Here is a 71835-nt window from a genome sequence, read left to right as displayed (position 1 = left end):
GCTGCCTCCTGTAATTTAACATGTCGGATCGGGGTTCATCGTACGTGCATGCCACAATCAGAAAAGTATGTTGAATGCTTTGGTTGGATTCATGCAGATGTCATTTTAAATGATCGCAATTTAAATCTCAGATCAAATACATGCTGTGCTTTAGTCTGGGCCATTTGCTGATTTCATACGTTGCTTTGCCATGTGTCACATTTTGTTGATGAGGCCGCCCATCAATAGCAATCCTCTTTACTGGTGAAATGCTGCCGGTCACTCTATCATTGCCATTTCATCAAATCATCTGAGAGGGGAGCGCGTGAGCTTGCGGCACATTACGCCCCTTTGAAATAAACAGTGTAAGCCCTTTAAGAGGAGGGACTGCAGTGCATGAGGAGAGGAGAGGAGAAAGAGGAGACGTGAAGGGGGATGAGGAAAGAGAGGACGGAGGAAGAGAGGAGAAAAAGGGGAGAGGAGCAGAGACACAAGCTAACCCACCCTGCGGTAGCCTGCCTCCATTCTTCATCGGGGACTTATGCTTCATTAGACTGTCTGAAAGACAGACCCGCTTTCCCTCATCACCTCAATAGACTAGTCCCCCTTCTCTTCCATAGCCTAGAGGGCTCTCCTACAAAAACCCACCTCCCTTACCCCCTGTTTGCCTCCTCATTTCTGCCTCCGTCTCCTAATCATCTCAACTCGCGCTGAAATCAAGCCTAGTAACGGCAGTTTTGTGAGCCCCTCTGGTCTGCCCCCCCCCCCCCCCCCCCCCCCCCCCCCCCCCCCCCCCCCCCCACCCCCCCCCCCCCCCCCCCCCCCCCCCCCCCCCCCCCCCCCCCCCCCCCCCCCCCCCCCCCCCCCCCCCCCCCCCCCCCCCCCCCCCCCCCCCCCCCCCCCCCCCCCCCCCCCCCCCCCCCCCCCCCCCCCCCCCCCCCCCCCCCCCCCCCCCCCCCCCCCCCCCCCCCCCCCCCCCCCCCCCCCCCCCCCCCCCCCCCCCCCCCCCCCCCCCCCCCCCCCCCCCCCCCCATCATCCTCCGATCCCCACCAGCTCCCCTTCTCTGCTCATTCACTCACCTTGGTCCAACACACCACCCACCCACTGCTTAAATCCCTATCAGCATGTCAAGTAAATGTCTGCCCAGCTGGGGTTGACACACACGCATACACACACACACACACACTCACCGACACGCACATGCTGAAATATAAATGCAGTGCACACACAATCTTTTGCTTGCTTCTGGGGTTTAGCCTTCCTCCCTGCTGACCCTTTTCACCCGTGTTTTGCTCTCTTCCCCTACTCGCCGCCTCTCTTTCCCCCTCTGCCTCTCCTCAGGCACTGATCTGACAGGATGGTTTGGCTAGCTGACTATATCTGCAAGAGGTTTATCACAGGGCTCCGTCGTGCTCCTTCAGTTGCCTACCTGTTTTTATTTTCAAAATTAAAGTGCTTTCTCCGAACAGCGCTCGGTACCTTAGGCCATGCTCGCCTTTACATCCCATCTATTTGATTAAAAGGTTACTGGAATCCTATCCTCTAAATTTGTTACAGTAAAATCTGGTCAGTTTATCTCCTAATAAAATCTGCAGCTGAAATATCTGTGCTGTGTGTTATGAAATAAGGTCTCATATCTGCAGTATTTTGAAGTCACTCTACTACCAAATATCCTTGTGGAGGTTTTTTTCCCAGAAGGAAGCCAAAAATTCGCCCCAGAACATTCTTCAACTCAAGTTTTCATTTTGTTATATTTTTTAAGATAAATTGTATTTAAGATGCCTCAGTTGTACTGTCGTTTTTAACAAAAACCATCTGGATTACATTGTGATTAAGATATTTCTTATATGTAGAGATCAGATTTGCCTGCTGGAGAAAGAGCTTTTCTGTTTGTCTCATGAGTGTTTGCATATCTGTCGGCAATCTTGTTTTATTTTAGCCTCTCAGTTAAGGCAAAGTGTTTCCCTTGTTATCTGAATTGTCACAAACTTATTCTTCTCTAAGTCTCAGTCTCATGGGTTGTAAAAATTATTTATGTAATTTGTGTTTATTTTGCTCCGTATTATTCCCTTGCATGTGTCTCTGGTTCATATACACTGCTGATGTCATTAACATAAAGGGGGACAGGGAACACTGAGCTCCTTGCAGACTATAAAAACCACACAGCTCCCCTGTTTCTTCTCAGAATGAAGTGACTGTTTCCCATTTTATTGCCCTCCCCGCTGCGCCAAATTTCAATCATTACTCTGATTTTTGGGAACAATGACGAGCACGGTGCATTCTCAGCAGTGCCTCTGTCAACGTGGCACAATCTTTATGTAAATGTATTCAGATGCAGTCTCAGCCCCGTAGACCATCCTCTCTGCCGGGTGGTGGTGGAGGCTGTTCAGTCACATTTTCTCCTGTAGCAGGCTGAAAACGTGCAACACGACTGGTGAAGCACACACGCCGAGGTGGACCCCTGCCAATGCGCCTGAGAAACCCCTATTAAACCCTATGTTTATATTGCGGCTGTGATTTACAAATGTGCGTTTTCTTGCCTTTAGGCATGTGCACCCCCAGTGTGGTTTTGTTTTTTCATCAGGCGCGCAGCAGACAGCAATAGAATTTGTGAGGACGGGGTCCTTGCTGCATGTGCGTGGTGAGATGGGAAGGGGAGGGGAGCAAGAGAGCGAGAAGAGGAGGTGTGTGTGTGTGTGCATTTTCATCTTAGTGGGTGCTCTTCTCTGGAGCCCAGTGCTCTGCTCATATTGAGATATCTCCTGAGCACATTGACACAATTATGCACACACACACACACGCATATACACACACACGACTGTGCTCCTCAGCTCTGGTTCATCTCTAATGTTCAGAACTTGACTCTCAGCAAGTTCATTGTTATTCATTTCACTGTCATCCTGGGTGCCCTGTGAGACTGACTAAGTCTCTAGCCCAGGTTTCCCAGGCAGGGCCGTGTTTGTCACACACATGCCCACACAAACCTATTGTTTCAGCAGCAGGATGTCTGTAGTCCTCTGGGTAAAGGTGTGTGCTGACTGTATCAGAGGACACCGTGAGACGGTGCAGTTTGTCAGTGACCTGGTTCTGCTGCATCCAACTACTGCAAAGTTCAGTTCTCAGGTGATTAGATGTGGTGAGAGCAGATGTGTGGAGCATCTTGCATGAGACTGTATTGTCCTTATTTTGGTGGGGCGTTGAGGGTGGATTTGAAATATTAAAATCTCATTTTAGCTTTAACAGCTATTTTCATCGGTGTTCGTCTCATATCACATAAAGCCAAGTAAAGAGTAATCTCTCAGTTGAACTTTGGGGGTGCTTGCTCTGATTACTTTAAAGTTTTCTTTTATCGAATGAAAACCAAAAACAACCTCTTCAGCTTTCTTTTTCCGCTCTTATTCTATTGCCCTTCACTATCTCCTTTCTTTCTTTCTTTTTTTTTTACTTTCTCCTTCTGGCGCAAGAAAACCGGGGGCTGCAGTTTGCTTAGCTGAGTCCATAAAGAGGCGTTTTAAAAAGCTGTGTTAACAGACCAACAAAGCTTTAAATGTGCCCCCCTCTGTGAGGGGGTGGTTCCCATAGGGATGTAGCGTGGCGCTCCATTGGTAGGCCTCTATCCGGCCTCTCATTCAGCCCAACGCTCAGTCACGGCCACTTATGGTAGGAGGGAAAATCACACAATTCAGCCCAGGCCTGATCCAATGACATGTTTTTTTAATGAGGTGGCTCTATGTCTTTGTTTGGGCACCAAATTCATGTCCAGACCTGAGCAAGTCCTGCTGAATAAGATGCAAGGCCAAGGCCAGGCACAACTCACCAGGAAGGCACAAAGAGCTGGGCTTCAGTTGAGCCAGTGAATAGCTCTTTACTTTGCACTGTTCCTCACAAGAATATTAGCAGTACCAAGCATGCGCATTCTGAGAATGTATTCAGAAGTTTTGTTTCTTCTTCTCTTTGTGCGGTGCCATCTGTACAAATCCTGTTTTAAAATGTGGGGTGAAAGGTGTAAATGTGCTGAAGGACAAGCTCAAAACTCTTGTTTATTTTTAACAGAATAAAAATGACGGTCGAGAGAAGCAGCCGTTAGTCATTTCTAGCTCCTCCAGTTATTTTTTCCAGGGTCATACCCAGAGAGATTTCTTTCTCTTTCATTTTCACCGGCGCAAGTGTCTTTTTCAGAAAACGCCACACCATATATCACACATATATGTGCACGTGTCATACGGTGTGTGTACATTTGCGAGCGTGCCAGGCGGTCGCTGCCTTGTATGTTCAGGGGTGAGGACTGTCATTAAACTGTCTACCTGCATCACCAGACTCGACCATCACCCTGCCCGGCTGTTCATTCTGCTTCTCGCCGGGCCCTGGAACAACACACACACACACACACACACACACACAGAGATTCACTTGGCCATCAGCCAGGATTCACATACACAAAGCATACAGCAGGTCTCCTCACACTTGACACACAACTGATACAAGATTTGGAAGGTTGACATTAATACTGATATTTTGATGTTAAAGCTACAGATAACTAATACTTTGTGCCAGTTTTTTCTTCTTTTTTTAAATTTCGTGCCAAAACATCATCCAGTGTTCCCACACAGAATTAGCTTCTTTGCATTGAAAAATGTCTTTGACACAGTAGTTCAGATCAGTCAGAAACAAATAAAGTGTGCAGTATTTCATAAGAAAAAAATGCAAAGAAACATAAATGTAATTATGTGTAACACATTTTCCTTTTCTTTCTGATGCCTTTACCCTTTCTGACCCTTCAGTTATTTATAGGGACCCCTTTGGGGGTCCAGCCCTGAGGTGTGGAGCTGGTTTAAGTCAAAGTCAAAGTCAAGTCAAAGTCAGCTTTATTGTCAATTCTGCAGTATGTACACGACAAACAGAGAATCGAAATTGCGTTACTCTCAAATCTCTCTGACAAGACATATATTAAAAAGAAATAAATAAAAACTGTACAATCTAAACAATGACACATTAAATCTTTATGTGACACTAGATGTTTATTTTGAAACCCAGAGTAATGAAAGTCCTCTAGGGTGGATTAGTAGTTATAAGGTAAAGTTGCTTCCAATTGTAATCTTTAAGGTTTTCTTTTTTATAACTACTAACAACAGTAAACTCAATTAAATCAAATAAAATGTGCAAAAATGAATAAAATACATTTTGCAAATGCAGTCTATTTGAAAGCCTCCTTTGTATGAGCAGTTTAACACCACAACACACTACTTTGGCCCGGTGAATGTGCCTGCTGGATGCTGAAGTGCTCTTCTAGCCTCTCATACAACCAACCCATCAGCCAGGCTACTTGTCTCTGATTTAGTCCGACTCTGTTCTTTGCTCACGTTCAAGGTTGTGGTAATGGGGAATTAGTATGCAGAGAGGCAGACAGACGGCCATGTGGATCTAATAGGTAGCCAGACTGGAGAAGAAGACTGGGGTGGGGGGGCATCTCTACCGGAGAGGGAGTTAAGCATGGCCTCTCCTCCTCCTGTCCCGCTCCCTTCCCTCTCCCCTTTATCGCCTCGTTCCCCATGCCCTGTCCCAAACCTTAATGGGACGTCAGACGGACAGCCTCGCCTGAATTGAGCAGGGAGAGCAGCCCCCACCCCCCTTGTTGTCTCTCAAAAAAAAAAAAAAAAAAAAAAAAACAGACTCCCCCATCCCCCTACCTTCCCCCGCTGCCCCTCTTGCTCTCACACTGCGAGCACCCATAGCTGCTCCCTTTGGTTCAAGGGGTATTGAGGGGGTCCCAGACACCCTCCGCTCTTCAGCCCCTCAGCCTAACTCTGCATAAATTAGGCACGTCTCCCTGGTGTCTCGTCAGCCGGTCGGGGCACCCCTGGCCCCGGGTCTGCCGTCTCCCAATCTGCTGTCACCTTCTGTCTCCTTCCACCTCCCCCATCTACTGTATTCTGTCAATCCTCGACATCCTCAAGCTAATAGAGCTCCTGATCTCCTTTCTTGTGTTTGTTTTTTCTTCCAAAATCACGATTACTTCCTCTCCTGCCTCTTTTTCATCAATCCTTCACTTCCTCTTCTTCTTTTTTTCTCCCCCCTAAATCCCCTGACACACTCGCTCCCACCTTACCTGCTTTATATTCTCCACGTTCTCTCTCTCTATCTCTACTTTTCTTATCCTTCCAGCGCTGTGTTACCCAGATCAACCAAGCACTCTCCTCTCCTCTCCTTTTCAGCCAGGATATTGTTTACATCTGTCGTGCTAATCACTGGCAGAGCCTCTCTAGACCTCACAGATGTTGCAATAATACAGGGGATTAGCAGGCTTAACACTCGGTCTTATTTGGGGAGTTTTCCCGATGGCCTGGCAGTGAAGCCCCGTCAGCTCCTCTGAATTTGACCTTTTTCCTGTTTCACTCTGTGCAGAGATCCTGCAGTCCCCCTTCTCTTTGATTTGTGATTTTTTTTTTTTTCAAGCGTCTGGCATGCTGATGTTGTTTTATCCAGATTGGTGCTCTGGGCTCTCACTTCCTGCAGCTACATCACTGCCTGGGTTAAATGCAATTAAAGAGCTAAACTGCTTGACATATGACAGGGAGTTTTTTAGCTACAAACAATGCTGTTTTTTAAGCTGCTCTTTCACTTGATGCAATGTGAAAAATTTAAATGCCCATAAAATTGCCCATGCATATTCATATCCCTCACATTTAAAGATATTTTAGCAATTATAGCTGCCTTACTGATTCTATTTATATTTCCTGGGTCTCCTTTATCCTCGCAGCATTAACACTACGATGTAGCCAGCTAGCTAGCTAGCTAGCAATGTGTTAGCTGCTTTCTCTGCTCACCACGGTGACGCTTGAATCTCCCCAGTCTCCTCTGCTCTCCTCTTTAACTCAGCACTGAAAGATAATTAGATGGCCTCCTCAGACTCAGCATCTCTGCTGCCTCTCTGTGCACCGTGCACTGCAGCCGAGTCCTGTTTTATGACCAAGCAGATCCAGCGTCTGAGACAGTCAGTGTGTGCGTGTGTATGTGTGTGTGCATGTGTTTGGGGGTCAATGTATTTCTGTCTGGATCCTAATCCCAAAGGTGATATTAGTCTGGTAGGGGGGCAACCCATCCCCCCCCTGCGCGTGTGTTTATGTGTGTGTTTGTGCTGCAGGCGTTGGTTTCAGCCAGGAAGCCCAGACAGGCTCTACCTCGACCTTTGACCCATGACTGTCTGCTAGCGCAGGGGTCATGCACACCATTGATACAGACAGCTGATAGACGCACCAGCAAACGCACAGCCTCCACCCCGGTAGTAAACATTAACAGTTTGGTGCGTCTGGAGGGAGGATGACACAGACAGCTAGCCGTATGCAGAAAGCGGATGTGCAAGTGATTTAAGCACAGATAGCGATTCCTCATTTTAGACGCACAGCTCCACCTGTCTGCTCAAGCTTTTAGATTCTGCAGGATATCCCTGGATGGCAATTTAATTGAAGAATTAGAGGAATATGTGTGGACTTACTGCAGAATTTAAGAGTCTTCTTTTCACTAATCACTCTTTTTTTTAATTTGCTTATGTCTTCACAGATGCAGCCTCTCAGGAATGCCACCATGGAGATGAAAAGCAGCAACTGAGCTTCCATCGCTGGAATTATTCTAAGAAAGCACACACGCCGTCTGTAGCTAGTCTGTCTGAACATGTTTAGCCACATATGGAAAACGCCACTTCTACACCTGCAGCAACAGTCAGTTAGAGTCTCGTCATTAGTCTGATTACAGTTGTCTAGACTGCAGTCTTTGTGGATGTGCACAGGTAAGTCGGAGCAGCTTCTAAAAGGTAAGTTTAGAGGTTGAATCAATTTAACAGCTGTCTGAAGTGTAAAATGGAGCTTCCGAGCAATATTTCCCGAAATTAGTTTCATTAGATATGAATTACTATATTTGAGACCAATTTGAGGTCGGAGATTGGATGAGACCCCAAGGGGTCCTTCTTTTCACTCTGTAATTTACATCCAAGTATTTGACTGGAAAATCGCTTGACAAGAGTTTGTCTCTGTTACAGTACTTTCCCCTTTTCTGTGGGATATTATGTACACATACATATTTATACAACCCTTTCATCGTGTAATGAACTAATTCATCGTAAAATGTTAAAATGAGATTGAGAATTAGTTGCCCTGACATATATTTTCAATAAAGTTGAACAATTTGTGAAATGAAAATCTGACTTTGTTGTGTTTTTACTCTTTTATTTAATTCTTGTTTGTATGTATGTGTCAGTAATGTTGGTTTTGTCGGCTGAGATTATAGCTCAACCTTACAGTTAAAGGAGACGTTTGGTGATATTCTACATTTCTCTTATCGTCATGAAAAGACCAAAACCAAGAATGACTTGACTGAGAATTTCCTGTTTATCCAACGCTTGATCTTATTCCTCTGCCATTATTAATACTATTAAAAACACATCGGTGAGACACGTCATTGCACTGGGTGACATGTTCCTTCATCACAAAAAGCCTGGGCACAGCACTTTATTTTAAGACAATCCCACATATGTTCTATTCTAGCTGTAAATAGGCTACTCACTAGAGATTCACATACTGTATGTATTCATTCGCAGCTAAAATGAGTCCCTAGCAAATACAGCATTTACTCCCGTTTGCGTGTCACCCAGCTGCTTCACTTACCTTTTTTAAAAATGAAAGCCTGTATTTGTGACCTGTTTTGTAGAAGATTTACATCTTCTGTAGGAACCAATGGGCTTTGGGCTGAGGGCCACAGAAAGGGCAAAGAAGTTGGAAAGTATCGAGAGACGGTCTAGCAAATTGTTGGTTTGGGATTTGTTGACAATAACGAAAAATACAAAGTATTTCCAGCCATTTATGCTTCATGTACAAGCGTCACCTAAGACGTGGGCTGAGAAGCTATAGGAGCCTGTTCACTTCGATTACTCTGATTATTCCAGCAGTGGCTGAAGGGTTGGAAGGGGAACAGTTAAACCTAGTGGCCTAAATCTGTGGTGTCAATTAGGTGCCTTTGTGTGTGAGCAGCAGGGGTGTTGAAGCGAGTTGCTGGAGCTGAAGGAAACTCTGAACAATGATACACAATCATAACCCCCCCACACACACACACACTCTGGTCCGATGTTTTCTGGGGATCACACCTCCTTTTGTTTTCCCCCAACAGCCAGTAGAGGCGATGCCCCAGTGCCCCCAGTGTGCTCCACTGCTCTGGCTGAAATGGGCTACCTCCCCCTTCCCCCTACTCACACCCAACAACACTGTCCCCTCGCTCGCTCTGGGTCCCCATCTTTCGGCCTCCCCCTGACTGGTCCTGACCTGAAATAAGGGCCAGGCAAGCCTCCGCGGCCGGGCCGGCATAAAAGATCAGTGTGTGTGTGTGTTTGCGTGTGTGCACCATGGCCCTGAAAGAAAGCAGGAGATTATCCCATTCTGTGTGTCCAGTCACCAGTGCAGTATTGACCACGGTGGGCCACCCAGGGAGCGTCCAGCCAGCCGTGAGATGGCCTGATATACATGCTTACTGGCCATGCTAGATTCCCCCACTCACACCGGGGAGAGGGCCGAACCCTACAGGCTGGACCCTTTCTAAAGACACTGGAGTCTGAACGCGGAGTGACCCACCCTCCATACACAGATGCTCCACACACACACACACACACACACGCATGTTCCAGTGCAGCCTCTGTACAGTGAAAGACATTGCCATCAGGTCGTTTTCTGTGTCCTGTGAGGCGAGGCGGAGGTCATTGGGAAGGTGGAAAACCTCTTTAATGGTGGGAATGATACCATAACACCTATAGATGGAGTTACGGATCATGTCACATGCAGTCTGTACACAGTGTACGACTCTGACAGCGAGGTGGTGAATGTGAAGGCGGGCGTGAAAAAAATGCAACTTTGTGTTGAAAGAGAGAATTAATTGTTTTGTCTTTCTTACTTAATTTCATTTTTTTCAGTTTTTTATGTTTAAAATATCCTTATAACATCCTTTTGATCACTAAATTAATTGTCCATTTTTCCCATGTTTTTGCCTTTCTGCTTCTACTGATTGAGCCTCTTAGAAACTCAGAAATACAATTAATTTTTGGGAATTTAACCTCTTAAGCTTTTACCACACGAACGTGCAGCTAAATGTTTATGAACGTTGCCTCTCAGAGTTTATTAAAACTCTTTCTGGCCTGTCCACTACAAGCTCTCTGGGTTGTACCAGCAGCTCATTGCTGACCCTAACAAACCCTCAGGGGTCAACTAATTGTCTTCTAATTGCTCAGCTGTTTGTTTGTGGGCAGAGAGTCTCTGACATCCTGGTGTGTTAACAACACAGAGGCCTTTAACAGCAGGACAGAGCTGCACAAAGCCCACTCGCTGTAAAAACAAATAAGAGGACTGATGGGGGTGTGTGTTTTTGTTTTGTTTTTTTACTGCATGCAAACTGTGGTTAACCCGTTACGGTGTCGCAATAAAGCTGTAGAAGTGATTCTTTGACTTGATTTGTTTTTCCTTTACGTGATCAATGTACTTGAATAGGCTGCAATAAAACAACAGGCTGTCAATTAAAATGATCGCATTCTTTATTTTTTACGTGAACAAAGTTAAAATTATAAATATATCATGTTTCTGCAGTGTGAAGAATAAAACGCTTCCTGAAATTTTGCTGTGATGAATGTGGGCCTTCAGGGTTTCTTTTTCTTTTTTTTGCATGAATGTTTTCACACACACACACTTCTCTGATTGGCTAAATTTGCTCATGAGGCAAGTTACATAAAGGGCCGAAAGATGCGAGGAGGAAAAGAGATTTAGTTAATTATACAGGAAGAGGAGAAGAAAGAAATCATCCGAGCACATTGAATGATTTAATAAACACAACATAAAATCCCGTTATTGGCTCTGATGAGTAAAAAGCTATTGTGCTCAAACTGCACTCACATTAGCTTTAATAAGTAGTCCTAAATTTTTATGGTGGTTTTATGTTTCATCAATTTTTTTTCTTTATAAATTTCAGAAATTATACGTTTTTTTGCCACAGCTGTTGGATATTATTGCATCTTTTTAGACATTCAGCATTAAAAATAACATATTGTAATGGTTTCCAAAATACAGTAGAGTTTAATTTTCCAAATTGGGCCTATTGTTGAATAGCATTATAATTGTCCATCACAACGCAGAAAGAGCACATTAATGTAGAGTGTATTCAAAGCCCTCAGTGGGTGTTTTATACTGAGAGCATTTACACAAACACTGCAAGAACATAATATAATACGCAGCTATGATTAACAAGGGTCCATTACACCCACCGTAATATGAAGCATCAGTTCACATAAAACAGTCCGGAGTTAATTGTATCTATTTGTTTTACCCTTGCATTATGGTGATGCTGACTCACTATGAATTCATTAACACGATGAGCTTAAATGCCCAACGGACAAGCATTACGAGGGAGCAGAATGAGCACGTACGGCAAAACATGTGGTTTGCAAAACAATAGAGCAGAGTGGAAATGAGGTGGTGTTGATGAATGACTAAATCTTTTTTGCTTTGTGTATCAACATCCAACTGCACATGAGTTCAGAGAGTTCAGCTTTGGCCCGCTGATGTGCCATCCCAGCATGCACGCATGCAAAAATTAAATAGTTATGTAAGAGCTCTAATTTCAGAGCCCAGTGACGGTTCTCACATTCGTGTGCAATGAAAAGCTGATTTTGGAAGCGTGTTGATGTCGTGTCAGGAGCGTAAGGAAGCAAACCATGAAAAAAAAAGCTGCCTTGAAAGACTGTGGATGAAACCTGCAGACTTACAAACTGTGGGCTTGTTTGAATTTGGAGGAATTAAACATTTAATTTATGAAAATAAAACCAGTGTTCAATGCTCAAGAGCTCTGTGCTTCTGTGTGTGTGTGTGTGGGTGTGTGTGTGTGTGTGAGCGTGTGTGCAGTGATGGTCTCCCCGGCTCCCCTGAACTTGGTAGCCCCCCAGACACCTCATAAAATCTGTAGGCTCAGCCCACAGTGCACACAGAGGAGCAAGTTGAGGGTGAGGCGGTCTGCCAAAAGGGGGTTACGGTGGAGTCAGGACATAGATGGGTGGGGTCGATGGAAGGAGGAGGAGGGAGCGGGGGCGGGCTGCTTTAAAAAGTCCGAGAACTTGGAGCCTAGTTTGTCATGCTAACTGCAGCGATGCCATTGAATGTGGACACAGGGAGCAGAAGGTTCACAGGACCCCGGCCATTCTCATGCAAAGTCCGTCAGAGCCTTCTCCTTCGTCCATCCGTCCACCCACCATTCACCCACCCGCCCCCCCAGCCTTTACTCCTGCAGAAGAAATACATACATGTTTATAAATGGGCACACACACGCCCTGAGCCCTGGGCAGGGTGCCCCTTTCCTTATATGTGCTCGCTCTGCAAAAGCATGCAAAGTTACATGGAGTAATAAATTCACTTAAATGAACGGAAAATGACAAGCACACACAAAACGTGGTCACTGACATGGAGATTCGCAGATAATGCTGTTATCTCACAGCGTTCATTCACAGGAGGCTATATTCTAGACAAAACATGTTAGATTTTAAATGTGAAGTGAATGAATAAATGTCTCTCACTAAAACTGTTGTTTCCAGGAAGGGGTTTTGAATGGAAGCCCTGCATCTCAGCAGCTTTCAGACAACACAAAGACGCATGTACTTACATCATAATTATAGCATTTTGGTCACGAGCGAGGAATGCACTGTAGCTCACATTAACACTCATCTTAACTTGCCATGACCTTGACACTACCTTGACAGGCCGTGGCAGGAAACTGACCTCCTTTCCAGGCTGACTGCGGGAAATAATTTCGTGCCGCCTGTTCCGCGCAAACACAGGTCCTATTTAAATTTCTGTTTTGGCAGCTCTATTAAATCGGCCTCATTCCCTCATTCTTATTTCTGCTTGCTGCTGGTCTCCAACGCTCACCTCTCATCTGTTTCACCCGATCCGGAGATCAGGGGAAGCTACAACTCATTTAGTGTCGAATCTGTTCAAATGCCAAGTGGTGAAAATGTCAGCTGCAGCACAAGCACACACACCTATGCATTTATTCTCTTTAAATGCAAACACTTCATGCAAATGAGTGCGTTGCCCCCCCTCCGGGCTCGATACAGTGAGGACAAGCACATACTGAGTGAGGTGTGTGTGTGTGTGAGGTGCCTGGATTTATGTGCTCAGATTTATGCCTGCTATAGTTCCACAAGCAGAGATTGAAGGAGTCTCCATTTGTGTGTGTGTGTGTGTGTGTGTGAAAGTGTGTGTGTTTGTGCCCCCTCATCTGCACTTGGAGCAGCCGTTTGGAGCCTGCATTTGATTGAGTGAAGGCCAACGCAGCCTGAACACTCCCTCTAATGGAAGAGCGGAGCCCAGCAGCTCAGTAATGCACTGACCCCAGAGCTTTTACAACGCTGCCAGCCGATAAGTGGCAATATGCTGGATCTTATAAAATTAACAAGACTGAGCTATGGGGAGAGGGAGCTCCGAGGTTGTGCGGCGGGAGAGGATGACGTTCCTATAGCACTTGTAAATATCAGCATGCATGCATGGAGGGATTATGGCTGTTCTTGACTGAGTTTTATAGCCACGGCAGCGTGATTAGGTGTTTTTTCACCTATTTCTTGGCTTTTTTTAAGGCGAGTTTACGGGGAAACGTTTACGGGCCTGTTTATGTTAGATAAAAATGCCTCTCGAGGCGCTTTAATGCTGGTGAATTTATGAAAGATACAGTGGAGCCAGGTGCTTGAGGAGCTAACACCGAGCTGACCTTCAAAGCGACGGCAGCTACCGTGGATCCCGGCCAGCAAGGCTTTTGCAGGGCGCCACGGGGATGCGAACATGTGTGCATATGCATATGTTTGCTGTACGGGTCCCTCCTCAGCCTCCTGCCGTGCGACATCCACAGCGTAAGCTCAAAGTCAAACAGCACCTATGCCTGGTTATGCACAGGCCCCGTCTAAACAGAATACATGCGAAATGATATTGCAGCCGCAGCCGCCGTCTCGCCGCATCCGAATCTGATTTAGTTCTGAGAAAGGCTTTATTCCTGTGTGCCTCCCAGCATAACCTCCTCACCTTTCTCACACAGGATCAGCCTGGGTTTGTGGCTGCAGGAAAGCTGTATTTGTGTGCATTTTCGCCCATACACTGTGCATTTATGTGTGTGTGTGTGCGTGTGTGTGCGTGTGTGTGAACAGCTATTGTCTGCCAGTGCTCCAGCAGGGGATTCAAAGTGAATTATTCATGCGAGATTTGAATACATGCAAATGGTTCACTCCCCTCTCCTGGCACAGATCCAGGTTACCTATGGCAACGGCGCCTTCAAGAAGCATCCTTCCACCCCTCCTCCTCCTCCTCCTGCTCCAGGCACCCACCCTCCGACCATGTTATCCACCCAGTGGTATTGTTTCGATTGTTGCAATACCAGGCTGGGTGGCTGCACACTGTGGGCTGGCAGGATATCCCATAATTCACAGTCAAGGTCATATAGGCAGGAAAGGATGAGAGATGGAAGGATGGAGGGTGGACAGATGGAAGGAGGGCAGGATCCGTTCGTCCAGCTGCTCGGACGTGAAGTTCAGGAGACGACACTCAGCAGCTGGTAAAGACAAGGAAGCAGTTTCAGGTGGTGAACGGTGCTATCACCAGTGCACACACACACACACACACACACACACACTCACCTATTCAGATTTAGTCACGGCTCATGCGCACTAACCAGTGCAGCAAAACAGGACGAGCGTGGAACAAAAATGACTACCTTTGAATGCAGCATACCGCTACTCAAATATCTTGTTAATTTTTACATTTTTGAAACGCTAATCAGGATGATGTTAATCAATGGAAAATTTTTAAAAACTTTTTAATAATATGCTGTAGTATTAATTAATGTTTCACCAAAAATAAAATAATTTGATGCTAGGATTTGGGTTGATGTGTGTGGCTACCTCCGTTTCATCTGTTTGACTGGAAGATAAAAAAAAAAAATGTGTAGTGTGTGATTAAAATTTTCAATAAATGCAAAATTTCATTTTTTTATGTTTATCTATAACTGCTACTAATTTCTGGGTATTTTTGTTGACTAGTTTTTAATCAATAGCTTTGTAAGTTTATAAAAAATAATACAAAGTTAAAAATATTATTAGAATTTTAAGATGAGCCATGAGCTCTTTTTTCTTACATATTTCAAACTATTAGCATTTTCTATCAGTTACACTATCACCATAATTTTGACATCAGAACATCTCTCTATAAAAATAAATGTAAAAAACACAACACAGAAATTATTGACACAATGAGTCAGTGTATAATTAGCCTTTGTTGTGTTTTGTGGTATAAATAAACAAAATTTTACTTTGTAGCATTGCTGCATAAAGAATAGTATTTGCATTATTAAGAGAGTAACAGAAATTTTGCACATCATGATTAATTTAATTATAACACAGAAGTGTCATATAAGAATTAAAGCTGTGTCTGAGCAGAGAGCAGGTCAAGTTCAGGCCATGAGGTGATCAGAGCCTAACTAACCTCCATAATGGCCCAGGATGCTCAGAGAGGAGCAGCCACTCAATGCTGCCATCTAGTGACAGGGAAGGGACAGGTGGCCTCACTCACACACACTCACACACACACACACACACACACACACACACACACACACACACTCAGGATAAATCAAATTGATGGAGTATATATATACTATAATATTTCACATTATCGGATATGAGATATTGCTTGTCATCATTTATCCATATTTTCAGTCCAACTAAAATTTCACAGTGTTTGAGGGAAATAGGTTTAAGACACAGAAATAACACATCATTTATAAAGTGGAAATGTAAATAAAACCAAAGAAAAAAAAGTGATTTTCCCATGAAAAATTTAAGCTCTTTGTGTGGTCAGTAGAAACCTTTTGCAGCCACACGTTCCAGTTCAAATGTCCCAATTAAGACGAGTGTTTAACCTCGCCGGTGCGGTTAGCTTTGCTTATCACATGGCCCCCTCAAGTGGACAGAAGGACTCATTGCTCGGGGTTGTGGATGCACACTTTATTGTACGGTCGGTTTAACCTGTGACAACTTCAAACTCACATCTTCGGACATACGTCATGTTTGAAATGTACATCAGCAGTGAAAGCAGAATTACTCCTTATTCACGTGACCATTATGACTGAGTTTAGTGCTTTGGCATATTTAAACTTTTCAGGTAAACAACTTACAATCAAAATAAAAGCAACGATAGAATCTGCACAACAATGTGAGCACAGTGAATAAAATTAAATCTTAATAATATATCTCTGATTATTAGACATTTTAATACTATATCACCCTCCTGCTGTACAATCATTCGCTCCATCGATTTCAATGCAATCCACATTGGCACCATCACATCATTGAAAATGAAAACATATTGCATGATCAGCCATTCATTACAAATCATAAAACTGCATGATCAAGCAATCTGACAAACTCGGGAAGAAACAAAAACAATTTGATTTAAAATAAAAACAATTAAAAGCAATAAAACTCATTCAAAGTACTCTCTGTTGATACAGGATTGATTTGAAAGAACATTATAGGTTTAATAAAGTGCAAGCATTATCTTATTAACACAGAGCAAAGTCATTCATCTCCATCCAACAAAAACAAAACACTCTTTATCAACCTTTAATCACTTCATCCACCGTGACGGTGCCACCGTTTCAAAGCAAAGTTGTGATTGTGTGAACGACAAGTTTAAGACACCTCTTTCTCGCCTCCTCGCTCTCGGACAGCGAATCCTGACTGTGCGTTTATCAGATGATGAGATCATCTCCTGTGCGCTCATCTGCTCCTCTGACATCCCGTCTGAAAGGGGGGCAGGTCTGCGCAGGAGTCGATCCTGCGCAGACCCAAGTGCAGAGACTCATTATTGCCGTATGAGATGACCACCTCCCTCACACCAGTCTCATCTGTGTCCCTCATTGTCCCTCTGTCGCCTCCACCCGATTCAGTGGGGGAAGTACCTCATCTGATGCAATTTGAGCAGAAGGCTGTGCGTGACGTCAAACGTGGTGAAGCTGATCCCCACAGCGATGGGCCCTTTGAGCCAGTTCATGCTAAGGCCTTTGTATAGTCCACGTACGACTCCCTCCTGTGTTACGATCTCGCGCATGGTCCCCAGAATTGTGCTGTACGACGAGCCGGTAACGCCGGCTGTCTGCATGCGCCGACGCACCACGTCCAGAGGGTACGAGGCGGATTGCCCGATCAGGCCTGCGCAGGCACCAAAAGCCAAGCGCTCGTACGGGTACGGCTGAGGTCGCTTTGTTTTTTCTAGAGCGAAAGAAAGAAAGACATCAGCATCTAAATTGCACGTTTTTATTTAGCTAAACATCCTCATCACTTTATCATTAAAGGAAAAGCTAAATCATGAACGATCAGTACCTGTGTGTAGCTTCTTGAGGGTCTCGTATGTGAAAAATGTGATCCCTGCATATGGGATGACACCCAGTATGGTGGGAGTGAAGCCTCTGTAAAGGGTCTTCACGCCTTCCTCTTGGGAGATCCGCACAAAGACGTGCATGATGTTGCTGTACCTGTCCGAAGAAAAACCAAGACCAAACCATTTACCATCACGTGTGGTAACGTATAACTGCTATATACTGCCGTGGTCTGTATGCTGCCTGTGCAAAGGGTTAAAGAGACGGGGGCCCTTGGTATGCAGTAGTGGGTGCTCACATTTCTCTGGCTGTGACTGCCATCCTGGCGCGCACCATGTCCAGAGGGTAGGTGAGCATGGCAGCGGTGGTGCCGGCCAGAGAACCAGCCAGGAACCGCGGGAAAGGAGGCAGAGCTCTGAAACAAACAAAACAATTATTTGGAGCAAAGAACAATGCAAATTCTTTATTTGTACAGATTCAAAAACACGAGAGTCTACAGCCACGCTACAGCCTCTCTGCTGCTTTGAGCTAAATGCTAACAGCAGCACGCCGACACACTCACAGCGACAATGCTAGCAGGTGTAATATTTACCACGTTCACCATCTTAGTGTTAGCATGCTAACGTTTGCTAATTAGCGCTAAACAGGAAGTACTTTGGGCTGATGCCAAATTATTTACTAGTTATTAGTTTTCTTTGGGGACCAGTCAAGCCAATGACAATGTATTCAATAGCTGTCCAGATATTTCGATAACAAAAAAAATCCAATAGTTGTTTTTTGTTTTGTTTTTTTTTTGGTATTACCGAGCCGCTAGCAATGCCACAACTTTATCCACAATGTTTTCTATTTAAATAAAAGGCTTCTACTGAATGACAAATATTCCACTCACTTTCCCTGGCAGCCGTAGTAGCCGCCCAGTTCCCGTTTGTACTGTTCGTGTGAGCAGAACTGGATGGCGGCGTAGGGCATGACCCTCACCATGGTGGCAGAGTTCCCCCTCCACAGACTGAGCAGCCCGTCCTTCATGTAAGTGTGGTAGAGGAGCCTGAAGGCCTCCTGAGGGGAGGGAGCATGTTGGGTCAGGAGCAGAGATACATGCGTTTTCCACATCTAGTATACATCTAACATGTTAATCTTAATATGTCCGAGGTTTACCGTCACTGCTTTGGTGGTTGTAGGTGTGAATGCAAGTGGATGTGAAATAACAAGCATTTAAAATACCACAACAACAGAGATCAACCACATACAGTCAACAGCTGCAGCTAAGGTCGTTTTTGTTATTAATAAGTTTATTCTTTTTATTAATTGTTTAATGCAAATCCCGATTTTAATAGATACCCTTAACGATTCTGTCTGTTCTGCTTGTTTTTGCAGTCACAAAAACACAAAAGTACTCAATTCAGAAGTGCAGAAAATGAAGAAAAGCAGGAAATATTCACAAGCAAGCAACAAGCGGCGGCTTCGTCCTTGCTGCCACGTGTATTCACACTAATTTATACTGATGTTAATGTGGAATACAGAGAGGTGAACTCACTTTTGCAGAGAATCTCTTTGAGGACACTGTGGAACAACAACAGGAGACGGAGAGAACGTCAGGGTTAAACAACTCACTCATGCAGGCTAAACATCTACTAAGAGGATTAGCAATTAGCTGCAAACAGTGACAAGAGTCGGTGAAAACTCTGGCACAAACATAAAAACAGGTGTTGCATTTTCTGTGGAGTTTTATACTCAGAGCAGAGTTTAAGCCACTGCGGCCTGTTGTCTGTTTGCAGATTCTGCATTTGGAAAGAAATCTTTTCGTCGAGTGTCGATCTTGCCTTGGAAAATGATCTTGGTCCGATCCAGGGGTGCAATAACGGTTTTGGCTACGGCTCCAGCGAAGGCCCCGCACAGCAGGGAGTCCAGCGCAGTCCATCTGGGCCTCAAGTCCTGTTTGGAAGCACAGACACGTTTGCATTGCTTCACGCCAGCAGACATTTAGTCACGTTCCACTGATACAGCCTGACCCTTAACACAAGCAGAGATATCCTCAAGGCCTTCTACTGGATTACTTTTTGAAGTGTGGACAAAGACAACAAGTTCAATAATGTCTATGTAGATTCATTTCCTGAGACATATCAATGACACACCGCGTCTCCCATTATGTGGTTGTTTGACCCTCACAAACATGCAACCCAAACATCACATGACTATCAGCTCAAACGCTCCCATATCTCTCCCTCAGTAAGGTTATTGCGACAGAACAGCAAAATCTGCATGTGTATTAGAGCCAGAGTGACTCAACTGAGACTGTGTGTTGACTGTGTGTGTGTGTCTGTGTGTGGGTGTGGGTGTGCACGCCTTCACTCAGCTGCAAGGGACAGTTGAACCCAATAAACAAGCCCACTGACTGATAAGAAGAGCATTTGGCAGGAATAATAAACCTGTTTCACAACTGAAAGCAGAGGAGGGGTGACACAGTTTTGGATTTTCACTTATTCAAACATAAAATCAGCTTTTTAAATGAACTGTGACAGCTTAACATACAGTCATCATACATACACTGTCTGGGATCAACTGCTGCCAATCAGTGGTGGAGAGTAACTAAGTACATTTACTCAAGTCCTTTACTTGAGTACAATTTTGAGGTATTTGTATTTACATGGGGCTGCACGGTGGCTCGGTGGTTAGCAGCGTCGCCTCACAGCTAGAAGATCCCTGGATCGATCCCGCCTGGGATCTTTCTGTGTGGAGTTTGCATGTTCTCCCTGTGCAGCGTGGGTTCTCACCGGGTTCTCCGGCTTCCTCCCACAGTCCAAAAACATGCTGAGGTTAATTGATAACTCTAAATTGTCCATAGGTGTGAATGAGTGGTGTTTGTCTGTATATGTAGCCCTGTGGTAGGCTGGCGACCTGCCCAGGGTGTCCCCTGCCTGTCGCCCGAGAGACAGCTGGGATAGGCTCCAGCCCCCCCGTGACCCTGCAAAGGATTCAGCGGTGTATAGATAATGGATGGATGTATTTACATGTTCTGCTACTTTATATTTCTACTCTACTGCACTTCAGAGACAAATACTGTCATTTTTCACTCCAGGACGTTTATATTCTGGCTTTAGTTACTTTGCAGGTCCAGATTAATTAACGCAAAATGTAATCAACAAATAAATAATGCTGTAATATTACAGCTCAAGATCAAACTTGATCAAACCCTGGTGGGAAATCCACAAGCTACCCAGGAAGCATTAAAGTAATGTACAAATTGCTGCATATGGAGAGTTATAATCCAAAATAGACCAGCATAGTGAGTATTTTCACTTTTGGTGTATATTTTTGATGCTAATGCTTCTGTGCTTTTCTAATTCTTCAGTGTTGTGCTTCTTCGAACACTGCTTCCACCTTTTCAGTAAATATTTGGTTCTCTTATCGCACCTTAAAATAAGCTTATCTTTAAGCTTATTGAAAAGATATTGTCTTACTACATACTGACAAAGCCAAACCCTTTGATACTACAGTAAACCCTGCCATGATTCTCCTTCACTGCCACTGTTGCATCGCTATGTAAACCACGGCCAGCTTTAGATTAGCTGGCATCTGCCTGCTATTTACAGCAGTGTACCGACGGAGGCATGTCCTCGAATGTATGTATAGCACCAGGAAAGCTGTGTGTCACAACAACAGCCCCGAGGCCTGAGAGTCGCACAGTATGGTTTGTTTTAGGCTTGACTGTAAAGAAATTCTACCACTTGGGGATAAAGGTGCAATGTCACAAATTGTGTCTTTTAAAGTAATTTATGCTCTTTATGAATTATACACTATTAATTATATTTATAAAGCACTGATATAGTGTTAATTCGTAAAAGTAGAACACTTAAAAGTGCAGTTGCATGACCCAGTTGCGCCACAATTTCCAATTTAAGATTTTGTAAACAAACCATGTCATCACAGGTGACACATTTTCTCATTTGCACAGCAGTCAGGGCACGTGAGTGAGTCCTGAGAGAAACAGCGCTCACCTTTGCTTGGCCAGGGGGTGGCAGGGCCAGCACGGCGGCCTGGGCCACGGGCAGGCGGCTCGGATGGTCGTTCACACGGTGGGCCATGTGTGCCCTTCACAGACTACCAAGGCTACCAGGACACTCAGTCCCTCATCCGGGTGAGCCACTGCAGACAGGAGGGGGGCATTTATGAGAGTGGAAGTGGCGATTAAACAGACACTTTGTTTAAGAAAACAACAGGCCGCCGTGCCGCACTGCCTCAGTATCTGAATCATAACAAACAAACACACACACACACACACACACACACACTCAAAACAAACAGCCTTGCAATCCGTCGTCTCTTTCAGCATACAACTAAACACACCGTTCATATTTATCTCCCATCAACCTGCCCCACCTGTGCATTTCCTGAAACTAATGGGCTCAGAAAATAACTTCACGACCACACCTCAAAATAAATAAACTGCGACTCACAGTTACACAAATAATTCATGAAACAGCCGCGTGCACCGTCACTGCAGCTCTACCTGCACGTTCACTGATGAAGACCCTGTTTGGTTACCGTGCTCTGTGTGAGGAAGACTCCGTGTTTACGACGCGCCTTCGATGTGCTCCGCCAGTCACCAGGCTGCCCTGCACATTCTCGCACACACGTCTTGTTTCGCTCGCTGGAGGCAGTTGCTCTTATAACTTGCGACACGCTGCGAGGTGTCTGCGCGTCTTTCCACGTTGTTGACGATTCTGAAGATTATTGTCGAAGACAGGTGTCAAGCTGCGGCAGGGTGTGCTGGCTATTTATAGTCGACGCCCGGGAGGAAACTCCGCTGCTGCTGCCTGGTTCTGCGCACAAGCTTATTTGGGCTTTTCAAGGTCTTAAGGAAACTGGGACAGTGTATGCCAATATTTTGGACTACAACACCCATGAGCGAGTACCGTTTTTCGGATGAAATCGCGCGAGTTTATGTACAACATTGGGTTGCCAGGTTTTCCAATACGCTATGTAACATAGCTGTATTCATGTACTTGTTCGTACAGACGTAACATTTTGACCTTTGAGCGGTTTCGACACCAGCCACAGTCACAACTGAACTAAAAGAAAATAAATACACCAAACTCATCAATATATGTGTATGTTAATATATGTTAAGTTCTTGGAGTACTATGGGTCATCCATCACATTCCATATGGTTAGCTGCAATTCAGCATATATGGACGTTATTGTGTTTTGCATGCAAGACCTTATTCTGATACGTAATATAACGAAGTTAGGAATTCAGTGTTTCTAACTGAAACATCATGGAGATGGCGGAAAATGTCTCACAAAATGGAATTATTCAAACCACCTGTGTCTCAATAAAATAGCTGCAGCCCTTGATAAAATGTGTTATATGTGTTCACTCATTGTCTATAAATGTACTTTTTCATTAGATGCTTATTATGTTGATTTAGTCAAACAGTATTTTGCAAAATCGCTGAACAATTGTTAGTCACACAAGATTAAATGTTTACTTGAAAGAAGAAAAGCAAACAAAAGGGATGGATTGGGGATTTCGCGCTTTGGTTGTGGGTTCTACGTGATCGAACCTGGCAACCCGGGAGTCTGGCCATAGCGCTGAAAAACTTGTTGTTGTCGGGGAAAATGGCGTCAAACGTTGAGGCCCCGGAGCGCTGGTACCTCGCCCTTCTCGGCTTTGCGGAACATTTCCGAACCTCCAGTCCGCCCAAAATTCGGCTCTGTGTGCACTGTCTACAGGCAGTGTTCCAGTTTAAGCCTCCACAGAGGATTGAGGCCCGGACACATCTTCAGCTGGGTTCGGTCCTCTACCACCACACCAAGAACAGCGAGCTGGCCCGCAGCCACCTGGAGAAAGCGGTGAGGGACGTTCGATGTAGGAAAGAACGGGGATGCAGCGGAGAAGGGGACGGGTGTAGGCCATAGGCAGCGGAAACGGCGAACGACGGAAATCCTTAAATAGCTGTATATTCAGAAAGGCTAGTTTTGTAAAGAAATTGAGATAAAAGATTTGTTTTTGTTACATATTCGTCTTGAGGCGAGCGCTTTCACCCTTTCTCTGGTGCTAGCCAAATTAACCGCTGTAACTGTAACGGGATTATAAACGTTACTGGTTCATAAAGATTGCAAACGCCGACAATATGACGCCGCTGACATTTTGTATCTTTTGTTTTGCAGTGGTTTATATCTCAGCAAGTCCCTCAGTTTGAAGATGTCAAATTTGAAGCTGCCAGCATTTTATCGGAACTCTTCTGCCAACAGGTAAGATCGTTTTTGGTTACTTTTGAAGTAACGTTAACGTGAGTTGTTGTCGTAAAGTTGAAATAACATTAGCGCTAGCTTAGCAGTGCTTAGCTAGCAAAGCGAAATTGGCAAGGTATAAGAAGTAGTTGTGCATGCAGAGTAGGCTTTGTCTTGCAATCATTGACTTGATCCTTTTAATTAATTTCATCATCATAATTTTCAGAATTTGGTGGACTCTGCAAAACCCCTACTGCGTAAGGCCATCCAGATTTCACAACAAACACCTTACTGGCACTGCAGATTGTTGTTCCAGTTGGCGGTATGTATTCGTGTCAGTGCAATGGTATGAATGTGTCCATACGGGGGTTTCACAAATCATGTTCATGTGCAGGTCCAACAGTGTTTGAGTTGGTATGACAACAAATTCACAACAGCCTCGATAAGGTCCTTGTCGTCAGTCTGAATGCTGTTTGCTCACGCTTGCATTTTGTATGTTTTAGTTAGATTTTCCACACTTTGTGTCCAATGGTAAAAGAGTCTCCAGTGACAACAGGAATGCCCTCGTCTCTTTCAGCAACTTCATACTCTGGAGAAAGACTTGGTGTCAGCATGTGACCTGCTGGGGGTTGGAGCTGAGTACGCCAGAGTGGTTGGGTCAGAATATACCAGGTAAACGTCACCCAATCTCTGCTGACTGCATATTGAATGCTTTTAGTGTTTAGAATCAAACAGAAGTCTTTTATAGACCATTATGAGTAATTTATATGTTGCACCCCCACAGATCCACTTCCCTTTAGTTTGCATGCGCGTATGAAGGGTTTGCCATCTGAAGGGCTTTCCCAGAGCAGATAATGGGAAGTCGACTATGAAACTCTTGACAACAACTCTGTTTTGTCGCTGACTTTTCGTTCCTTATAGCCCTCTACAGAAGAACAAGTACAAGAGAATACAGGAAAACATAGTTACATTTACAAATTATGTATCCTGAATCTTTGTTCTATCAAGCTACTATGCCAAATTTATCGTTGACCTGTGGCCACAGCAGCATTTTCTCCTTACGTTGTCTTTTCATTGTGAGCTCAGACAAAGAACATGATATGTAGTGAATTAAAGGAAAAACATCAGAAAGTTCCCATTCCACAGAAAAAAGACCAATTGTCAGTTATTCATCTTCATGAAATTATAGCACTTGTAAAACAAATGCACTTTTCTCCCCAGATACACACATTTGACCAGTTCTGAGTACATTTTGACGTGATATTTACCTTGAAGCTTGTGCACCCTTTGCTACCAATGCAACTATGGCATAAAGTGTTTATAAGCATTGATTGTGAGAACTTTATGGTGCAAAGCTTACTTGATCTTTTTTTGCTTTTAGGGCTTTGTTTCTCCTCAGTAAAGGAATGGTGAGTCACCTGTTCTGCTTTACTTTATTATGCTGTTTTTGCTCTCGCACCAGTGCAGTGTTAACGATTATTTATTTCTTAACACAGCACACATACTTTTCTTGCATCTCTCTATTTTTTGGTTTATATCACTAATTGAGTAATACCTATTTTACCAGGTTTTGATTGTGGCAATGTTTTTTTTTTTATTGTCAACTAGTTACTGCTAATGGAGAGGAAGCTCGGGGAGGTGCATCCTCTGCTCACACTGTGCGGAACTATTGTAGAAAACTGGCAGGGAAACCCCATCCAAAAGGAGTCCCTGAGGGTCTTCTTCCTGGTCCTTCAGGTCACACACTACCTGGATGCTGGACAGGTAGGAAAACCAGTTTGGAAGGGCTGGATAAACAGTTATTAATTGTGGCTTAAAATAGTATTAACACACAGGAAATGTATTAATTAGCACGTGGGCATATATTGATCTCATAAAGGGATCAAGGATGATAAACCTGTTTTGATGTCTGGTTTTGTCAGACTACATGAAGCTGAGATGGGATATATTGTTGTGTCCGTGTCTCCCCAGGTGAAGAGTGTGAAGCCGTGTCTGAAACAGCTGCAGCAGTGCATCCAGACCATTTCTACACTCCATGATGATGAGATTCTACCCAGCAACCCAGCTGACCTCTTCCACTGGCTGCCCAAGGAGCACATGTGTGTCCTCGTCTATTTGGTAAAGCCACTTCTTTCGTTGCAACATAAAAGCCCCTAAAAATATAATATCCCAAAATAATACAGGGGCTGTCATTGCTTAGATTTTTCCCTCACAGTCATACCTGCATTCTGAGTTGCAAAAGTCCTAAATGCTTTTAGATTAGTGGCAAACTAGTGAATTCTCAACCCTTACACTCCAACCTCTGTGTTTTTTTTCCATCTAAACGATCTTGTCACACTACTCTGAAATAAAGTGAGCACAATCTACATCCTAATGTTGAAATCTAATTTCCCAGACAGAACACTAAATGATGCATTTTGTCTGGTTAGTTCATTGAGTCCCACCATACAACAAGAATATTGGTGTTGTGTCTTAAAGGATGCACGCTATTCTGGTGTGAAGACTAAACCAGCTGGGAGATGTTACATGTCTTCCAATACCTTTGCCCTTGGAAATCATATAAAATCCCACTTTCCTTGACTGAGTCAAAATATGTTTTTAAAGAAGAAGAGGAGAGCACAAAGACAATAGGCCATATCACAAAAATTTTCATTCAGGTTGCATGTAAGATGCATCTAATAATTTTGCAGTTCATATTATCCCCGTGGATAGCTTATCAAAACTGCAGTGTTGTGGAGGTTCAAGTACCATTACACTTTTTTTTTTTTTTTGTAAACATCCACATTATTAGGACTTGGTTCGTTGTGTTTAATCTGAACTCTTTCTTGTCTTTCAAAGGTCACAGTCATGCACTCCATGCAAGCAGGTTATTTGGAGAAAGCCCAAAAGTACACAGACAAGGCTCTAATGCAACTAGAGAAGCTGAAAAGTGAGTTAACCAACGTGTTCATTTGCTTTTCTCATAAAGCATTTAATTGTGAATAACTATATAATGTGCGACTGTGCTTTTGAACTGTAAAAAACTAATTGCTTTTGTACACGTTTTAATTTTTTCCTCCATGATTCAGTGTTGGACTGTAGCCCCATCCTCTCTACCTTTCAAGTCATTCTACTGGAGCACATCATCATGTGTAGACTCGTCACGGGCCACAAGGCCACTGCATTACAGGAGGTATATTTTCTGTATTCTTGGTGATTTTTTTCATTTTGTTGTATTTATTATATGGAAATTGGTAGTCCAGCAAAGTCCAGGAGACTTGAGGGCTGTATTTTGTTTCATGTCACAAAAATCAATTTGCATGCTTGTGAACACTGGCTCCCTGCTCTGTCCATTCAGATCTCACAGGTGTGCCAGCTGTGCCAACAGTCCCCCAGGCTATTCACCAACCACGCTGCTCAGCTTCACACGCTACTAGTGAGTATTTTCAGCCTCATACTGTGTGTGTCTGAGAGTGATCAGGGATCAAGTCAAGACAAACACAGTTTCAGAACATGGTCACAAAAGTTTTTTTCTGTAATGTCCACGGTAAACATATCTGTTCTGCATATTTTCAGTGGTCAGCTCTTTTTGACGTTGTTTTTTAAGTTAAAAAAAATTTGACCTTTCCCTAAACCCCCCCCCTCTGAACAGCAACTGTGTAATCATAGCTTAGTAACTGTAAATAGGCATCGGCAGGCCTGTCAAGCTTTGCATTTCTCAACATGTTGATGCAGCATGCATGCGGTTCTAAGAAGAGTGATACTCAGTATCTCAAGAGGTTGGAGGGTGGTGTTGTTTTGTTGTCTTTCAAAAACCTAAACATTACATAGATCAACAGTGGGTGAGGATAGTGATGTTATGCCTGGGTCATGTAACTTTGACCTCAGTTTTATAGCGTTATATCGTGTATGCACCCACAAAGGACATATTTAAAAGCCTTTTACAGGGTTCCCATTTTAAAATGTGTCCCATGGAAACATCAGCTGGAGACAGACTTCACTCAAAGTGTTTAAACATTAGCATTGTCTTCCATTAGATAGGCACACTGCTAGCGAGAGACATCATTAACAATTTTTCAAACTTTGTAGAATTAACAACACAACACAGAAGTCTGCCATAAGAAATAAACAACAATTATACATACCAGAAGCTGTTTCTCCATAGTAACAAATGCTGTAGATATTGTAATAATATCCCTGTTTTGATGGCGAATTGACATCTGTAATGGTCTGTTCTTTTGCCCCATTCATATCCCAGGGTCTCTACTGTATCTCAGTGAACTGTATGGATAATGCAGAGGCACAGTTTACCACAGCATTGCGGGTGAGTACACACAGCAATTTTGTTGCCTTCCTGTCACCAATATCTTCTAATCTCCTCTCCTTTACTCTTTTTTTCTGCTGCAGCTGATTTCTCCTCTGGTTTTAAATATGTCCGTTCTGTTGCATTTCAGCTCACCACACATCAGGAGCTGTGGACATACATTGTAACCAACTTAGCCAGTGTCTACATAAGGGAAGGAAACCGACACCAGGAGGTCAGTTCAGTAATAATGGGTCACATCTTGAAATCACAGCAGAGTAATGCAATGAACCACTTCTGAAAGAAGTGTTCATTTACATCGTATCATGTTTGCTGTTAACTTCTTTGTAGAGCTGATGGCATTTCTGATGTGTTGGTATTGGCGTATATGTAGACCACAGAGTAACAAGAAATTGCTGCTTTTCATATGCTGCATGTTTCTTGTAGTTTAGAAACAGTGTCGCCATTATATATTATGTCCACCAGAGAGCGCTGACAAGTTATTGTCACGACTAAAAATCTTCCACTCTGTACAGTACTTTGATCATTTAAGTAGTTCCTAACTTCTTCATCTAAGAGTGCAGTTAGTCGATTGAAGTTATTTTGGATAAAAGCACCATCTTATATTTAACAAAAGAAAACCTGAGTAGAGACAATAACTAATGGTGCATTTTATACTAATTTCCTGTTGTGATTTCTTCTTCAGCTGTACAGCCTGCTAGAGAGAATAAACCCAGACCATAACTTCCCAGTAAGGTAAGAACCATAAGTTTTTTTGTTTTTGTTTTTTTTTGTTAATACAAGACAGTACAGCAATACATCTTGTTAAAATTGTTTCAGACTATTAAATGTGCAACCATTGTCTTTGTTTTTAATTCAGCTCCCATTGCCTCCGTGCTGCGGCCTTCTATATCAGGGGACTCCTTTCCTTCTTTCAAGGACGCTACAATGAGGCCAAGTACGACAAATCGTTACATTTTTTTTATACAAACACACCAACAGATCCACCTTGTACCTGTGTGTGTATATATATTTGCATTTTTTTGTGTTGCAGGCGTTTCCTAAGGGAGACCCTGAAGATGTCTAATGCTGAGGATCTGAACAGACTGACTGCCTGCTCCCTGGTTCTGCTGGGCCACATCTTCTATGTGCTGGGCAACCACAGAGTAAGCCTAAATACATGACAAATGTGCCTAATGTTCACACAAAAGCTTACCTGATTTTCATCTTGTACTATTTGGGCTATGAATTGGGTTGAACTAAGGGTGTTAGAACATCTAGGTCACCAGAACCGAACATGTTGTCTTATCTTTTTTAATCGAATCAAGATAAGAAGAACATGTTCTAATTGATCCAGTCTGTTTTGTTCACCCCATTGATGTGCCACGAGCAGCCATGTCTTCATTTATAAAGCCATTTCCACATTTTGCACAAAATAAGAACATTTTGTACACCGGTAAAATATCCAGATTTATAAAATTTGACACACACGTTTTCTTATTTAATTAATTACAAAGAAGTTGAAATTTTTTTTCCATATCCAGTCCTCATATCTTGACCTGTTAGCTCCTTTCAGTTAACCTTGCATGGTTAATAAGGTGCCTGTTGGTGAATATAGATATGCACATGAATCAGCTTGATATGAAGGCTGATGCCAGGTGAGCTCTAAACCTGTTACTGTTGTGGCATGAGCAAACTAAAAGACAAAACTGAACGGTAGCTTCTCACTGTGCAGTGATTGAAGCCAAGTCAGATGAGCTTGAAATTGAGAAGTGTTGAGACATCACACCTGAGGTGAGAAAGCATGTTGTTGTGCATCAGCAAAGCATGGATACCATTGGTTGGGGTCAGAGTCCACCCCCACCCCCCCGACTCCTTCGTTAATGGTGTTTCTCGTTTTCTCAGAGGGAGGTGCACTGCTGGTAAATGGGCCCTTCCATTCTTTTGTTTTCGCAACGTGACAGAGCAAAAAGGACAGGTTTGATAAAGGCCACTTGGTATAGCTCCAACCTCACCTGACACAGAAATACTGTGAGATATCGGAATATTTTAAAATATTGAATGAATAATTCCAGGAAGGTGTCAACTAGTAATCAGCATTTCAAGCAAAAATAGCATTTGATATTCGACTGTTCTTCAAATATAACTCACTGCCGGTTGCATGTACTTTATGGTGGCTGTGATAACATTTAGCATCTCTTGACTCTTACAAATGAGAGATCTACTTCTCACAACACCTGATGAATTATGTCACATCCACACAGGTTAAAAATAGGGAAACATTTTGTTGAAGATGATAGTTGCATAAACTATTTTATTTTTTTAGCATATGTACAGTATATAATTGAATTTGAAATTGACTATTCGCAAATCATGACTCACCCCTATTGACAGCACCTCTACTAAAACATACCTATTAGTCCAAGTGCTTCTCCCTAGCTGACCAGAGTGGCCACAACAACTGTGAACTTCAATTCCTTTACAACAACAACTAATTTGAGGCATCAAGTGTAATTAATTTGTTTATGATTGATATGTGAGTGTAAAATGACTGATGTGTGCGAATTATTTATTATTTTGTGTGCCGAAATTTTTAACTAGGGAGGACGAATGTCTTACACCCATGCAGGATCCAAAATAGCACAGCATACAAATGTTTCAAGACCCTTTTAATGTTTGCGGCCAAGATACATAGGGCACAGATACAGGCCAACACGTCTGCTGCAGCATGCCCACAGTGGAACACGTCCATTATAATCAACTGAAGCTGCTACAGTGACCACGGAAGCATCACGCTGCTCATCTCTATTTTTACGTGCATGGTCTCTTGTTTGTTTGTTTTTTTACTCTACATGTGGCTCTGCAGACCTACAACAGATTAAAAACTCCATAGAACTGTGTAAAAATTAGTACAATCTGTTTCAAAATTATTAAAATAAAAACTTCATTGTTCCGGGGACAATACGATGCAACAGAGCAAGCTTGTGGTGTTTTTACATTTCACGTCAAAATAAATCAATCAAATCAATGTGCGTCCATGATCCTGTGGTTAAGACCACCAAGTGAATTAATTCAGTGCCAGTTACTGTAGCCTACGCTTCCAAACACCTGTAGAACCAACTGTATTACCACTTGGTAAGACTCAGTATGCACACATTGAAGCTGGCTCACAACCAGATGTTACAAAGTGTGTAACAGGTGAGAAACCCTGTTCTGCCCTGCCTACATGACGCATCTGTGCCCCATGTTTTTCAGGTGTTAGTCTTTATAAATGGAGGCCGTCATCTGATGGTTCCCACCCATTTTGTTTTCTAAAAAGCTGACCTTGTCTCTTCTAGGAAAGCAACAACATGGTTGTACCTGCCATGCAACTTGCCAGCAAGATCCCTGACATGTCTGTTCAGCTCTGGTCTTCAGCATTATTGAAAGGTACATCATGACCTTTTCCCTTTTCTTGGTAAACCATAATTTATGTTCTTAGATTTGTTACTTGTTAACACTTTTATTGAAAACTCTGGTTTTGCAGACTTTTTGCAGTGAGAATGCTTGACTTTGCCATCACATTTGAAACACAAAGTCTCTGTTGTCAAGCGTTGTGGTTGAAAGGAGATTTTTGACCATTTGTTGTGCTTGCAGACTTGAACAAGGCCCTTGGGAACACCATGGATGCCCATGAAGCAGCTCAGATGCACCAGAACTTCTCCCAGCAGCTGCTGCAGGACCACATTGCTGCCTGCAGCCTCCCTGAGCATAACCTCATCAGTGTATGTGAAACAGATGGTTCCTGAAGTTTACATTTCATTACTCATTATCGCTTTTCACTTTATCAGATTTGATTTACATATTTACATTCCTGTTGTGTCTATATCTATATATCTCTCGTCTGTGTCCATGTTCTGTAGGGCAGAGATGACAGTATTTCTCTGTCTTTTTTTCAGTGGACTGATGGCCCTCCTCCTGTCCAGATCCAAGCCCAGAATGGCCCAACCACCAGCCTTGCAAGCCTGCTATGAGAAACCACCTGTCTGACCTAGCATATGACGGTAGCTGGTACATAATCACAAGCAACAGATTGATGCCTAACAACCTGCCGTCAGACCACTGTAGCTCAGATTTTAGAGGACGTTAACAGGTCACAGAGTTCAGGCCTTCACTTTATCTCCCTGTCGAGATTGCTTCCTGATTGTCTGCTTCACATTTTTAATTGTTATAACACAGTTACTACTGTGTACATGTATTTCACGCTCTCTGATGGCTTGGATGCTCACAGAGCATAATGGCAGGGCCGGACTCTTGATTAGAGTAGCAAAGGACACATACCGACGTATGAACAGGCTTCTCTGCCTCAGGTAAAGAGAAGCCTTCTCTACGTTTGCCTCCTTTCTTTTCCATTTGTTGGAAAAACAAGACGATAGATGGTGGGCAGTAAAGAAATGTAGATGAAATTAATTTATTCATGTTGATATTTTTGTAACTGTTGGTAAATATTTTACATCTTGCCTTTTTATTGGTATGGATCCTGTTTTTGTTTTTGTTTTTTTTCCATGCATGGAAGTTACTGATGTGGACTCCTTGTACACTAGTTTCTGACCTGGTTTGCTAACAATAATTTCTAGGTAGATAATTTTTGCACAAAATCCACATCTCTTAACATATTATCACGCAGTAATCAGTCAAAAGGTTTCATGACACAAATTGGCAGTGTATATTATTTTGGGACAGTGCACAATCCACTGTGTGCAGTTCCTCTATGGACCAGAATATGCCTCTGCGGGGTCTTTTAATGAACAATGTTGAAATACTTGTGAATTTTGTATCATTTGGTGGCTGATACAGTAGCCTGCAAAAGTATGGCAACCCGTGGTGAACATTTCTCTGTGAACAACGAAGGAAAAAGAGGAAAAGATGACCCAATTTCCAAAATTCATAAAATTGAAGATGATGCATCTCTTAACTATTTTGTTTGGCCACCCTGCACAGTCTGCTTTGTGTAGCCAGTGAAGATTCTTAAGTTCTTGTTTGGGTTTTTTTTTTTTGCGCATTCTTCCCTCAAAAAGGCGCCTCGTTCTGTGAGATTCTTTGGCTGTCTTGCATGCACTGCTCTTTTGAGGTCTGTCCACAGATTTTCGACATTGACGGGACATGATAAAACCTTCTTTCTTCTAAAATCTTCAGCTTTTTTTGCAGGCGGTACAACGTTTGCATCCTGAATTTGCTGGTATTCAAGGTTTGAGGAGTCAAACTATAAAGTTTTTAAATTTGCCCCACCTGGCCTTTCTGGCTAATGGTTGTGAACAAGCCATAGCCCGAGCAAGCGAGTTTAGGTCTGAGACCTTGGCAAAAGTTATGAGAGCTCAAATCTCTTGGGGTGCCCAAACTTTCTTGTGCTGCTCCTTTGATTTTTGTCACTACACTCTGTAGTTGTATATAACTGATTCACTAATCTTTCTTAAATGTTGAAGATAATGTTTCCTCTTCAACTTTGTGCTCTTTGGAGATCAGTTCATCTTCTATTCTCTTAACTATTCACAGTAACAAGTATTGACCAGGGGTGCCAAATGTTTGCTTACCACTTTATTAAATCCCTATTGACATTCATTTTTACAAATTATATTTAGACTTTTGGATCTTACTGTATTCTTCAGATATTCAAAAAGTGAATTTATTTTATTTTGTTATATTTTAATTTCTCTTGATAGTTCTACTAAATGGTTTCTTTACAGGATGTTTGTATAGACTTGCCACTTGTTGAACCTTTATTGTACAGTGACATTTTATAAAGTAAATTTAGAAAAGTGTGACATGTATTTTTAGTGATCCTATGTAGAAATCTCAATGCTTGGTATTTAAGGCACTCTGTAAGGACACAGTTAAAGCTTGAGTACTAGCCATATTCTATCCAATGCCTATGTTTTTGACGCTTACATTGTTTTCAGTAATTTTCCAATAAAAATACAATTGAAATTTTGTAATTTCATGATCAGTTTATAAATATTATTCTGTTGGATTGAGTGTTTTTTTGTTTGTTTTTATGATGCTTCAGTGCCCAGACACATTGGCCACATGACTGCTTAATAGTTTAGTGGGGCCAAACTGGGTCACTCACAGTGCGGATGACCTGCTGAAGTAGTAGACACTGCAAAACATTAGGAAGGAAACTGAGTGAATAGTGGTAGCTGTATGAAGCCTAAGAGTTATTTACTAACTGCTGCAGTAGTTCTTGTAGTGAGCATGTTCTTTAAGTAGCCATTAGGTGGTGCTAGAGTTTTCAAATGTGTTTACATGCATGTAAATGTACTGTTAGTGTACTCTTCAAGACAAAATATGCATGAATCTAAATTTTAGGACTAAATACTGTAATATATTTTACACTAATGTATTTTAGAAGAAAATATTTTTAAAAGCCACCATTTATGTAAACATCTACTTTACTAGAATGTGAAACCAAAACCATTACAGTATGATTTTCTTAGTGGTTAATCAAACCGATCAGCTGATGCTTTTTGAAATGGAATGACTGTATAATGTGATTCATGTGTATTTAAAACAGTTCAACAGATTGGCTTACACCAGCGTAGTTCCCTTTAATTGTCTCTATTGTGTTTGAGATGCTTCATTCACTGCGATCTCTTTATTAAAGAACTATTTGACAAACAAATTACTTCCACAATACAATGTGGAAATGCAGTGGAGGTGTTGCAGCCTGTTTCGGGTGGTTTGAAGTTCTACTGGAAACTGATCCCATTTTCTCCTGACCTGCTGGCTCTCCTGGCATATCTTTGTCTCTGTGATCTCTTGATTTCCATATATTATTTTTGGCACCAGTACTCATCTATTGGCCATACAATACATCTCAACTTTAATTCAACAGCCCCCCCACCTCTTTTTTCTTCATCTCATCATCTAGGATCAAGACCATGAGTGGGGTTGCCCCATTTGCACAATGAAAACATTCATTTGCACCACTCAGAGGTAGATTTAACAAGCTATTTGAGTTCTGTGAGGTGCAGTAAACTATGTGCTACACTCAGCCTTTTACGCATCCTCTGGGGTCAGCACTGCACAGATACAAAGCAAGACCTGACCTTTGTGCTGAATATGAACAAGTTGAGCCATCCTAGTGTCAACTGTTATGCCCACCTCCATTCCTGCACATGTTTGATGAGCTAGTATGTAGAGGTGACAAACGAGCAGAGAGCTACTGCTCCCATGTCTCCTTTGCCACATGTAGCAGGTCCCACAGAGCTGCTTGTAGCAATAAGCCTGAGAACACTTTCCATTTTCTAGCTTTAGAAGCCCTGATCTGCTGCACCACTACTTCCCTGGCTTGAACCTCTTCAAGGCTGTCTGTCTGTAGATAGTAAATTGATAGGTGACTATTATCAAGGCACTGGATCAGGTCTTCAATTAGCCAGAAAATTAAAGGGGGTCACAGTTATTGAGGATAACCACAGGAATTCCCACACCAGCACCAGATCACAAACTGTGGCCATATCAGTGGCCCAGCACGGTTACCGAGTTGTGTAGTTCAGCAATGTCACATGATGCTCTTGTGTGTTTGGGTATACTTCAGGAGCAGGCTGACCAGGTATACCCTGAGGACAACAGTGTAGCTCAGACAGGAACAGAGGCTCTCAGTGAGATGGCAAGGACTTGTTTACCACTGGTTTCTTACAGCAAAAGTTTGGTACTCCTGTTCCTGTTGATCCTTGAGCTGCAATAGGGTCTTCTGTGGTTGCAGGGAGGCCCTGAGGGGATAGCAGTGGGCCAGATCCACTGTAATATCTACTCTGCAATCAACGGCTCTGTTCTTACTCAACTGACATCCCATGTAATGAAGGCTTAAACAAATACACCAAGTAAAACAATATAATCTTGTTTAGTAGACTCAACTAATTACATGCAAATGATATTGGTTTTATTTTCCATTATGATTCATCAAATAAAAACTTCAACCGCCCTGTTTGTTCTCACAGAAAGCCCCATGCACTTATACATTCAGTTTTTGCATAATACCAGATATTATCCTCACTTATTATATGTAGTGGCAAAATTGAAGACGACCAGTTTTAAAACCAGTCTGGGTTCAGTCCAGGTACAGTTTTGCATCAGTTTGAATCCGGTGGTACACAATGACAATTAAGAAAGTAAAAGAAAGGGTCTAAACACATGTGCATGCGAACACACAGAGACACGTGTACATAAGGAAGCCTCAAGACATGTAAATACTGTATGTGAAAAGTACACACATGCCATGACAGGGAACTCATGTGACATACAGAATATATGATATGCAAAATGTGAGTCTTGACAATGAGGATCACACAGATTGTAATGCACCAAATGCAGGAACTCACATAATTCTGACTAATTACACGATCAGTAGTGGAAAGTAAAACATCTCAAATGAAAGGGTCAAATGGATACATGACCTTTACTGTTTGCCCAGCTTTCTGTTTGGTAAGTTGCAGAGCCTAAGTAAAGACTGCAAGAAGTGTAAATAAGAGAAGCTTGTAAACATACTTATTATTCAGCAAAATGTGGTTCCTTCTTTTAATTCATTATTTAATGTTCTTGGAGTAGGACTAGCAAACAGAGGAACTGGGAAGGTTCTGTTACAAGCAACCATTGTCACACGAGCATGTTATAAAGTAAGATTCTGTGAGTATAATAACATGATCTCATACAATAAAGTTGTTGTGTTTCTTTATTTATATATTTAAATTTGACCATGCAGAAGTTTTGGTTCCCCTTCAGTAGCCGTCCCGTCCTTGTTTTTACTCCCCCTACATCCACAGTGCTTCTATTTATTACATCTAAATGTAGCATTTTCCTTCCATCTCAGCAGTTGGAAAATTAACATTTCCGAGGTGTGTATGAACGCAGCATGACGCCGCCTGTGGTGGCTCATTACATTATCTGGCAACCGGAGTGGCAGCGGACAGAAGAGAGGGGATCCCCGGGATTTTTACACCGAAGCCAGCAAAATACACACCAAACATCAGAAAATCGCGGGGGAACTCGGCCAGGCTCCTCCTAGACTTCGTAAGTTCGCGTATTTCATTATCATATCAACTAATCCAGTGTTTTTTATTTTCAATTAATGTATGACGACGAAAGGAAGTTTCTCTCTCGGTGTTAGCTCAGCTAACGTAAGTTAAGCTAGCTAGCATAGCTTGATCTCCGCTAACGTGCAAGGTAACAGTTTGTGTGTCGCTCAGCTACACGCATACACCTACCGAGCACGGACTGGCAGGAAACAAACCGCCTCAAAAGTCGAGGGATATTAAAACTAACTTCCCCGGCAAACTTGTATTGGGATGCACCGATAGTCAGATATAATGTAAGTTATTAATTTTGTTTAGCCATAATGAAGTTGCAAAATAGTGAGACAAAGCTGTCATTTTCTGTCTGTAATTAACGCTTGATTATTTGTTAATAAATTTTACGTCTGTCTGGCTGGGCAGGCGAATGTCCAGGGAGTTAGCGTTAGCAGGCTAACATAGCTCGCTAGCTAGCCTTGTAACACTAGCGGCTCACTGAGATGGGGTCGGTTTCATTGTCTGTCGTGTATCGCTATTTGGACGCGTACAGACATCCAAGCTAAATATCATAGTCTATACCATCATATTTAAGGGTATATATGTTCAAGTGTTGGGCGACTTTCCTGTAATTTCTCTTACCCCTGATGACCACAATTGGCTGTTAGCTCGCGTTAGTTAGCCGCTGGTTTTGTAGCCGGACAGATGGACAGGTTGTTGTTGGCAAGCCAAGTTAACGTTAGCATGAGATAGCTTGTTGTTGTTGATGGGTTAGTTGCAAATAGGTAATGGTAGCTATTCTTTTGGACAAAGTTGGGTCACTTAAGTTTATGAACATCATAACCAGTATTGCTACCGGTTATTGCTAAGCTGACTGTCCTTCTTAGCTGCGGATGGGTATGATTATGGCTTTATGAGCCATTGATCTCAGAACTTTGTCAGATTAGCTCAACCGTGAAAAGCCTTTTTATGGAGGCGTAATGGTGGACGGTGGTGCTCCGTCTGGGTGTGTGTCTCTCTGTCCACGACGGGTTAGTAGCCATCACCTACACCAGACTACAGACAACTAAACGCATACTTTGTGTTTGTACCAGAATATCCAATGTTTCTGTAACAGACCAAATTTACCATTTAATGTATGTAGCGAGATGTCTAAGGACATGCTCTTTAACTACTATACGGTTCATATCCCTTTGAAGTCAAGTATTTGAAGGCATTCCTGTGATATTAATCATTCGATGTTAATTGTGAGATATTTTATTTATGTGATATAATTCTGAATTATTAAGTCTTGTAATGACTATGGCTCAGCGTTGGGTGATTTTTTTCCCCCCCTTGGGCAGTCACTGCATCTACAGCAAGCTGCAGCACGGGTCATGTTGTTTGAGGACACAGTCAGTTTTGTGTTCACTTGTCTTTGAGGTGTGCTTAAGCTTAACAGGAGTGTGTATATTCCTACCTCCGCTGAGCAAGTGCCTTTCTTTTAGAGCAGCAGACATTTGGCACCCTTTGCTTGTAATGGGGGATGCATGTCGCTTTGCATTGTATGATGGACCTTGAATTTGCCTCAGGAGGGGTGCCTGTTATGAAAACCCACCCTGATGATGTAACAAGACAGGCATGATTTGTGATCCAGTCTTATTCATAGGCATAAGGACTGAAACTCTTTAAATATATATATCTTTATTTTCCACCACTCGCTTTATTCGTGGGGTCAAAGGTACCCTGCTCATTGTTGTTAAAGTTCCTATGTAACATTTGCATGTGAAATTTTCAGAAAGTCCTCATTATGGGGCCATCAAGTGAACAGCAGATAGCATCCTGGTGCTTGAGCTCACACTCTGTAGGCGCGAGCAAGCATCATCCTGGGCATTAACCAAAACACTGACGTGACATATATTTGCCTGAATGTCAAAAGTGAAAACTTAATCATAAAAAATCAGTAACACTCATATTTAGAATCATGTTCCAATGTATAATGTTCATATATATTATTTGCACCACTGGCTCCATTATTCTAAGAACCTTGCCATTTGCAAATTAGTTTATTAGCTAACATTACGAAGCAACCAACGGCAGACCCATGCCACGTCCCTAAATTACAACTAGCTGGCTAACCTTAGATTATCTTATTTTAGGTTACAGTTACCTACCTGGCCTCCCCTCCCTTGCATGACTCCTGGCTAGAAGAAAGCAGTTATTAGTAATACACCTCCCATCATTAGTCTTTGTTTACTTCCTTTTCTAATGATTAACAACAAGACTCCCAACAAGACTTGAACAACACACCCGATGGAAGACGACATGCTTGTTTGTCGCAAACACCAGCAAAGAAAATGGAATGGAAAAATTAACATTCCTCCTAAAAAAAATGTTATATATATAAATATAACATTTTTTTAGGCATATCGTTCAGACCTATTTCTATCCATACACATCTGGCTGTGGTGTTATGATAATAACATCTGTGTGGCTGACTGAAGGACACAGATAACACAGCAGTTAGAGTCTGGTTGAGTGTGAACCCAGTCATTATAAAACAGTAAATGCTGGTGAAACCACAAGGTCTGTTCAAAATTGACCAGCCAGACGGTGTCAGTGTGGATGAGAGATGAGGGACCCGTGTTGTACTTGCATTTTGAAGATTAGGATTAAATCACAGTGATATCACCAGGAAAACTATGATTTTTAGGCTCATTCAGGCAGTAGTAATCGCATGTCTCTATCACATAACATATAAAAGTGAAAGTGAAAATTGATCTCTTGCTCTGAAGGGGTAGTTCACTTTTTTGCTTTGCAGTGTGTTACGTGCTGCTTTCTGTCAGAGCTAAGTACTGTATTCTATGCACCATTGTTGAATTTGCTTTTCCTAAATATTTGAAAGTGATTGGCTTTGACGGATTTTGGTTCAGCTCTTGATCAGATCAATCAAGTCAAGTCAATTTTATTCATATAGGCCAATACCACAAATGTGCCTCGAGAGGCTTTGATGAATAAACAAATTAATTCTAGAAGCAAGAGGCATTGCAGACACACACTAAAACAGGTTGTAACAGGCCTATGTCATGTGAGGAAAATGTAGGCTATACCTCAGCCTTACACTGTAATTTTACAGTTTAAAATGTCCTACAATGCTTTTGTATTTATTGCAATTGACCAGTTATGCAAACTAATGTCAGATGCCACATATCATGTTTCACAGATGAAATGTGATGTAATGGAACTTCCTGCTGTAATACATATGATCAAGTATTTATGTTTTTCCTCATTCCCCATTTTCTATTTATTAAGTTCTGATCACTCAGGAATAGTTGTGGTTTTAAAGGACCAGTGTGAAGGATTTAAGGGGGTATATTGGTAGAATATGGCAGAAATTGAATGCAATATTCATAAATGTGTTTTCCTTAGTGTATAATTACCAAAAATTAAGAATCGTGTATTGTTACCTTAGAATGAGCCCTTTATATTGACAGAGGCGGGTGCTCTCTGTTGGAGTCTGCCATGTTCTTCCTCTCCATTATGGAGACCTGGAAAGAGGACAGACTACACAACCACACATGGTAAAACTCAAGTACACTATTCACACAGATAAGAGAAAGGAAACAAACCCAACCGAGAGAGAGAGAGAGAGAGAGAGACAAGGCCAACATAAGAGCGACAGAGAGAGTAAATCTCCCGGAGAATGAAGATCTAGATCCATAACATCTGGGATAAGGCACCGACAGCCGGGGCAGAGGGGTCCTACAATGGTCAATGGTCCAGCACAGGGAAGCCTTAGTGAAAAGAGAGGACGAGGAGAAAATAGGAAGGGCAGACAGACAGGCACACTGCTTAGATGTTCATGTGCTTGCAGGACAACAGAGTGTTTAAGAGATGCAGTGGTTTTCAGAAAGTTAACAGTATTCTCGTCTGCACGACAAACATGGACTTTAACTACTAGGCTTAACAGGTACAAGGCCTGAAGTACTCAAAGACAAGGCAACTGAATGAAAGTTAAGGTGAAAAGATGAGTTTTAGGTTTAGATTTAAAGAACTCAACAGAGTCAGACTGTCTGATGTCAGCAGGGATGTTAATCCAGAGGAACGGGGCATGATAAATGAAGACTCTAAAGGCAGCAGACTTCTTTTTTGCTCTGGTGACTAACAGGAGTCCCGTATTCTGAAAGCAGAGAGCACAGGACGCAATGTTAAGGCTTAAGGAGATCAGACAGGTATGAAGAGGTGTGCCCTTTTACAGTTTTGTAAGTCATCAGAGATTCTCAGTCATCAAGTATGTTCTGGCCTAGTATTGTTTCAATTTAGGAGGTCTACATAGTATTTTAAAGATCAAAATGTTTTCTTGTTTTTTTTGGCAACAGTATGTCATACTGTCAGCTTTCCTGTTTGTTGCATCAGATGCCAAAAGACAGGAGTAGTCGTATTGGCCACAGGGTCCCACCCAAAGGCCTTGGGCAATTCTTGGAGCTTGAGGAGAGGAATCCACCAATGTTTGACTCCCTATTTCTTGTTTACCCTGTTGGACTTCATATTAACTCAAGCACGTGTGTTATCAATGTGACAAACCTGCCTTAGACTGTTAAAGGTACATATATGGAGTGATGAGTGGGACATAATGAGGCTAACCTCCTCGAGTTTTAGTTGCACAAACAAACACACTTTGAGTTCAGACTAATTCATAGTCTCCACTATACTTGCCAACCTCTCTCAGCAATTTGTGTGGCCAATGCCCAATGAATACTGCCTCCTGGTTCAGACTGGACATGCATCATTGTCGAAGACTTCTGGTATTTGTTTGGTAAATGGCCACCTGTTGACCAGGTGGGCCATATGGCTTGCAATGAAAGGTCCTCAAATAAATAGTAATAAGTAGTGTTGTTTGGAGATTGCCTTGCATTCCCATAGCAGTGCTATTTTCAAGAGGAGGTAGAACAAAATCACTAATTAGTTCTTGCTCAGTGAAAATGTTTTTTTTTTTTTTTTTGCTTAAATCAAACAGATTTCTCCATCATTTCACAATGGTTTTATGAAAGTAGAAGGTAGAAGGACAAAAACAAAACTCAGCAAGCAGCTGCCACAGGTGTTTTGGCAAGTATTGTGGGCTGTCTCCCATTGCAAAAGTAGCTGGTTAAAAATGTAGTCCCATTGCTAAAGAAATAAATTTCATCCAACACATTTGGTCATGCGCCTTCACAGGGGTTTTACCAAAGTCCTGGATGTCTGGCTAAACAGTCGCCTGTTGCCACTTCTCAAACCTATATTGTACATTTTATAATTTTGGGAGTTGGGTGAGTGGTTACATAAATTTCTGCATCCGGTCAAATCCTAATATTTTCAGAGCTATAAGCAGCACCTGTGACTGTGATAGTAAGAAACCTACTGTTGACTTGGCTAATGTTAATGTGTGAACACTGAGCGTTTTTGCTCCCAAGTGACGACTCACATGACCAGTATTGGTTGAAATGCTGTCTGAAGACTAATTGCACATTTAGAGGTAATGGAATACACATTTTTGAGGTTGTTTTTTCAATCTGCCTGTAACAATTGTGTCCTCTGTGTGGCCAGTGCTGACATGGCAACTCTCAAACTCTCAGTTCAGCAAAAAGGCAGACCGGCAACTTGGATACATGCAGCATCAAGGCATGTGTCCAAGAGGGGACAAACTGCCCTGTCTGACTCCCTGCCACATGGCTGTTTTGAGCAGATTGTGTGTACATACATTTCATCAGTGCACTGTCATGCCTGTCCTAAAAGTCATCAAAACAAGGGTTAACTACAGGGTGGGATATTGGCATCAGCCACGAGCCAAATGCTGGTAAGATATAAAAGAAGCTGGTAGATTTCAGACACAAAATTACCCATGGTTTGGCACACATGTGAACCGTGGATGAATGGCAAAATTTGACCATTATAGTGTGAAATGCAGTTTTACTGCTGCTGTTAATAATTCCCTCAATCTCAATGTAGAGTTGCAGCGAAAAGATAAGAAAGATGTGTGTTCTGTGTTTTAGTCTGAATGATTGTATTGGGGAAGAGTGTCTAGTTCAAAAGTGTCACTTTGGCCTCCATTGAGTGAAATCCCGTAGGCTATGACTTTTTCAGCGGTATAACTAGGATTTAGGCATGCTTTACATTATAGAAATAGATCATAAGATTGTGGTTTTTGTTGCAACTTCAGGAATATCTGCTGTCTTCCCCTCAACACACAGCTCCACTCGCTCACCGGAGCAGATCCAGCCTATTTGCCTATTTGTGGCATGGTAGGCTTCAGTGTTGATAGACTATTACTTGTGACGTGTAACCAATCAGATAATGCTGTGGGTGGGACCTGTCGATCACCATTTCATGCATTGACCAATTGCATTGTGCTGATCTCGGGACTTGGACACACTTACCATACATATAGAACCAATATCTTTAAATACTTAAATAAAAAATAAAAAAAATTGTCAGCTTATATAGTTCTCACTTACCTACTCTCCTGTTTGAATTTATATTTCTGCAACTGCAAGTCTACATTTTTCAATTTTAAGTTACTTTTTCTTATCTGTATACATATATCTCTAACAGCAATATGGCAGTTCTGTCTATGCACCCCTATTCCTCCAGTCTGCATGTGTCCTTGGGCAAGATATTGAACCCCAAAATGCTCCAGATGGCTGTCCCATCGTTGTGATGGGTGTTATAATGTTATGCTAGATGAATAGTTCTGAAATGGTTTTCGTGCCAGAGTGCTGTGAGGTGTTCCAGACGCTACATTGATTGTCTTCTACCACGTCACACTACATAGGGAAAAAAATTACCTGATTATCATTCCTGAAGCTCACTGTCATTCCCACTTCCTCATATCTGTTAGATGAGTCCATTGTCAGTCTGATATCATGTAGCCTTTGAAGGAAAATGACCTTTGAACACCACCATAATCACTCCAGAATTGAATTTTGGTCTTCTTTTTAGGCATCCCAAGAGTCCCTGGGTGTGGTGGTATAGAATAATTTTTTTATGCTTCATAGGAAATCCCTCAGCACTGAATTGTCTTTACTGCATTCAAGCTAGATGAACTTTGTAGTGGAGAGCGGCAGCTTTTGCTTGAATTCTGGCAGTTACAATGGATGGTGACAATGGCAGAAAATATGTAAAATATTTCACATACACTTATGAAGCCTAACCTACAACATATTCCAGCTCTCCTTTGTTCATCTGCTGGAGGACAGTGGTCACACATAGTAGCATAATATTTAGCCTTGTTTAGTTCACACATATTGAGTCAGAAACGTCCTCTGAAGCAATGCAAGCAACAATCCCGCTTGTTTTGATGCCCACAAGAAACAGAAGCACTGAGTTGTTTACTACTCAGCTCCACTAATGGAGTGGAGAACGCTTCCTGCACAGATAAAGCACTGCAATGCTAATGAGTCTTGCTAGCTTGGGCGCCATTGTTCTGTTAATAAAATTTCAGCAACGCATACTGCCTTAAAAATAGTCTATTCTGTGAACTGTACAACAAGAAATGAACAACTTTCTCTTGTGTAGTACAGCATCTAGACAACATTTTCAGTAGAGTATGTAAATTGTGTGCTCAAAACATATACAACTACAGCTTTATTAGAGTCCACAGACTGCCGACTGCATTATGTATGTGAACACTGTCAGTTTGGTGCAGCTATAAATGTAAAGGACACTGGAGTGGTAAACGGCTGGATTGGCATGATATGTTTTTCTAGACGTTGCTAGATGTTTTTATGTTGTGAAAAATGGTCGCTGTTGCAACTGACTGAATTGATGTTGATGCAGTTCTTCACTAAAGAGGAAATAACAAACTTTTTAGGTCCAGGGTTCAAGTCTACAGATGGTGGGTGTTGATACGTGGAGTATCGTTTAAAAATTACACATTTTGTTTATGAGCATGTGTTTGTCGGATAGAAAATAAATATAAAGGATGGTGATTCACAGTTTGAGGTTAATCTTAAAGCGGCACCTGTCGAGGTTACTTCTGTGTTCAGCCACTTCGTGGCTTATAATACAAACTACAGTACATCTTTTTAACTGAAACTGATATCTAGATATGAATACCGTCATGGCAATGTGATAACAAACACTTGACTACTGACTGAACGCATTGACTTCAGTCAGCCTTAGAATAGGCTTATTGCGGTCGTCGGTGTTATGGTGTTACACAGTGTTAGGGCATATGCTGATTACGCACCAATTACATTACTTGTCCAACACCCCCAAAGTCTTTATTTTTTTGTCTTTAAATAGAAATAAAACCCATTTAGTTAATTTTGTCAGTGCCCACGTTCATCAAATAAAAAGATAATAAAAAGATAATTTGTTAAATACAAAGCATGTCATCAATACTTAGTCGCACAATTCTAACCATTTTCAGTATCTAATTATTAGCTAAGCTTGGTGATAACCTTTCTGGCATATGCTGCTCGCTGTACTTGCTGGCCTGTTGCTTTAAAGCTTCAGAGAGTCAAACCCCATGATCATAAGTGTAGAGCATTACCACTGCAAATCCACATTGCAGAAACTGTGTAGCCAGTTTTGCTCACTTGTTGTGTATTAAAGTAACACTTGAAGCCTCATGAAAAAGAGACTTACCTGGGAGCTGCATTCTTGTTGCCAAAGCTTTCACCTAACCAAGCCAAGGAAGCTGCCGCACATCATCCAACTTATCCAGCCATTCATTGTATCTCATACAGTTTCTCATTTCATTCTCCGTGGAAAAATGCTTATTAATTAACAATGCTGCGTGGGAAGTTTTTCTACACGCATGGCTGAATGAAAATGAAGAATGTTCTGTTTGCCTATACCATCAGATATTTTATTTACAGTATCATTACATCATTCATGTCACTTAATTGGCAACAAGGAATTAATAAGAGTAGACTGTACACCTGAAACCTGTGTTTTAGATGATTTTTGTCTTTTCAATAATTAAAAATGCTTTGATGATTAAGATCTCTTCAAAGTTGTGATTGCTGACTTTACTCAAATATATGACGCAACTGACCTACTTAACCCAGTTGTGTTCTTCAGCTATGTGCAATGATGATGTGCTCAGCTCCTTGTTGTCTTGTCTGGTATGCTGTATTTCTTTGCACTCTTAAAACTCCTTTTTTTTCCCCCCTACTCTGGTCACTTCCTGCTACCATCCGTTTCTGAGAAATGTAATCTGATAGCAGTCTGCGTGTGTCCTGGCCCTCCAGTCTGTATGTGGGTATGGGCTTCTGGTTGTACAGGATTATGGAGTAACCATTTGGAAGCAATTTGGCTGAAATTGGAGATTATCCCCGTCTAGGGTTTTTGAAAACATTTAGCTATTCCTTTTTATTATAGTTAGTCAACACTTGTGGTTGAAAATGTATGCAGTGATTTTTGTGATTTGAGGATGAAGAAAACTGCTAGAGAAGGTTGACTTGAGATGTTAAGGTGCTTTAGAGCTTCATAATCCAGACGTTATGTTCTGCTAATGGTGTGCTCGCCAAAATCCAGAAGAGATGTGGGTTGTGAGAATGATGTTTGCTTTTTAGTTGTGTCTTACTTCTCTGTTATAATGGTACAGTAACAAGTAGCTTGTCCCCATGTTTTTTTTTTTTTAAGAACAACCATAGTCATATATGTTTTAATGTGGCCATGCTGTATGTTCGTGCATTCTTGTGTTCTCTTGTACAAAAGTCTGGTTTGCACTTCCTAGACTCGCTGCTGTTGTCGTTGTCATGTTGCTGAGGGAGAATCCAGGTGGAGACATGCGCACACATACATACACTCTGTGTGGCTCTGACTCGCTCACTCACACTCACACTCACTCACACACACACACACATACACACACACACACACACACACACCGAGGCAGTCTGGCAGATTCAGGGTTAAAGGCTTCCATTTTGTTAGGTAACACCCTAATGGTCTGATCTGTCAGTGGCGTTAAAATGGCAGGGGCTTAACCCTTGGCGTTCGGGACACAACCAGTAGGGGCACACGCACGCACACACACACACACACACACACACACACACACACTCTGGGCTGGCCGAGCCTACAACAGAACAACTGAGGGAGTGTGAGGCAGGGAGGGGTAGAGGGAAGGACGAAGAGAGAGCAAGAGAGAGAGAGAGAAGACAAGGAAGAGTATTTTTCACTTGGGTACAGTTAGATTATGGCTCAGCTAACCACATGCGCTCTGCACCCTTCTCCCTCCCCCAACCATGGCACCACCTCAGCTGGGTCCCTGCCCCCACTCCTAGTCTGGTGAGCACAGATTAGCATAGGTAGTCTGATGTTTTTTTTCTATTTCGACGATATCCCAAAGGAAAAGAACTTTACTCCTCGATAACCTAAAATTATTGCGTAAGTGAAAAAATATATTTAAGTGGGATTTGACATTAAGAAAACAGTAGGGGTAGTAAGTAATCATCCCGAATGGAAGAAGATGATCTCCTGGTCATATCTGGTAGTAAGATTGGCAGTTTTAGCTATCAATTCAATATTACAAGGGCCAGGGTCCCTTAGCCACACAAGAAAAAGAGTTGTCGCTCTGCTGTCTTTTATTGGGCAATAATAATCCATACTTGTATTGCTTTTATTGGACAGCGTAATTGTTGTTTCTCCTCTCATTGAACCCCAAGGACACAGTTGGAAAGCCTCAGTTTTTTTTAAATGGTTGGTAATGTGTTGGCTGGCTGGGTCCAGTCTCAGCGGGGGGATCATTACGGTGCTGTAGATGAGAGTCTAGCTCACTACCTGGGGGGATGAGCCTTTGCCATTGATCTGCTCTCTATGAACTACTGGACACAATAGGAGACTGACTGAGAATGAAACATGTAGTGTCAGTCCAGGTCACAAGATTTCCATCTGCTTTCAGACAAGTGCATGTTATCCTGCCACACTACACACAGGGGTGAGAGATCTTCATCATTTTCTGATATTAGCCGTTCCATAGAAATGCAAATTTATTAAATGTATTGATTTGACAAAGGCATTTGTTTTTTTAAGGTGTATTCAAACCGGTTTTTGTTTGGAGCAGTTGTTCGGTCAATTTGGGCACGTTAGCACAGCAATTGCACTTGGATGCGTACAAAACAAGCGCTCCAAAATCACCAAGAAAGTGTGGTTTTGGCTCTCTTCCAGTCTAGGACTTGGAGTAGTTCTTTTGCGGCAAGGATGCAATCAACTAAACCAACTCGAAGCAGAGCCCATCTTTATTGGAGATTCCTTTTTGCATCTAGTCAGATGCAACAGCACCTTGTTTTCTAGTTGCAGTCTAGAGTAGTCCTCGGTAGACCTGGATATTTTATACATTTAATGAACACTGGTATATTAATCACAGAAATACAATGAAACAAATAAGCCCACATGCTGCTGATGCTCCATGCTTTCTTCTGGGGAAACAAAGAAGACAGGACGTTATCTCCCTAAGGCGAATCCTTTCAGTAAGATTTCTGACCAATAACAGCGTGGTTTGCTCACGGATGACATTTCTTTACAACTGTGGACTGCTGTTGAATGTTGCCTCGTGAACACAAATGAACCGAGGGACAAGTGCACCAATTGATTAATTTTAGCCCCTGAATCAGAACAAAGCAAAAGAGCTACGTGTGTGAAAAGGCCCTCAGATTAATTTGATTGGGCAGCAGAGACCTTGTGGCCTCTAACTCCTTCATCCTCTGTTATTTTTCTTTCTCAAGATCTGCTCTGCCCTCAGGCCTTATTATTCTGAGGGAAAGGAGAGGGAGATGCATCTACTCCTCCATTGTCTCCTGAGAGGAACAGATGCAGATCACTAATCACTGGCTGTCTTCTACTCCCTTTGTCATCCTCTCGTTATTTTTGTTGCTGTTGTAGGTAATGCATTTGTGTATCAAAGAGATCTTAATGAGGTTTGATCGTTACATTGGCATACGATAAACTCAAAAATTGTAGTGTTCTGTGTGTCACCAACATTATGCAGATATATGATGGTGATGTCCACAAAATTCATGGTTTGGTACGAGCCACATTTGGACTTGTGGAACAGTTTTTGGTACAGTGAGGAAGACGAAGAAATGCAGAAATATATCTACGTACTTTGAAAAATGTCAGCTGTGAAGAGCTGCTCCTGGGCCCTGGGTCTAACTGTAAAAATGTAGACACTGAAACATTTGCGTGTAGTCAGTATGTTATCTTCTAAAGCTTATTGGCTAACAGGTTAGTATTCTATATTTGTAACAAATGAGCACATATTGATATCTGTATTGGCCTTAAAAATCCAGTATCAGTTCATTTGTGCAATTTATGATTTATGTCAGTAATTTGCACAACAGCTGAGTGTATCATATCTTTTTGCATCACCCTCGCTTTCTTACATTAATTACTTAATAATACTGTATATAAGGTGCTCCACTGCAAATATTTCAATTTCCAAGTAGTTTGTGACAGATAAATAACAAAAAAAATAATAATATAAAATAATATATATATATGCAGCTATATATGCAGCTCCATTGCTGCATTGTCCCTCTCCAAGCACCGGTACCATAACAGCACAAATAGCACACATATCAAAATCCAAGCAGGGGCTGGCTTGACTGGGTTTTCGCAAACAGCTCACTTGACAGCAGCTAATCCTTACTAGACTGCTAGCGTGCTTGCTGTTAACTTATTTGACCGTTGGGTCTCTGAGATTGATATCATTGTGTTAAGAACATACAGTAGATGGACTACCTTGTCAGAGTTAAGTTGGACAAATTTAAGTCGGCCAAATGTGTGCTAAGGTGTTCATGATACTCACCATTCATTAACTCTGGACTGATTTTATTCAGGAATTCGGCCAGCTGTCTTCTCAGTGGGGAAAAGCCAACAACAATCCTACCTACTGTGTATAATCGTGTTTTGATTCAAAGTGTGCACAGTGAGGAGGGGCCACTCACGGACGAGTCTGTTGTCATTGTGTTTGTGAGAGAGAGACAGCGAGAATCGAACAAGGAGGGGCTGAGTGAATCAGTGTGCTGCGAGCAGCTCTACGGTACAAGATTTTAGCCATTTTAAATGGTAAGACAAAACAGAAAATCAATATGTGGCTGGCAACCACAGATAAAAAAAAAAACACTTGATGAGGCATACCTGATAACAGCTGCTATGTTCAAACAGACAAACATACACTATGTACAGGGTATAAAACTTATTGACCATCCATTTTTGTTGTTGATGGTTCAGCTTTGCCGACGCATTCCTGCATTCCTCAGAGAAAAGTCTGTGGTGATGTAGTAGCGACATATCTAGTCAGACTTCAGCCTTTTCATCTCAAGGTGCTTGAATTCTCCAAATCAGGAACCATGCCATGCAGTTAAAATGTGAGGCACCCACAAAAGCAATCTCAAAATTATCCTGATAGTAAACAGTATTGTGTATGATGCAGTGTTTTTCTTATGCTTGTTGTGTGAATGTGTTGGTAATTTATAAACTTGATTTCAAAATCAGCCAGCATTTTTAAATGACTACAACCTGAGCCCAACCTCAGGAGTGCATGGGATATATGAGTAATGTAAATTGAGAGTTGTTATGTGGCATGGCTAGCAGGCTTCATAGTGAGAAATAGATACTGGAGTGGAGCTCTGTTCAAGGATTGTGGGCAGTATCCTTGAATCCCAGGCTGCGAGGTTTAGGGTACCAGTTCCCTCCAGGCATCTCCCGATGGACCTGCTGATGGACAAGTCAGACTTGTTTGTGAGATTGTAGTGTCAGTTTCATTTGGTCTTACATGCTGGATGGATGGAGCGGTGGGAGCATCGAAACTGCCAAGGATGCTACTAGCACTGATTGATTCAGGATCCTTTCTGTGTTGATTGCCTGGCCTCGAGAATAAAAATTTCTGATGTCCACCTTCAAACCAGATTGGTTTATGTAAGTTAAAGCAAAGCATGCTGTGTGAAAAAAAAAATGTTCCTCTGAGATGTTCTCACACATACTGGTTTTCAAACCAAGGCGTCCTGCAGTTTGACTGGCTTAACTTGGACAGAAAAAATGGAGCCGTGTGTCCTTAATTTTGGCTCATGCACCTGTATTATACCTGCTTGTCCCTGTTTCCTCCTGTCATCGCAAATAGACTGTGAAGTGTCTGTGTGCAACACAATCAGCTTTAGGATGCCTTCTCTAGATGAATCTCCTACACTTTTGTTGTTCACAGGTTTGATAGCTCATCTTGTGAGTCTCCTATAACCCAGAGGTTGTGAATGACCTTTTATCTCACAGGAAGTCCTCAGGGCTCATATAGAAACTGAGGCACTTAATAGAAAATGGGCTCCAGTGAGTGGGGGTCCTTCACTGAGGGCATTGTCAGTCTGTCTTGTGAGCGTACAAAATCACAACATATGCATGAACAACAATTTTACTTGGTTTCCCCCCTCGTTGCTTAGCAGCAGTGCATCCAGCACAGGAAACATTGGATTCATTATGCCGTCCATCTCTTCTGGGATTAAAGTTGCCACGTGTCTCTAGACCTGAAACTAGCAACCACAGCCGTCCTAGTAACATGCAGGTCTGACACCGCACCGTCCCGAAGGGTTACAGTCATTTTGTAACTTACACGCTTCACTGCCACACTGTTACAGCCAGAGCAATGTGCAGCTACCATTTCTACAGTCTTATGCTTTCTGAAGCTCTGTGTGTGGTATATGGGTATGCACACATACACACCCACCCACATACAAGCTGTCATCTCTGGCAGATAAATGGCCTTTGTGTCCAGGGATGGTACAGCAGGGCACATCTGTCCTTGTTGTGTACCAGAGCAGGGTGCAATTTAGGCTCCACACTCTCATATGCAAACACAGACCTGAGTGTTTCAGCTGTGTTGTAGTTGCATTATTTTGGATGTGTTCATTGTTTTAGTTATTTGTAGCATCTCTTAACTCAACCTCTTGCATAGTACCAAGGATGCCTTTGTCATATTTCCATTGAACATAAAACTGAATTCACAGATGTGAATTGTTAGAACAAACTGCAGCCCGACTGTGGACAGAAATTTGCTGAAATAGCTGAAAATCTGTCTTATTTTCCCACCTTACTTTGCAGTTGTTTCAATGCTTTGCTTTACAGACAGCAGACACGTAGTGGGAGTTTTTATCTACATTAAGATTTCTATAGTGAGTTATGTACTTTGCTTAATCTTTTAGCCTTAAAAGATATCAGAGATAATGTTTTAAGATGTTTATTGTGTCCAAATACTGACATGGTGTTAATCTAGTATCAAATATCATGAAAGGTGGGTTTTTGATGACAAGCTTTTAATGTCTCAGCGGCCATAGACTCTTGACTTCCACAGAAGATCATCACATCAGTGATGCATCAAACCTCCCGTTGTCTGGCAGACACGTTTTGGAATGTCCGACAACAACATAATTTTCTCCTCCTCCCTCCTCCTTCCTTCCCTGTGTGGGACGTGCATGTGGCCTCCACGTCTCCTTCCCTCCACTCCCTCCCTTCTGCCACTCTGTCTCTCCAGGGGTTAAACCTGCGCCTTCTCTCAATCGCAAACCAGTTTGAACCGGTTTTTCAGGGAAGCGCTTTTTGTCTCTCATGGAATCTTGGGATAGGGTCATGTGGAGCTGTGATGATGTCATGTTGGACTAGAAGACCTTGAGTCAGTTTTCTGAATCAGACATACAAGATGGTGCATATGCATATGTGCACTTGGTTTCAGCCCAACTCATCCATTAGGCATCCATCAGAGTATGCAGTGGTAGACACATGGTCATCCTTTGTGTTAATAAGCATCACATTTTTATGACGATTATTATGAAATGTTTATTCAGAAAAGTCTGCGAGTGCCTGTTCCATAATAAGTGCATGGCCTACATCGGTGTGCTTGGTGTGAATGTTGCACAGTGTTGGTGCTATTTTTCTGCTGTGTAATAGGTTTTCCCAGAAATCTTAGTGAGTGAGATTTGGGTCAGCATCTGGGGCACTGGCAGTAGAACAGGAGACGCCTATACACCTCTGGGTTGTCCCTTTTTGTACATTTACAAATATCAGCTAAATCAAACAAAATCTTCATGTAAGCGAAAGTATGTAATCAGTCGTTTTTTAGGGATGATTATTAAACCCGGGGTTGCATACAGTAGATGGACTCTCTAGTTTAGGGTTATTTTGTCAGGACCAGTGGATGTCTGAGTTCAGGGTGAAACAAAAACATTTCAGGGTTCTTTATTTTCATTTTTTACTGCTGCCACTTCATATTTTATATCATTACAGCAGTGCAGATTTGGTTGCACAGTCTTGGTCCCTGGTTTAATGCAATGGCAGTATGTGGAATAAAATGTGATTTAAAAGTAGTTGAAACAAGAGCACATGCTCACATACAATTGGTGGGATTGATTTAGAGTTTTTGTTAAAGCAACATTATTTAAGAATTGGTATTTTCTTACACCATACTACCATACGCTTATACGCCACAGTTAAAATATGGACAGCTGCACGTGTGCATTTGTTATGATTGCATTACATCTTATCAAAACCTAGCGAGTCAGCAGCTTTGTTAACACAGCCAAACATCAAACAAGTGCAACAGCACAAGACATAGCAAGACAGTCATTATTTACTAGTCCAACAGCAAGAAGGCCAGTTTGGGGTTTGTCTTGCAGCCTTCCATTTCCTGAAGCTCTCACCAACGTCCTCTTTGGTCTCTTTGCTTCTGTTACAATATCTGAAGAAGCTTCTTAGCCCGGCTCCGGTTCTGGTGCCCATTCCAGCGCTGATCTCCGCCAGCATTCCCCACTCCGGGTCAAAAAATCCTCCTCACGGCAGTCTAAAACTCCTGTGCTAGCGATGTAAACACCAACACTCCCCTGGTGCACCAAGCTCTCAGTCCAGTCTGGACAGGGTCAGCTAGCTGTCACTAACTCAGCCAACTTGCTTACATCAGGTACAGTTAGCAGCAGCTAGCAGTTACTGTAGGAACAAGTAACGCTATCTTGCCACCATCAAACTCTGTAAATCACACAGAGTTGAGGCAGACCAGCCAGAGGACATCTGGGGGAAAACCATTTGGGGTACACAATAGGGATGACAGAAGCATCATATTCCCTATTGCATGCCAGTGTACCATCAAACTGATTTTGAAGTTGTTATTTTAAGGTACAGTAGTTCCATAATGTTGCTTCCTCAGTCACTCTGCTGCCTCTGACACAAAGGCAAGAGAGGCTGCCTTCAGGACAGTTGTCACTGCAGAGCTCACACCTGGAAATGCTGTTGTCCAGTTTTATTGTCTCAGTTTTAAATTGAATTGAGGCAGTTACAACTTTCTGTGTTCCTTGCAATGAAAACTCCACTTTGTTTACTGCAGATACAGTAGGTCCCAGTCATACCTCAGTCAGGGTAACTCAACCAATAGATTATTTTGCAAGATGTATAGGACTGCTTCTTTCTCACTGGAGCTCTGCTTGTCTTCTCTGTGTCCAAATTACATTTCTGGGTATCCTCTGTTGGCTTTAAATGTACTGGCTGTGGAAGATGATGTGTGTTTTTCTTTAAATAGAACTGGATAGAACTCTTGACATTAAAATGTATCTCATTATTTGCTTATTTGTCAGTGTTTGTTTTCCGTTTTGTAAATGAATTTATGCTCTTTGTAACCAATTGTTTCTGTCTTCTCTGTCTCCAGGGTGAGAGCAGCCATGTCAGAGGAGGCAGTGCGTCAAACACGAAGCCAGAAGCGTGCTCTGGAGAGGGACCATGCGGCTCATGGTGGATCCCTGGGGGACATGGACAGTAAACGGGTTAAGCTGGAGAAAGGCGATGCAGCTGGAGCTTCCCTGGCCCTGGTGGGATCTGGAACTGAGGGTGTTAAGCTGAAGAGTGAGCATGCTGCAAAGGTAGCAGCTAGCATCCTAAAATCCGGGGAAGTGAAGGCCACTATCAAGGTGGAGGTGCAGACGGGAGACGAGCCTGTTGACATGAGCACATCCAAAAGGTGAGACAAGGAAACAGATCATGGGGTTTGATTTGGTCACAGGCACTGCTTTGTGATGTTCATGCAAAGAGGCCGAGAGCTTGTTGGTCATGAAGAACATATTGTTGTCCCGTTCACATGATGCTGTCAAAAGTCATTAGTCTATGAACAACATTGAAAGGAATAGTATAAACAGTCCAGCTTAAACAGTTGCATCTAATCCTGTACACTGGGCCTCAAAATTGTATAGTCAGCCAACTTTGTCCACAATAAACCCTTTGTAAGTATTTCCAGCTGGACAGAATGCACCATAAGCTCCTTACAAACTAGTGTGTATCTGTGAGGGCATAAAATGCAAAGAATAGTTTGCTGCTGTGTTTCTGTTTGGTTATGCTTAACTGATGTTGACTCATCATGGGTTAAAGGGATGTGACTGGCGAGCAGGACTTCACACAAGCTGACAACTGAGGCACAGTACTTTGCATTTGTGCATATGCGTTTGTTTGAAAACTTCTTAAGGATTATTTATGTTCTGTTGGCCTTGGATATCATGCTCGCATGCACAGCGCGTGGTTGCGCGTACAGTTGTGTCTATTGGAGTTTCAGGCTTCTCTCTAACTTTGCACTAGCAAGTGGTCTGACAGGAGTCATACAGGAAGTCGCCGTGTGGTTGACGACAGCCTGCCCCCATTTTGAAAAGTTTGAGGCTCCTGAGGCCTGGGCTCCATTTTCTCCCACAGCAGCACCTGAACTCTGCCTCACACTTCACACAAAATGAAGGCTATGTGTCACAAACTGGTTTCAACTGGCCGTTGCCATGGTTTCCACATTGGAAGGAGCAGTTAGAGAAAGGAGGGGCCAGGAGGGGTGGTGGGTGTGTCACATGACCACACAGAGAAATGCCTGATGTCATGTGATGTGTTTGGTAGAGCAATAAATACACACACTGATGTAATGGCAGTTAAAGTGGAGCAGAGAGGTGATTAAGCCGAACGTGCGTTGGCTCTGTTTGTGGTATATCATAAGTGTCAGCTTCGGCCCCTGTTTAACCCTCAGCATGTGTTTCTGTGCTTACTCACTGCAAGGCGATTACATTATTGTTGTATACAGAAGACTTAGTCTGTGTCGGCCAACTTTTTAAAACTATCAATGAAAAGAAGTGGAAGCCAGTGCTGGAAAATACTGCAGTAACTGGACTGAACACGTCTTGAATGGTTTCATGTATAAGCGAGTGTCACTTAGAAGAAGCAATACTCCCTTCTCTTCTGAAGTGGTTTGAATGTTTTGTGTACATTTTTAAAAATATGTCAGTATCTGAGCACATATTGCCCAGGCCTGTTGCCTATTTGTAGATCAACTTTTTCATTTACGTGAAGAGCCAGACGTATCTTAAAATGACACGTAGCAGTGAACGGACGATCCTGCTGCACCTAATTAAGACTGATTCAGCAATCCTATAGCTGGGTCAGTGTGAAGCCATGATCGGAGAAGCCGAGGCATGCAGAAACACTGGGCCTTACATAACCAAGCTGCTGTGTGTTGTGATGCTTGTGTAAGCTGTTCTCAATAGAGTAGTAGCAACCATCACCAGCTAGTCCATGACGTTTTGTCTAAGATGCCAAATCATTCAAGGCACCGGGTCACCAATAGGTTTTCTGTTAATGAAAGATGATGAAGCTCTTTAGTCCTCTCTTCTTGTGTCGGACATAGTTTTATTGTGTTGTATGTATGGAATGTAAACAGAGCTGAGGAGGTAAACTGCTGTCTGTTCAGGCTTCAGCTGAGCTTTGGGAGAGTAATCCTTCTCAGAATAGCAGTGTGCTTAAAGTGCCAGGATGTTAGACTTCTTTCTAGATTTGAATGAAATATATCAAGGAAGTATTTTCCAGGAAGTAGCAGTGTGATGTCTTAAAAAGGTTTGATTGCATTCCAAGCAGCTGGGCAAAGTAGCACTATGACAGTAAATGTTTGTTGCGGTTTGTGTTGTGATTGCTTAGTCAGCTGAAATTATCATCTTATAATGCAAGTATAAACAACATGGTTATTGTGAAAAAGTGTGAAGAACTGAGTCAGTGAGTTGGAGTATAAAAGATGAACAAGTAAGTAAGGATGGGGGAGGGGTGTGTGAAGTAGTGACTGAGTGATTGACTGAGTGAGCGAGAGAGAGAGTGTACACAATAGGTTGGCTCCTGGCCATGTATTCCCCTCCCCCTCACTGTCACCCTCTCCAGTGTCTCCAGCGGACCTCCGCTCTGCTCAGCTTGTGACTCTGGTGTCGGCAGCTGGGAGGGAGGGGAGAGCTGAGGCCCAGGCTGTGCCGATCCGGCTAGGCCATAGGCCTCGCCACGGAGGTAGGGGAGGGGTGAGGCCCTGTCTGGGTGGTAAACTGGGCCTAAGTAGGAAGCCCTGAAGCCTCTCACTCGACAGTGTCTGAACAATTATATAACTTCACAGCATGTGTGCACGCATAACTCCACATTATGACTGAAACCTATACTTCTCTCACACTGTCATATATCACGGTCTCTACCTTACCTCATCCTCCACCGGTTCTCCTTACCTCTTGTACTTCTATTTTTTAACGTACCAGCACTCAGGACCTGGCAGGATCCCTGCTGTGATCGAGGCAGATTTATTCTCCCACCACACTTTGTAAAATTTCACCACCCCCTACTTCTTATCTCCACCCTGCTCCGTATTGATGCATATATAGCTTGCCACTAGTTGCCTTTGTTCTCCTTGGTCCTGAGGAAAAGCCACTTAACATTTTAAAGCTTTAAGCCTTTTCCTCCTAAAAACAAAAATGCAATTAATTCGTCCTCTGTTTGCATGTTGTTTGTGACTGACTTTGCTGTGTCTGTTGGGAGGGAAAGAGCAGGTCTGTCCGCTGACGTTTCCTTTCGCTGGAAATAATGGGTTGTTGCGATCTTCCCCTGCCGCCATTACTCCATTATTGATCTCTTGGTTCTTGTCTTCTTGTGTGTCCCAGAGCACATTTGTACTACAACAGGGCTGATAAAATCATAATCATATACTGCCATCTACTGGATGTAAGAAAAAACTACATATTGTTTGCACTTGATGGTCACTGGTATTGTAGACTGAAATAGAAAACAGTGTTGAATCTTGGTTGAATGATGAATCACATTCTCAACATTGTTTTCTGTCTTTCCTTGTTTTTTCCCCTCAGTGTCATTAAGAAAGAGCGGCAGCCACCCTCGCCAGATGATGTGATTGTGTTATCAGACAATGAGCCATCCAGCCCTCTCATGAATGGCCACTGCTTCACGAAGACTGACACAGATAAACTCATGGTAGGAAAGCATTTGAGCGTTGCATACAACACAGTCTTGTTTTGCTGAACAGTCTTGTTTCTCATAACATTTTTGGATTATTCATTACTGACATAGCTTTACATTTAACATGTATGCCTACTAAATCTGATATCTGATACGATGTATGTAGAAGAGTTCTCCTGAAGAGAGAGAGCGCATTATCAAACAGCTGAAGGAGGAACTGAGACTCCAAGAGGCCAAGCTGGTGCTGCTTAAGAAACTACGACAAAGCCAGATTCAGAAGGAGAGCACTGTGCAGAAGGTAAAAACTCAAGAAGATCAGAGTGCTGGTTTTTAATCATAATTTGTTGGGGCTTATTTACTTACTTATTCATGTTGTACAAACAGCTTCATGGACTAATACTGTACCCTGTTAAATTCTAGGCTGCTGGGTCTGTAGCAACTCCTCCTCCACTGGTGAGAGGTAGCATCACATCAAGCAAAGGACCCCTCCAGGTAGTTACTTCATTTTGTTAGAGGCACCTCCCGTAACTTGTGCTGCAGAGCCTGGGTTGATGTATGAATGTAAATGTTGAGGCACAAAGAGCAATGCTTTTGTAACATGATGTTGCAAAAACTTGACTGTGTCATACACTATACATTTGCACTGTTGTGTTTACAGGTGGCCGGTCGAAGCTCAGGCACAGTCATCCCTCCTCCATTGGTGCGGGGTGGGCAACACGTCCCGTCCAAACACAACTCTCAGATTGTAATGCCACCCCTGGTCAGAGGGGCCCAGGTTAGTGTGGGGGGCTTCATCACATTTGAAGTGTACTAATTTGAAAAAGTTAAGATTTGAAGAACTCTTCGTTAATTTCTTACTTCGTCTTCTCCTTGCTTGCTCCATGCATCTGTGATGGCTGTGTCTGTGTGTGTGTGTGTGTGTGTGTGTGTGTGTGTGTGTGTGTGTGTGTGTGTGTGTGTGTGTGTGTGTGTGTGTGCTGCCAACAGCCTATTGCAATGACTCCCCACCAGATAGCCAGTCTCCGTCAGCAACAGCAGCAGCACAGCGGTTCAGGCCCTCCTCCGCTCTTGCTGGCTCCCAGGGCTTCTGTGCCCAATGTCCAGGTCCAGGGCCAGAGGATCATTCAGCAGGGACTCATTCGGGTGGCTAATGTGGCCAACAGTAATGTTATGGTCAACATCCCTCAGGTGAGAACACACAATATCTAAGCAAACGCTGAACACTCATCTAGATAAATAGGATTGAATACTCTTTTCCATTGCTAGGCTGCATAGATTTCATGTGTGTGGTCAGCTATAGCATTGACATCTTCATGTTTGTGTGCAGGCCTCTCCAACCAGCCTAAAGGGCTCTTCGGTGTCACCGAACTCTAGCATCAATGACTCCCCAGCCAGCCGGCAGGCAGCTGCAAAGCTGGCATTGCGTAAGCAGCTGGAGAAGACCCTGCTGGAGATCCCTCCACCTAAACCTCCTGCCCCTGAGTTCAACTTCCTGCCTTCGGCAGCCAATAATGAGTTCATCTACTTGTTGGGATTGGAAGAAGTGGTGCAAAAACTTCTGGAGATGCATGGCAGGGGTGGGTAGATCTTTGCACTCGTTTGTAGATTGTATAGTACAATATACATGTTTCACTATGGCCTAAAAAAGCTCTCTGTTTTTCATGTAGGTAATCTGGGCCCAGCAGCTGCCATGGCCAGCTCCATTCCAAAAGAGCCATACACCTGCGCCCAGTGTAAGACGGACTTTACCTCCCGCTGGAGAAAGGAGAAGGCTGGGACCATCCTGTGTGACCAATGCATGTCGTCCAATCAGAAGAAGGCCCTGAAGGCTGAGCACACCAATCGGCTGAAGGCAGCCTTTGTGAAAGCACTCCAACAGGAGCAGGAGATTGAGCAGCGTATCCTCCAGCAGGCGACCTCCTCTTCCTCTTCTGTGTCTAAATCCTCCTCGTCCTCCTCTCCCTCACTGTCCAAGACTGAGATGCTGGTGTCCCAGCAGTACAAGCAGGTCAGGGCTGCCATGCAGCAAAGATCTGTGGCTGCCCACCACTCCTCCATTAAGCAGGTGAGCATGGCCAGTGATTGTGTTGGTGATGAACACTGTGGTTTAAAAACATCATTTCCCAGGTCAGTTGTTAAGTAACACTTCTCCAATCGCTGTGTCTGTCCGTTCAGAGTCAGCTGTCACACAGCCTCCAGTCTGCAGTGAGCGCTCGTGGTATGACCCACTCATTCACCTCCTCCTCTCAGCTGCAGAGCGCAGTGACGGCAGCGGCGCTGGGCGGCAGGCCAGGTAAGCATGCTGCAGCACGCTCACTGCAGCAGGGGGCAAAGGTCAGCGGCGGCAGCAGCAGCGGCAGTAACCAGGGCAACGTGGCCGCCTGGAGGAAGCAGAGCAGTGGCAACACAGGTAGATAAATGCGCGACGAAGTTAGACCGAGAACGTGCTTCACCCGCTCTCGCTTTCTGCTCCTCTCTGGGGCAATCACTTTCCTCTAAGGTAGATTCCTCTCTGGCACTCCTCAGTCTTTCTTCCCATTTTCTCAGGCTAGGCCTTTTCATTTTGGATTTCTCTTTGTGTCATTGTCAGTTGCAGTTTTCATTCATAGGGGCAAAATATTTTGAAACTTTTCACTCATTTTCGCCCAACTTCTTCCTTCATCTTCCTCCTACATGAGTCAAAATACTGTGAGTGTGTGAAAAAATGTAAAACAGCTTGATCTACAGTACACTGACCACTGATCTGTTTGTTTCCTGACAGTTGTGACCATGGCCTACGTGAACCCCAGCCTGTCTGCCCATAAGACCACCTCTGCTGTCGAACGTCAGCGAGAGTACCTGCTGGACATGATTCCCTCCCGTTCCATCTCCCAAGCAGCCAACACATGGAAATAATGCAATCTTATTCCCTACTGACATCATAACTATTACCCCTCTTAATATCAATAGCAGCCATTCTCATTATCATTCTAATCCTTTCTATGGACTCCACCTCTGGCCACAATGGTGCAGGGGAGAATCAGCGTAGTTTTTTTGTTGGATTCAGGCGTTCCTTCACCTCCTCCTCAGATATTTCTGCTACTATCTTCCTTACCTGAATCCTTCATCCCAAATTGGAGTTGTGCTGCGACAGCTTGGGCTTCTGGGATACAAGGAATTTGTCAAATAGAATCTGGGTAGCTTTTTTGTTTTTTTTTTGTTTTTTTGAGGGTAGGGGTTTACATGGGCGTGTACAATTTTACAAACTTCTCCAGCAATGTTGCCTCTCCCTCCCTGTATATTGGTGGAACCTCCAAGAGGAATAAATCCCTGAGCTCCTCTGCCTCTGGATTAGGCAGGGAAAAAAAAAATCACTATTCTACATAATAAAGTACTCGCCTTACGTCCTGCTCCTCTCCAGTCTGAGCCAGTCAGACTCCGGCCCACCTGGCGGCCGAACCGAACATAACTGAAGACCTCATCACAGGGACTGTGGTTGAGCTTCAAGGACCATCCACAAAATAATAACTGCTTCAGCTTTGCAAAAATGAATAATAAAAAAAAAAGGACTGTAAAAATGATCTCTATCTGCACACAGACCGCCTCTTCTCTCACAGCGTGTATAGTAGAGAAGTGGATGTGTGTTGGATTATTTTGTATGGCTGAATGGTAGGATTTTGTCTCTTCTTCTATAAGTCATATACTGTGTTTGAAATATTGTGCTCCCTGATACTTTGGAAGTGGCCTATTGTCGAGGTCTGAATTTACAGGCTAATGTTACTGTTGAGGTGGTTTTACATCTGCTGGGTTCCATGTTGTGGCCTACTTTTACATACTTTGTTTTTCTAAGATGAAGAGGAAGAATAAAGATTAAGGTCCCACTGACTCATGTAAAGACACGGAGCGTATGTCTGGAGGACTATTCTTATTGAATATTGTAAAAAAAAAAAGAAAAAAAAAGACAAAGACAAAAAAACCAACAAAAAAAAAACCTTCCAAAGAACTAGTGGAGCCCAAATGGAATCCCTTCTGCTAGAAGGTTTCTAGTTTATTTGAACCCTCTCTGGATATAAACATGAATTCATGCTAAACTGAGGGGGTGTAAGGAATGTCATATTTTTGACATTGTTTTGCTTTTAGTCATAGGTTGTGGTGCATTATTTTTCTTCTATAGACAAACTGTCTCTGGGTTTATTTATAGGGTCATGTTAGTAAAGATATATGCTTATGCCCTAAGTTTGAATGGATCTCCACTTAAAATGATTTGTTTTCTCTTGTGTGTCCAGTGGCTCACCTTACGATTGGTCTGAGAGAAGCTGGACAGCTTTCAGAATGTAGTTATGCAAAAACCCCTATAGCAACAAATGACATGAACTTCTTAGTCTTTAACATTAAGGTGTGTATGATTTATGTCAGGTCCTTGAATCGAGCTAACTATGCCTTTCACGTGAGCTCTAGTGCATTTTTATCAGGTTGCAGCAGCACAGGATAAGCTAGTGAAGTACAATATGTCCTACATTAAACATGGGAAATTCCCGTTGCTCATGGAGTTATTTTATTAACCATGTGCTGTTTTCTTTAATTTCAGTCACTGGGGTGGTCCAGTTTCTCTAACTCCACCACTTAGCGATGGCTGTACTCAGACATTTCTGTGGCCAGATGGAAAATGTCACTAAATCAAAGATTAAAAATATTAGAATATTGATGTGTTGAATTTAAGCAGTAAAATAGGGGGAAATGTTTGTAAATATTTTAAAATATGGCTGTTTTGCAAGCAATATGTTTAAAAATGCAAACCCTAGAGGCTGACCACCACAGCAGTTATTTTCTCAATATCCTGTATCTGTCCCGTTTTTAATCGTTTTCACATTGAAACAATAGTGGTGCTCATCTCATCGCTATGTAATTACAATCCTGGAGTCTTGCTGCCCTGTTGGATTTGTGTCCTGTATCCAGAGTGCACTTCTTAGCTCACTGATTATTATTGAAGATGGTGCACTGCATTAGGTAACTGGGCATCAGTTGAAGTTTATCCCTCCCTACTGGGGTATCATCACTGTACATTTGGGTTTCATTTAGGATGGTGCAACGATGCAGTGTGCACATTTTGCTGATAGAAATACAAGCGTACAAAGTTTAATTTAAATCGCCCAAGATTTTGTATTTCTGTCTCAAAGTAGCATCGGAAATCTTCCAGGTTGTCTGTACATTCCTGACAGGCAGAAGGTAGCAGCCCGCGTCTTGTGGATGCAAAATAAGCAACCTGGAACGAGCCCATCATTTTGTGCCCTGCTAAGTGTAACCCTGTGCTGTCCTGACTACTGCCTGCTGCTGCTGCTGCTGTTTGACAACAATATCACCATTCCGTTTGTTTGGGGTCGAAGCTCTGCGAAATGCAGCGCGGCCCCAATGGAAAAGAAAACAGTGTATGAGAAATATGTTTTTTTGGATTTTTTTTCTGCTATATCAAATAATAATAAAACTAATTTTAACCCCTCGTTCATGGCTGGCTTGGCTCTTCATTCGTGATGTTGAGGTTATTTGATTAGCTGATTAGCAGAAGATTAACCAGGTGTTCTGATAATGAATGAACCAGCAAAAAAAAAGCCAAACATTCTCTTGTTCCAGCTTCTTGTTTGTGAGGATTTGCTGTTTTTCTTTGTTTTATATCATTGGGAACTGAACATCTTTGGGTTTTGGACTGTAGGCTGGATAAAACAACATTTGATCACCACAGACTTTTGAATTGAAATAATGGCTAGTTTTAGCTTAAAACATTGGAGACATTGGAGGTGAATACACACACCCGATTCTGTGTGTGGGTGTGTATATTTATATTTACACACACTTGTGCTAATTAAATGTGTATATATGTGTACTTCTATATTTGAATAACTTGCTTGAATCAATGTCTGTAAAGCTCTTAATGGTCAATACCGAGACTTTTGTACTGGACTTCGTTACACACAGCAGTCGCTGTTTTCACTTTTGTTGTGTCAAGCCCATGCACACAAGCATCTGCATCAGTCGGCGTACATAGACAGAGGGACCCTTTCAAGCAGTTACATCACCAGTCTGTGAAGCCAAATTTGAAAAAAAGCAATGAAAGAAAAGAAAACTGCAGAGAAAGTACAGTTTTCAACACTCGCACTTATTAAATGAGAGATACCTCAGTGTAAAATAGCAAGGTCACAATAAGACTAATTCAAAATGTTTCATTTTCTCTCTCCGGGGTTTGGATGAAGGAACACAAACCAGTAGCTTCTGGATTCAAACCACTAAACCCTAATTTAAAACAATACTAACCTGTATATTTGCCCATGAGGACTGTGGACTGTCCACATCTCTTACATTGAAACTGCTACTCTGAGGGATCTTTCATCAACAAGTCTGTACTGGAGGAACACGTTCAGTGACCAGTAATTTAAATCCATCTTTAATTTAAGATGCACCTGTGTGCATCTTTATGCATCTTTAATCCTTAAATTGCACAGTTCAGTTCAACAATTGCTGTTGCTTGCACCCATTAATGGCAAAGGTAGATAAAGTAGACGCAACATGTTTGTCAGGCCTAGGTTTTTTCTGCTAACGACACAGTTCTGTGGTCACATCCTCCAGTGCATTACCTCCTCGGTCATAATAATTAGTTCTCGCGCCCAGTTTGACGACAGTTACTGTCTCGCTTTAAACTGCAAGGGCAATACATAACCCCTAGGTGGCAGGATACACCAACATTCCACAGCAGCTGTGTTTGTCCTGACAGGAATTCAGGGTACATTTGTGTAATGTAATAGAAAAACAAACAGTGGCTAATGTTTGATATAAGAGCGCAGACTCAGCTGTGTTAGCTGAGCTGTAAGTGGGTGGTCGTGAACTCTGCAGTCCGAGCAAACTGGACGGAGGGAGGGAGGGAGGGAATGAGAGACCTTTACAGAAGAGAGTGAGCTATTGTTTATCACCACGACCCACTTATGAGCTTCATTCCTTGGCAGCAGCAGGTTCTCCCCGTGATACTTCTATACATATCCTTTGTATGTGTGTGTGTGTGTGTGTGTGTGTGTGTGTGTCTTATACTGCATATTTACATAATACATAATTTAAAGTGTTTTTCTTCTCTCATGTTTGCCCTAAATCCAAATGCATGCATCAAAATCCTTTTGGGGTCATTGTGGCTCTGGTCGTATCACCCATCTATTTGTGCTGGAGCTACACATCTCTGCTGTGCATCTGCTAAGGCAGTGTTGGCGTCTCAGCTGCGGTGGTGGGCTTCATCTGCTTGCTACTGTTTGTGATTCACTGAGCAGTCAAGTGTGTCCTCACTCTGATGCCCGCTCTAGATCCTACACCAAGGGATCCTCTAGCCACCGAGGGCTATGCATGAGCGTCTGTGTTTGTGTGTATTTGGGAGGTGGGGGGGGTGTTGCACCCTGGACGACTGAACAGCTATGATCGTAGCAGCCTGAGCCAATCAGCTGGCAGGCACCATCCCTCCTGAGTCTTAATTGGCTGGCTTTCCCGGTGAGCGCAGCTGACACACACACACACACACACACACACACACACACACACACACAGCCAGTTGGTTTTATGAGAGAATAAGCCGGGACCACAGTAGGAAAGAGACACAGAGGAGAGGCAGAGATACAGAAAGGCAAGATTCAGAGAGTGTGTGTAGCCGCCAGTAATTACCTTCCAGCGTCTGAACCAATCAAGAGCCACTGAGGGAGAGAGAGAGAGAGATACAGAGGGGGGGAAGCCCATTTAGATTCTCAGTCTATTCCCAGGCAAAGAGGTAGACAGTGTGTTTATTGAATCCGAGTTAGAGAGAAGGAACGGAAGTGTTTTCTTTGGAGCGGCACAGCTCTTCCTTTCTCACATTTGACGAGTCGTGCCGGGTGACAGCAGATGGACAAGATGAACCACAGCTCAGCCGAGGCAGAAGCTGAAACCATAGAGCCGCTGCGTTACCTCAGGTAGGCACCTGCTCATTTTCTGCTCTCGCCTCCTATTCTGTTGCTCCTCTTCCTCTTCCCCTGTCCTCTTTCTGTGCCACTCTTCCCTTCTGTTTGTTCTTTTGAGTCACACCAATTTCACGGCGAAGCGCTCGCAAGTCAGTGCGAAGAGGAGATTGAGATTGAGCACAATTACAGAGGGAGGGGAGCATCCAGGTCTTCTTGTCGGACCCGAGAAGAAGTCTTCACGTGAGACTTGGAGAGTACGCTCATCCTGCAGCCTGTTTGAATCAAGCAGCTCTTGAAAGGAAAACAGAGGGGAGGGAATAATAAGAGATATCAATTATTTAAGTTGACTTGCTCACCAAATGTCACATGAATACCAGTACTGATGATGATGGCAATGATGAGAACGCCTGCAGAAATACCTCGGTGCCCCCCAGGAAACTCCTACTCTGCTTTGCTGGTCTTTAATTTTCTCCACTGCTCTTCCCCCCACTCCGCTGAAGCCTCAAATTGAATCACAAATATCAGCTGTTATTGAATTAGGAGGCCCCTGTTTAATTAGGCATTATCAGGTCACATATTACCCCAAGCTGAGCATATTATGATCCAGTATCTTTGTGGATGGGACGGGTAATCAGTTTCTGATGCGGCCGCAGGTGAGCGTGGGGTGTTCGTGCCCCCGGCTGCCTCTGTAGCACCACTTCACACAAAAACTCGAATATGAGAAACACAGAGAGAGGCACTTAATGTGCTGTTGTTTCCCGACATTTGCATGGTGAACCACAGGTTAGCAGATTTCCCAGCCTTTTACACACAAACACGCACGCATGCACGTACTCTGTTTGGATCCACTTCAGATTTCAGATGAACAGCTGCATTGTGGTCCCTCTGGGATGCAGACTGAGTAAACAGCCTTTAGTCATAATGATCAAACCTGTGACACACACACACACAAAAATGCAGCTCAAATAAGGACATGGAGATAACATCCCCCAAGCAAAAACCTGAAATAAAATATTGACTATGAAAACAAAAACCAACCTGAAGAGAGAAAACAGACCTGCAGCTCATTTAGCTCCTTGTTTCAACGATGAACCCAAATGACACATAATGTACTTATTTCTGAAAAAGCAAAAAGACAAATAACATTTCGTGCGAACAGTTGAAAACTAAATGGAAGTTTGGCCCCCCATGATTAAAGAGGAACATTTACTCTACACATCAGAGCCGCGTCAAGTCTGATAGATTTCCTCAAGTGATGACACTTGATTCTGTCACAGCTGGGGCTGAAGTGAAGATGGGGGTCTGCTTACCAGACCTGCAGCACTCTCCTCATCAACAGCTTGAGGCACCATTACCTGCTACTGCCATAGCGCACCTGAATTTCTGACTGGAATGTCTGTGGTGGAGTTGCATTGTGGGTAACGGGGGTGCCAGGTATTGTCACGTAGAAATAATGCGTGTATTAAAACACAATGTGAGGCATTGATTTTTAGACTCTTGTGCGATGAGCATGATGCTAAAGCATTGGAGTCCTCTCCCATATCGGCTTTCATTCCTTGGTGGCACTAAATGAACGAAGCCGGGTGCACGCGCGCGCGCACACACACACACACACACAGTACACATTGTAGGAAAGACAAGGTGTTAAATTCTATAGTGTGATGGCAGGATTTCAGTGTGAATGCCTGAACGATTCGTGGCCTCGCCGTCTTTGTCCCTGCCTAATCTACTGTAAAATTAGCTTGTTGTCACTCAGGAGGAAACATCACTGTTGCCTTTCTCCCTTCAGCTCAGCTCAAATAGGATGATGCGCTTCATATAGCCGAGACAGATGCTTTAATCTCACCTCTTGATCATTTATCTATAGAAATAACTCTATGAGCTTGAGATTGATTTTACAATATGGATGTACATATGGTGCCCAAAGACATCTTCCTACAGCATGCTGCATCCCCTCTGTGACTCATGTATCTACAGCACACAGTAGCACTCCCAGTCGTTTTCATTGATTTAAATGCTCCGTCTGACATCACTCTAATCACTGTCTCCATGTTATCGCCACGTCAGTCAGCGCGTGCACCTACATATTAAATCTATTCTAGGAGCTTTTTTAAATTTTTCTCCATCATATGTAATTAGACTCGTTGCACTGGCGGCATTTTCATTCTTCTCCATGTGTGTCGACATCTGAGCGGCTGAGGTTCGCCTGAGAGGCTTCACCCGAGACTCTCAGATCTCTGCGGCTTGATTGGGGCTGACTGGGAGTTAATTAAGACAGTCAGTTAAAGCCGCCGTATGCTAGTGCAGGGGGAACTGATTATACAGCTGCAATCATCTTTAGGGTCCACGTATGTGCATGCGTACTTTTCAGATTAACCTCTGGTTAGTATTTCATTCTGAAATGATAAATAGATATTTAGCCACAGTTGCTGCCAGTCAAGTTAATAGCCGACAAGCAGCTGTTATAGCGACGTCTTTAAGCAGAGGCTTTGTGGGGATATCGTGAAGGAAGGAACATTAGACGGTGATAATTACTGTCTGGAAGAGTAAGGTGATTTATGTAAAAAGCATGCATCCACAGGAGATAATATTAGCCCGCAGACACTGTTGTGATAAAACTGTTCAATGATCTGATATAATTATATAGAAATTGTATTTTGGCAGAGGCAAGCAGAAAGCCATTAAGTTAATGCATGAAATTCTCAATACATGACAATCCTGCTGTTTTAGTGTGATAATGATTGCGACTGCACTAAAGCTCATCTCCAGAATAACAGATTAAACGAGCTACCCACAGACACAATGCAATACAGAACGCACATCGCTAATTCTTAAAAAAAAACCCCAAAACGACTTAATTTAGACCGAGAATGGAAATGAAATCCGCCACGGCCTTGCACACAAGTTTGCAGCCAGTAGAAGTAGCCGTGCATTGATGCGCAGGTGTTGCTGAGGCACTTGAAATGCCTGAGGCGACGGATAGCCTGGAAACGCTGGCAGAGGTCGAGCTTGGAGCCGACAGAGTCCCTGGTTCCTGCCGATCGCTTCTGGACATTCATGTGGATAAAACACAGAGGGCAACGTTTGGGCTTTGCGTACAGTTTATTTGTGGAAAATGCAATTATTTTGCCTCTGTTCCCCAAAGGTCACGGCTCCTTCATGTCTCCATCACTAGTTGTTCTGTTGTATCTGCTCCTTCATGTCGAATAACACCAAATAACCAGCAGGAGAGAACTGAAAATAAAAGCCACTCTGATTTTAGAAGATGCACTTAGTGACTTAATTTCAGGAGTGACTCTCTACCAGCACATATCACTTTTTTTTAATGAAAGCATTCAAACTTCTTTTTCCCCCTCCTTCTCCTCCTGAATGTTCTGGCTCTTTGGTCCACCTTCCTCCTTTTGCCCATCAGACCTGACGCTTGGAGCTAGTCGCACATGGAAATGTTAGACTGAGGTACTATTTTCTACCTTTCCATTTGCCGGTTGCCTTCCTGCCTGTCTGAGATGCTGCCAGTGTGTCAAGCTGTCTGACTTCACCTGCCGTCACTTGAAAACCGTGCATATTGGGTTTATTGTCATTTTCAGCTCCCTGCCACCAGTTCCCATGCTGGCATCTCCATTTGTCTGTGTGACAGCTCAGGCATTTATTTATATGCCAAATGTAACGACCGGGGCAGAGGGGTGGAGATGCAGTGAGGGAGGATGGAGGAGAGAGACGACTTGCTGTCGCTGCAGTGTGTGGCAATAATTTCCCTCCTCCATTAAAGTCAGATTAGCCGTAAGAGTTCCCCATTTGAAAGAGCATCAAGTTGAGGAGAGAGGGTTTCAACGGGAGGCGAAGCGGGATGACGGCTGATAAGCATCAGCATGGTTTCAAGTCAATTATAGGATCCACAGTAAGTCTGATATTTCTGATCTGTGCGTCATAAATAGCATTGTATAGCTGTAAAGTGCGCGCTAACAGAATTACAGACAGCTCGAAATGCATCCACACAAAATGATGGAGCTCGAGTCTTCAGACATGCTAGCAGCTCTGCGAGGCTAAATGCTAACATCAATGCAACGACAACGCTAGCTAAATGCTCATGTCTAGCAGATAAAACGTTGGACCAGTTCCACACCTTATGTTAGCCTGTTTGCATGCTAACATTTACTAAATAGCACTACAGCTGAGGCTGATGGGAGTGTCAGTGTTAGTTTTATTGATATTTACAGCCTGGACCAAAGTCCTGGGATGAATAAGCAACATTACCATACCAAGAGCCACACCGCTAGTGTGTCTAAAACGCAAGAGGCTATAGCATTGCTAGCGGCTCTGTGAAGCTGTACTTTGGCACAGTGGTGCCTTGAGCTAAACGCTAACATCCGAGTGCTAACATGGCTAGCATGATGGTGTTCAGAAGGTATGATGTTTACCATGTTCACCATAGTTTAGCTTGTTATCCACAAATTTGCTAATTAGCACGCGCAAAGCACCGCGCTTATAGTGCAGCCAAAAAACAGCAGATTTTACATAAGTTGTTGGACAGAGGAGCTCTGAGGAGAATGGATGCAAGGATGTTCAGCAGCTTTCAGGCTTATGGGATGTATGAAAATGAGAGAAAAATGCAGAGACTCTCTTTCACCTGAAGCTTGACGGCTCTCGCTTTGCATTTGCTTGACCAACCCGAAGCAGAAAACCCTGCTGATTCAGGTTTAATTAGCCTCCAGGCAGCAGCCTTTGTTCACGAAGAACGCCAGAGAGCCATTGAGGAAGGACGAGCCGAGGCTGCGTCCTCCTCATTATGTCCACATAGTGAATCATTTTAAGGATTTCAGTGGGTACTCGGGGACGTGGGAGAGGAAATAATATTCTCCCAGAGGCGTCCCAATTTGTTTTACAATGACAGATTGAGAGGGAAAATTCTCTCCTTTTAGCACAAGTTGGTTTGAGGAGAGATGAGGGCGGAGTGAAAAGTTTGGTTTGTGTATCTTCACTCAAGGTTTGACCAGCTTTATACAATACCTTGTCCTTCAAACAGCAGCACTTGCACATCGAGTGTGTGTGTGTGCGCATATATGTAAATACATTAGGATGAATGAGAGAGAGACCATCTATCCTTCCATCTTTGCACAGGTAATTGCAAGTCATTTGGTCTTTAAATTGGCAGGATGTAATAGGGTTAGAACGTCTTAATTGTTTAAACGCCTTTATGTTCGATACACGACCTTCGCATTGTGAGGATGTGTGTGTTGAAGTGTGTGTGTTATTGTAATGGGGAAAGAAATATACAGAGACACAGCCGGGCACTTTGATGTGAAAGCTGGACTTTAATCAGTTTCCGCCTTCACAGCTCCGACAGTTCGCTTTATGTAGGCCTAGATAATGACGACAGAACTAGAGGAAGTTGTGGGAGTGTGGGCGCCGGTGCAAATTAGACCCTTGACTAAATAAGACGTGGCTCAGGATGTCTTGTCCCTGAAAAACTGACCTTCCAATAAAATAAAACAGAATGAAAAAAAATAAAGAAATAAATTCCCCTCCTCTTCATTGGTCATCTTCACGTTCTCTCTGCCTCAATTGATGCCTCTCTGCTCCCCTCATGTCTCCCCTCTGAAACACTGGACTCTGTAATCACACTGATGCTCCTGTTTTATGCACACACACACACACACACACACACACACACACACACACACACACACACAAAGG

The 71835-nt window shown here is 42.9% G+C and overlaps 3 protein-coding genes across 3 annotated transcripts; 2 read left to right on the top strand and 1 right to left on the bottom strand.

Annotated features, from left to right (window-relative positions):
- Nucleotides 1–16032: 16032 nt before the first annotated feature.
- Nucleotides 16033–22239, bottom strand: LOC121605493 (mitochondrial coenzyme A transporter SLC25A42-like). The gene is made up of 8 exons (XM_041935415.1): nucleotides 21956–22239; nucleotides 21409–21556; nucleotides 19234–19345; nucleotides 18948–18973; nucleotides 18303–18469; nucleotides 17712–17828; nucleotides 17418–17569; nucleotides 16033–17306 (listed from the first exon to the last, which is right to left on the bottom strand). Exons 2-8 carry the CDS (start codon nucleotides 21493–21495, stop codon nucleotides 16981–16983), a joined length of 987 nt encoding a protein of 328 aa, XP_041791349.1. The 5' UTR covers nucleotides 21496–21556; nucleotides 21956–22239; the 3' UTR covers nucleotides 16033–16980.
- A 780-nt stretch (nucleotides 22240–23019) lies between these two features.
- LOC121605231 (MAU2 chromatid cohesion factor homolog) lies at nucleotides 23020–33936 on the top strand. Its single transcript, XM_041935068.1, has 18 exons — nucleotides 23020–23266; nucleotides 23585–23668; nucleotides 23874–23969; nucleotides 24225–24319; nucleotides 25029–25056; nucleotides 25256–25411; nucleotides 25619–25765; nucleotides 26486–26576; nucleotides 26716–26819; nucleotides 26985–27062; nucleotides 27885–27950; nucleotides 28081–28164; nucleotides 28636–28685; nucleotides 28810–28887; nucleotides 28984–29095; nucleotides 31268–31358; nucleotides 31566–31693; nucleotides 31868–33936. The coding sequence occupies exons 1-18, from the start codon at nucleotides 23033–23035 to the stop codon at nucleotides 31940–31942; spliced, it is 1797 nt and encodes a 598-aa protein (XP_041791002.1). The 5' UTR covers nucleotides 23020–23032; the 3' UTR covers nucleotides 31943–33936.
- Nucleotides 33937–36841: 2905 nt separating this feature from the next.
- On the top strand, nucleotides 36842–63678 carry gatad2ab (GATA zinc finger domain containing 2Ab). The gene is made up of 11 exons (XM_041936003.1): nucleotides 36842–36974; nucleotides 54615–54923; nucleotides 58093–58216; nucleotides 58368–58499; nucleotides 58622–58693; nucleotides 58860–58976; nucleotides 59189–59389; nucleotides 59529–59778; nucleotides 59869–60266; nucleotides 60377–60611; nucleotides 60963–63678. The coding sequence occupies exons 2-11, from the start codon at nucleotides 54628–54630 to the stop codon at nucleotides 61094–61096; spliced, it is 1959 nt and encodes a 652-aa protein (XP_041791937.1). The 5' UTR covers nucleotides 36842–36974; nucleotides 54615–54627; the 3' UTR covers nucleotides 61097–63678.
- Nucleotides 63679–71835: the final 8157 nt, after the last annotated feature.

This window comes from Chelmon rostratus, chromosome 4, assembly GCF_017976325.1.
Source record: "Chelmon rostratus isolate fCheRos1 chromosome 4, fCheRos1.pri, whole genome shotgun sequence".
Taxonomy (NCBI): domain Eukaryota; kingdom Metazoa; phylum Chordata; class Actinopteri; order Chaetodontiformes; family Chaetodontidae; genus Chelmon; species Chelmon rostratus.
This window is presented reverse-complemented; position numbering and strand designations above follow the sequence as displayed.

Coding starts and splice junctions, on each gene's coding strand:
- LOC121605493 (XM_041935415.1), bottom strand. CDS start 21,495: ATGGCCCACCGTGTGAACGACCATCCGAGCCGCCTGCCCGTGGCCCAG. Junction 18,470..18,947: donor CAAAGAGATTCTCTGCAAAA/GTGAGTTCACCT, acceptor CCCTCCCCTCAG/GAGGCCTTCAGGCTCCTCTA. Junction 17,307..17,417: donor CCTCAAGAAGCTACACACAG/GTACTGATCGTT, acceptor CTTTCGCTCTAG/AAAAAACAAAGCGACCTCAG.
- LOC121605231 (XM_041935068.1), top strand. CDS start 23,033: ATGGCGTCAAACGTTGAGGCCCCGGAGCGCTGGTACCTCGCCCTTCTC. Junction 27,063..27,884: donor CTCAGCTTCACACGCTACTA/GTGAGTATTTTC, acceptor TTCATATCCCAG/GGTCTCTACTGTATCTCAGT. Junction 28,165..28,635: donor AAGGAAACCGACACCAGGAG/GTCAGTTCAGTA, acceptor TTTCTTCTTCAG/CTGTACAGCCTGCTAGAGAG.
- gatad2ab (XM_041936003.1), top strand. CDS start 54,628: ATGTCAGAGGAGGCAGTGCGTCAAACACGAAGCCAGAAGCGTGCTCTG. Junction 54,924..58,092: donor GACATGAGCACATCCAAAAG/GTGAGACAAGGA, acceptor TTTTCCCCTCAG/TGTCATTAAGAAAGAGCGGC. Junction 60,267..60,376: donor ACCACTCCTCCATTAAGCAG/GTGAGCATGGCC, acceptor CTGTCCGTTCAG/AGTCAGCTGTCACACAGCCT.